The sequence below is a fragment of the Jaculus jaculus genome, chromosome X (assembly GCF_020740685.1).
Source record: "Jaculus jaculus isolate mJacJac1 chromosome X, mJacJac1.mat.Y.cur, whole genome shotgun sequence".
NCBI lineage: Eukaryota > Metazoa > Chordata > Mammalia > Rodentia > Dipodidae > Jaculus > Jaculus jaculus.
Window position 1 is genome coordinate 66,940,649 of NC_059125.1, and position 72,089 is coordinate 67,012,737.

Here is a 72,089-nt window from a genome sequence, read left to right on the forward strand (position 1 = left end):
TTTCATTGGGTCTAGGGATCCAAACTCAATTTTACATGCTATCACAGCAAGTGCTTTTACACATTGAGTCATCTCCTCAGCCCCAAGAAGGAATTTTTTTCCCTTCAAAATGCATTATTTGATCTGCTTATTTGCCAAAAATAATTGGAAAAGGAGTATGTCCCAAATCAACAGAAGTCTTTTATTGTTTTACTAAAAAACAAATTGTTCTTACGATCCAGGATCTTGTTTCTGTATGTAGCTGGATAACTTAGATCTTACTCATCAGCCTGCTGCACTGTTTCTTTTTCAGAAACATAGACAGCATCCAAAAACTTTCGGATATCCTTGTTTTTAACTGTGGTGGCTTACTGAATGAAAGCAGCTGAATTTGAAACAAGTTCAATGTCAATTTCCTTCAAGGATTAATTCATCTTTCTGAGCCTGAGACACAAAACATGCAACACCTGTTCTCATCCGAACCCTGTGGATGTACTTTTCAGCCAAGAAATTTCGGATTTTGACAACAGATCCATTTTTCCAAATAACGACGTTGATGGGGAAGTGAGCATTCACGGACCTCATCTTGTAAGGCAAGCCAGTGTCACACCTTGATCATGTTCTGGACATGACTACAGACAGTACAAACAGTAGCCAGTTCCTTTCTATTTCCCCACCATTTGTCAACTCGTAGCCTCATTTTCTCTTGCCCAGAAGACTCAGTTCTACATTGATGTGGTTGAAGTCCCTCCAGAGGGTTCCTCTGGGGCCCTTCATAATAATTGTGCTTCAGAGTGATGTCGACATTTTCTGGGATATCACCAGTCTGGTTGCTGAGAATGATCTTCATCCTTGCAGTAGATGTGGCAAAGAAAGCAAGAATGAATTTTTTAACTCATCAGGTACTGTCAAGGCCCTTGAGAAAGTATAAAACCCAGTTTCTTCTACTAAAGTGTAAACTGGTAGAACCAGTTTGGAAAACTAGTAATAGCTACCAAAGCTGATAATGAAAGCATAGTATAAATCAAATCTGTTCTTAGGTACATATCAAGCAGAAATGTATAACTGAGTACAAGAATGTTATTGACAGCTTCATTCATAATATACTCAAAGTAGAAAACAACCTGAATATGTCAATGATAAAATGAATGAATAAACCATGTATGATGGTTAAACTCAATTTTCAACTTGATTGGACCAGAAAACTTCTGAGTTAATCTGTGAGGGCATTTCCAAGAAGGATTAACTAGGGGGGAAGACCCTTCCCCAGAGTGGGAAGCCATTCCAGAGGCAGGCAGCTCAGATCTAAAAAGGTCTAAGGGAAAGCAGTGATGGTTTTGTCTGTCCACCCTCCTTCCTTGAGAGTGAATGCATCTACCAAATTTCTTCCATCCTTTGCTGACATTGGACCCCAGTTTCTTTGGCCTTCCAATGTGGACTAAAGGCCAGGGCTCTCTAGGACTCCTCCAAGCTTTCAGCATCATATTTGGACTGCTGAGGCATCCAGCCTCTTAGACTGAGCAGCTACCAGATTTTAGCAGCTCCACTGTACAAACACTGTTGGATTACTCAGCCCATATAGGCCAATCTAATAAATCTCCTTTGTAGTGTATATTCAATCAGTTCTCTTCCTCCAGAGAGCCCTAATTGACCATGATACACTCAAACAAGGGGACTTTCTATGACAATGAGAAAAAAGAATTGTTGTTGTACAATACAAATGAATTTCAATAACTACAATCTCAAGCAAAAGACTATAACCAAAAAATGGACATTTTAGATTCAGCTTATAAGAAGAGCAAAAATCAAGCCCAGTGCAGTGGCTAATGCCTTTAATCCTAGCACTCAGAAGGTTGAGGTAGGAGGATCACTATGAGCTCAAGCCCAGCATGGGCTACAGAGTGAATTCTAGGTCAGCCTGGGCTAGAATGAGACTCTGCCTCAAAAAAGGGCACAAAATCAGATAAAATTAACCTCTATGTTTTAGAATTTATTTGAGAGAGATAGAAAGAGACAGATAGAGAGAAAGAGAGAATGGGCACACCAGAATCTCTAGCAAATAAACTCCAGACACAGGCACCACCTTGTGCATCTGGCTTATGTGGGTCCTAGGGAATCAAACCTAGGTTCTTGGTCTTTGCAGGAAAGAGCCTTAACCACTAAGCCAGCTCTTCAGCCCTTTCTTTTCACTGCTACCTTAAAAAGCCTAAATAGCTGGGAGTGGTGGCGCATGCCTTTAATCCCAGCACTTGGGAGGCAGAGGTAGGAGGATCGCCATGAGTTCAAGGCCACTCTGAGACTCCATAGTGAATTCCAGGTCAGCCTGGACTAGAGTGAGACCCTACCTCGAAAAAAAAAAAAAAAGTCTAAATAGTGGTTACCTTTAGGAAAAGAGATGAGTGACTAGTCATGGAGCCTTATGGAACTTCTGGGGTGCTACTAATGTGATTATGTGATCTGGATACTGGTTATGGAGGTAGTTTGACATTGAAGACATCATTGACCTGGATGTTAATAATTATGTGCATTTTGTTACACATATACTTCAACAAAAATTCCTTAAAAACAGCAATAGGCCAATGTATCTATCTGAAAACACACACACATCCTAAATATTACCAAAGGTTAGCGCTGGAAGTTGAGATTTGGGGAAATTTTAACTTCTTATACTTCTTATACATATTGTTTTTGGTTTCTGCAAGTCAAAGATTTGCAAATTTGAATTTATGAGGCTGAGATATACCCTCCTAAATTAAAAGAATTATTAAAATTTAATAATGTCTTAAATTAATAAATAATAAATTATTGAAATGTATATTCAAATGTGGCTTTTCCTATTCTCCTTGCCTTCCTCTTTGCATTTCAGCATAATCTTCCATTCTAGCAAAAGTTCCCCATATTTAAAAATGAGGAGGGAGGGAATTACCATGGGATATATTTTATAATCATGGAAAACATTAATAAAAATTTATTTAAAAAATGAGCATGGTCTTCCATATAGTCCCTGTATTCCTAAATCCTGTACGAATTTCTATAGAGCTCTCACACTTTTATATATATAGAGAGAGACACACATATGCTTTATTTATTTATTTATTTATTTATTTTAGGTAAGGTCTCACTCTAGCTACAGCTGACCTGGAATTCACTATGTAGTATCAGGCTGGCTTTGAACTCTCCATGATCCTCCGACCTCGGCATCCCCAGTGCTGGGACACACACTTTTTTTGAGACAGGATTTTTTTATGTTCCCCAGATTGGCCTGGAACTCTGTATGTAGCCCAAGCTGGCCTCCAGTTCAATTCTTTGGCATTAGTCTCCTGAGCGCTGGGAGTACAAGTGTTTGCCACCAATAAATACATAAGGAAAGCTGGGTGTGGTGGTATATGCCTGGCACTCAGGATGCTAAAGTAGGAAGATCACTGAGAGTTTGAGGCAAGCGGGGCCTACAGAGTGAGTTCCAGGTCAACCTGGGCTAGAATGAAACTCTCCTTTAAAAAAGCAAATTATATAGTGAGGATTTGGGAGCATTGTTTTATATTTAATTTTTTTGTTTTTAAGAAAATGAGGGGCAGAAGTCTGACACATTTTTACATATTTCTATTGACATTGAACAATACTTTATGAACAACATCCATTTTATGATCAGACAATGAAGATGTTTTCATGGGGAGGGGGGAGAAATACAGAGCTTCTCTTAGCCACCACCTAGCTACTTCTAGGAATGTTCCATTGGGAAGGCATCTGAAATACTGTCAGCATTGTTCACCTGTGCCAAGCCAAGGATCACGTCTGATATCTAAATTTTCTACAGGGTCTAAGTTATCCATAGGGCAAACCCAGAGATGCTTTGCCTTGTTCAGCGTGTGTGGTAGCCCTTAACAGTCAGCCCTCCTGAAGGAAGGGTGCAAGCAGAATATCATGGCCATTTTCTGTGTCTAGGACAGACCTCTTACTCTTTTGGATCCTGTTGGATTTTATAGAAGGTTCAATTTGTCCTCTATTTCTTTGATCTTGGAATGATGCATCTGTTCTCCCCTCTTTGGATTGCTGGCCTCCACCCTGTCAAATCAACCCATTCCCCAACTCCAGAGATGCCTGATAGATTTGGGTGAGCATTCGTTCCCTGTGTAACAGGTCATAGCTACACTTCAGAGGAGGCACATTTTAATACACCAGCCCTCAATTTTTTTTTAAATTAGTTTTGTATTCAGCAAATACAGGCAGTTTGGTACCATTATTAGGCTCATCCGTGACCTACCCCCTCCCCAATGGCCCCTCCTTGTTGATGTGTATGGGTCCTGCATTGTGGAGTTAGCCCACAGTTATTGGTGCGATAAATGTCTCTGTATATCATGACCCAACATGTGCATCAGCCCTCTATTGAACCTATTTCCAAGGCATCTTCAGGGTCCCAGTGTGAACCTCCAGACTCAGGTTAATAGGCCAGATTTTCTATTCTGGCCACAGAATATCTGCAGCAATCAGATTTTGGCTCCAAAAGGAGTGGGGTCCCCCGCCTCCACGCATGCCCTCCCTCTCGCTCGCCCCAGCCCCTGGCCTCGTGGGTGGGGGGTGGGGTCTCCGGAAGACGGTCCGCGCCTGAGAGTCGCTTTCCTGCTGAGCCCGGGCGGGCGGGATAAAATTAGCCCGTGGCTCACGTGGCCGGGGCTGCCTGGCGCCCCCGGAGACCCAGGACACCTGCCGTGCGCCCCAGCCCAGGGCCGGCCCTCACCCAGAACGGTACCCGGCGACCCCCAACCCCTCTTCTGGGAGAGGTGACACCGCCGTGGGTCCGCGCCAGGAACTGCATCTGCTCCCGCTCTCAGGCGTCAGCACGAGGCCCGCCAGTCCCGGCCTGGGGCCCGAGAAAAGGCGCGAAGCAGCAGCCAATCGGCTGCGGCCTCCCCCGCTCCCCGCGCCCGCCCCGCGCTCAGCTCAGTTCAGCTCAGCTCGCGCCACCGCCACCCGTGGGCGGGGCGGGTCACAGCTGCCACGTGCTGCCACACCCCTCCTCACCCTCCTCTCCCCTCGACGCCCTTGCTAGCTGCCCTCGAGCCCATTTTACGGGCTGGGGACCTGAACCCCAGAAGGGAAGTCGGCCAGGTCCCAGACCTCTTCTCTGCGGCCCTTCGAACCCAAATTTCAGGGAAATTCAAATTCCATGAAAAGCTAGTTCTGGTTGAGTTAGGGTCTCAATATATAACCCAGATTAGCCTTCAATTTATGATCTTCCTGACCCAAACTGGAGAGTGCTGGGATTACAGACCTCCATCAGCACGCCTGGCTCAGTTCAGTAATTCTGTCGTATCTGCTGAAGTCAAAGGCAACGAACATTATGCTGACAAAGAACTGGACCTTGCCGGGTGTGGTGGCGCACGCCTTTAATCCCAGCACTTGGGAGGCAGAGGTAGGAGGATCGCCGTGAGTTTGAGGCCACCCTGAGACTACATGGTGAATTCCAGCCCAGCCTGAGCTAGAATGAGACCCTACCTCTAAAATCCAAACTAAATAAATAAAAATTTTAAAGAACTGGAGCTTAAAACAGTCTTGCTTCTGGGCTGGAGATATGGCTTAGCAGTTAAACACTTGCCTGTGAAGCCTAAGGACTCTGGTTCGAGGCTCGATTCCCCGGGACCCACGTTAGCCAGATGCACAAGGGTGCGCATGCATCTGGAGTTTGTTTGCAGTGGCTGGAGGCTCTGGCGTGCCCTCTCCCCCCCACCCATCACATAGATTAATTTTTTTAAAAAGAGGCTTACTTCAATTAATTTCTTCTATCCAATTTAGTTCTTCTTAAAAGTTGTTATTGACAGAAACATAAAATAATATTTTAATAAAATAATTTAAGGAGTAGGCCTGGGCTTCCAGTTCCCCTGTGGCTGTTGTGGGGAGGTTGGGAATACAGGGGAGAACAAGAAAACATGGACACATCAAGAAGAGACAACTGAGCTGGAGAGATGGCTTAGCGGTTAAGCGCTTGCCTGTGAAGCCTAAGGACCGTGGTTCGAGTCTCCATTCCCTAGGACCCACGTTCGCCAGATGCACAAGGGGGCGCACGCATCTGGAGTTTGTTTGCAGTGGCCTGGCATGCCCATTCTCTCTCTCTCACTCTCTCTCTCTCTGTAACTTTCAAATAAATGAATAAAAATGAACAAAAAATTAAAAAAAAAAAAGAGAGAACCAACTGCCTACCATAAAATGGGTCAACTCCATCTCATCTGCCTGGGCCACAAGTCATTACAGGGGAAGCGATGGCACAAATAATACTTTCACAGTGAAGGGACATACGTTGTAGTTACTCAAACTTCATCAAAGCCGATGGAGAGTCTACAGAAAAAGCAACACTAAATCAGATCCCTATCTTGTCCCCCAAGGCTCAGAGAGCAAGCATTAAAAAAAGTATGACTCAAATTAAAATATTATCTAATAAATAGTTAAAAGGTTACTTTGTGAATAATTAATGAAATATAATTTTACAGAGATTAGAAACTGATATTCTAGCAGTAAATATTTTGTCATTACTTAGAACTACAAAATGTAAGCAACAATGTCTATACATACTACAGCCTATTCTTTATAATTATAATTTCTTATCCATCTTTTAATTCCTATTAAGTTTATTAAATGGGAACAAAGCATAAAAGTTTTCTTCAAATGCATACATCCATAGTCCAATGATTAAATCATCCATTTCTCTAATTTTGGAAAATTAGAACATTGTAGTATTGAGAACCTTTTTTTAAAAATTAATTTATTGTACAAAGGTTGCAGTCTTATATCCTCTCTCCCCTGGACCCACTTTCTCTGAGGGTTCTCCTCAGTGGGGTCATTGTTATTCAGTGTGGTATAATTAAGGCCTCAGTAAATCTCTGTGGGGGGTGGCTGTGCTTCAGGAAATTTCTACTCACTGCTGTAGCTCTGTAGCTCTTACAATATTCCCGGCCCCTCTTCCCCAATCTTCCCTGAACCTTGGCAGGTTGGGTAGCGGTCTGGTTTAGTGTTAAGTTCTCTGTAGCCTCTGGGTTTCTGCTTCAATGTGTTTTGATAAACCTCTGTGTCTTAAGGTGTTTTCTTCCCTTTTATTTCTGAGACAGGGTCAAGAAACCCATGCATGCCTGTAATTGAAATACTTAGGAGGCAGAGGCAGGAGGATTGCAAGCTCAAGGCCAGCCTGGGTTACACAGCAAGACTTGTCTCACAAAATATAGACAAAAAAGCTGGGTATGGTGACGTACGCCTTTAATCCCAGCACTAAGGAGGCAGAGGTAGCAGAATCGCTATGAGTTTGAGGCCATCCTGAGATTGCATAGTGAATTCCAGGTCAGTCTGTGCTAGAGTGAGATCTTACCTCAAAAAACCAAATTTCTTTTCTTTTTTTTTTGTTTCTCTCTCTCAGAGAGAGAGAGAGAGAGAGAGAGAGAGAGAGAGAGAGAGAGAGAGAGAGAAAGAAAGAAAGAAAGAAAGAAAGAAAGAAAGAAAGAAAGAAAGAAAGAAAGAAAGAAATTTTAGAATATTAGGAATGGAAAGAAAAAAAACAGTATATTCTGAGGGCTGTCTTTCACTGATGGATTAGTGATCTCACCAAAAGGTGCTGAGTGTGGTGGTGCACATCTATAATCCCAGAACTGGGCTGAAGAGATGGCTTAGTGGTTAAGACACTTGCCTGCAAAGCCTAAGGACCCAAGTTCAATTCCCCAGTACCCACATAAGCTAGATGCACAAGGTGGCACATGCATCTATAGTTCACTTGCAGTGGCTAGAGGCCTTGAAGTGCTACCTCAATCTCTCTCTCTCTCTCTCTCTCTCTCTCTCTCTCTCTCTCTCTCTCTCTCTTTCTCAAATAAATAAAAATATAATCCCAGCATTGAGGAAGTTAAAGCAGGAAGATTACAAGTTTAAGGCTGAACTAGGCTACACAGTGAGACTCTATCTCAAAAAGGAGGGGGTCTAGACAAAGAAAGTGAATTTGGCTTCTTTTGTGCTTTTACCCTTCTACCACGTGAGGACACCTGGATAGCACCAGATATTGGTTGTGGTAGGTTGAATAGATGGCCCCAATATATTCAGTGTTTTATTAGTTTGTAGTTTGTACCTGTAGCCACCTGGCTGGAGGCAGTGTCACTAGGTAGATCTCAAGGTGTGGTGGTTGGTTTCACATTTCAATCTAAAGATATGCAAAGTGTGCCTAGCTGCAGTTCCTGAAGTGTGCTGTGCTATGTGGCTTTTGGCTTGTGCTTCTTTCTCTATATCTGGTCCTGTAAAAGCAGGCCAGCTTCTTCTGCAATTATGGAACTTTCTCTGGATCTGTAAGCTTCAATAAATCCCTTCCTCCATACCTGTGCCTGGTCTGGAAGTTTATCTTAGTGAACCTGATGCTGTCTGCTGCACTGGTGTGCAGTAACACCTTGACATTGGGCTCCCTAGCTCCAGAACTGTTAGAAATAAAGTTATCTTCTTTTACAGTTACCCAGTATCAGGTATTTTTATTGCAATATAAATGTAGTAAGACCATACAATATAACAAAATATGTTGGACAGATAGGACACAGTCCTGAGAGGAAAACTTAAACCTCAAATGCTTACATTGGAAATCAGAAATGGGGGACTGTTCAGTGGTTAAAAGGGATGATTTGCAAATCTTTATAGGCTAGGTTTAATTCCCTAGCATCTATGTAAAGCCAGACACACAAAAGGTAGTTCATATGTCTGGCATTCATTTGTAGGCAAGAGACTCTGGGACACCCATACTCACACACATACACAAATAAATAAAATATTTTTTAAAAAGAAATTGGAGGGCTGGAGAGATGGCTTAATGGTTAAGGTGCTTGCCTGCAAAGCCTAAGGGCCCAGGTTCAACTCCCCAGAACCCATGTAAGCCAGACGCACAAGGTGATATTTGCGCATAAGGTAGTGTATGCATCTAGAGTTTCATTACAGTGGCTAGAGGTCCTGGCACACCAATTTTCTCTCTTCCTCCCTCCCTCTCTCTCTCTCTCACATTCTCTCTTTGGAAGTGGGGGCTGAGGATATGGCTTAGTGGTTGAAAGCACTTGCTTGCAACGCCTGCCAGCCAGGGTTCAATTCCCCAATAATAATGTAAAGATAGACGCACAAAGTGGCACATGCATCTGGAGTTTGTTTGCAGCAGCAAGAAATCCTGGTGCACAGGTCTCTCTGCCCAGCACTTCTTAGAAGAATTGCAAGCTGGAGGCCAGTCTGGACTACATAATGAGACCATGTCTCAACACTCCTCCAAAACCCAAATCTTATATCAAGTAACAATACTATGGAAATAAAGTCAAACAGTCTTAACTAGAAGGAAAATGATGAAAATTGTTTTGTTTTGAGACAACATCATTTTATGGAACTCAGGCTACCCTTGTGTTCAAGATGGTCCTGCCTCAATCTTCTGAGTACTGGGATTACATTTGAAAGCTACTATGCCCAGTGTTTCTGTTTTTTTTTCCCCTCTCTATTTATCTCCCTCTCTCTCTCTCTCTTTCTCTCTCTCTCTCTCTGGGGGGGGGGGAGTAGGGTCTAGTAGCATTTTTTCCCCCGTTAATCTATTGTGATGGTTAATTTGCAGCTGTCAGTTTTATAGGATTTAAAATCACCAGGCAAACAAATCTCTGGTCATACCAATGAGAGATTTTTTAGATTAAATTTCTTGAGGTGGGAGGATCTACCCTAACTGAGTGGCACCAACCAATGGGTTGGGTTCCTGGACTGTATTAAAAGGAAAAAAGCCAGCTGAGTATCCAGTACTTATTTTCTCTCTACTTCCTTTCTGTTGATGTGATAATGTGACAGCAGTTTCCTGCTTCTACTGTGCTTTCCCTGTCATGATGGACTTACCTTCAAAACTGTAAGCCAAGTAACAAGCAAGGGTGCTGTTTTCTTGGTGGACGGGGTACCAGCACAAGGGTGAAGGAGATCAACACAGAGAAAAATCAACTCCTACCAAATCAGAGAGCCAGAGACCCAGATGCCCCCAACACCTCATCACTGAAGCAGACCAAAAATGAACCCAACATGGCTCAGGGAAATTTTCAGGAAGAGGGGGTGGAAAGAATGTCAGAGCCACATGTTGGGTCATGATATGCAGAGACATTTATCTTACCCATAACTGTGGACTAACTCCAGAATGCATGACCCATATACCTCAACAAGGAGGGCCAAGGGGAGGGGGTAAGTCATGGATGAGTCTAATAATGGTACCAAACTGACTGTATTTGATGAATACAAAAGTAATTAATAAGATTGCGGCATAGGAACCACACCAAAGCAGCCTAGAGGAGAAAGAGCCAAAGAAAACCCAGCAAAACACACACTTTTACTAAAAAGTGAGGTGTGTGAGAAATTAAAATGGCAGCAGAGAAGTAGGAGAGATCCAGAGCATCCAGAACCCACACAGGCAGGCCAAAGCAACTCTGGAATTGGTGCCCCAGCTCTGGCAGTGGAAGTGGCAATGGAAGCCACGGCACTGGCTCTGGCAGCAACAGCAGTGGCTCCAGCACTGGCAACAGTGGCTCCAGCAGTGGCAGCAGCAACTCCAGCATTGGTGGCTATAGCAGCGGCAGCGGTGGACCCAGCAGCAGCAGTGGTAGACCCAGCAGCGATGGCTTCAGCAGCAGCAGCAGCAGCTTTGGCAGCAGCAGCGGCAGGTCCAGAAATGACAGCTTCAGCAGCACCAGCAGCTTTAGCAGCAGCAGCGACGGTTCCAGCAGTGGGGGTGCCCATCTGCAGGGCCACATTTGCCAGGCTCGGTTTGCCACACAGGAAAAGCCAGTGCCCAGCTCCAGAAATCAGAACAGCAGTCCAGCAAACCAGCCAGTCTCCTTGACTGAGACCAAAATCATCCAAAAGATAATTGAGATTGTACCAGGGAAGGGTCTCACTTGGTCACAAGCTAACTTGGAACCCTCAACAGACTAGAAATCTTAACCTATTTGTTGATAGAGGATCTGGTTGTTATAACACCTACTCTTGTATAAATACTTGGTGCTGTTGTTGATTGAATGTATACAGTGTTTAGTTAAATTTTAGAATCTACCTGTATTTTGTTCCACTCAGCCTAGTGGGATACTCCCATACCAGGCAAAATCAACCCTTAGGAAAACTTTTCTAGATACTCTGAGAGTGTTAAGAGCCACACCTAACATCTTAATCTCCTACACTGAAGATACATAACATCAGATCAATTGATACAGCTAAGAATACCCAGCAAACTAGAAAATCCAAGTATAAACTGAATCCAAGATGCAAAAATATATACATTATAACACAAGAAACACCAAAAATCAAGACAATATAAATCCACCAAAAAGTATTAATGCATCAGAGATGACCTCCAGTGAGAACAGGTTGGAGGAAATGCCTGAGAAAGATTTCAAAAGAATGGTTGTAAATATGTTCAAAGAAGTCAAAGAACAAATCAAAGCAATCAAAGAGGATATCAAAGGAATCAAAGAAGACGCATGACACCAATTTAATGAAATAAAGAAGGCAATACAAGACATAAATAAGAAAATAGAAATAATAAAGAAAAACCAGTCAGAATTACTAGCAATGAAGAACACAGTTAATTAAATAAAAAACTCTGTAGAAAATTTCACCAGTAGAATGGATGAAGGAGAGGACAGAATATCTAAGCTAGAAGACCAGGTGGCAGATTTAATACAGTACACCAAAGTGAAAAACAAACTAATAGAAAAGTATGAATGGGAATTTCAAGATATTTGGGACACTATGAAAAGATCAAACATAAGAATTCAGGACATAGTAGAAGGGGAAGAATTTCACTCCAAAGCCATAGTTCCAAAGGCATAGTATGTGTCCTCAACAAAAACATAGAAGAAAACTTCACCCAAATTGGGAAAAAGGGGCCAATGCAGATACAGGAACCCTTAAGAACACTAGCCAGACAAAACCTGGAAAGAACTTCTCCTCACCATATTATAATCAAACTACCAAACACACAATCCAAAGAAAAAATATTGAAAGCAGTTAGAGAGAAAAATCAAGTTACCTACAAAGGCAAGCCCATCAGGATTACAGCAGATTATTCAACACAAACTTTAAAAGCCAGAAGGGCTTGGAGTGATATATTCCAAATTCTGAAAGATAGCAACTGTCAACAAAGGTTACTTTATCCGGCAAGGCTATCCACTCAAATAGAGGGAGAAATAAGGACATTCCATGACAAAAGCAGGCTAAAGGAGTATTTGAAGACAAAACTAGCTCTACAGAAAATACTTGAAAGAATCCTCCATGCTGAAGAGAAGGAAAAGCACACATATAAGGAGCCTGGAAAAACAAGCAATACTCAAATACTAGTTAACACAAGCGAGCACAGGTAGAACTGGAACCACAACAAAAAAATGGCAAACATAAATACACACCTTTCAATAATATCACTTAATATCAACAACATCAATACCCCAACCAAAAGACATAGATTTGCAGACTGACTTAAAAAGCAGGAACCCTCAATTTGTTGTCTCCAAGTAACTCACTTTTCTACAAAGGATGAACATTATCTTAGGGTGAAAGGTTGGAAAACAGTGTTTCAAGCAAATGGGCCTAGAAAACAAGGTAGACTTCAGTCCAACGTTAGTCAGGAAAGATAAGGAAGGTCACTTTATATTGATTAAAGGCACACTCCAACAGGAGGACATTACAATCCTAAACATATATGCACCTAACATGGGGGCCCACAAATTCATCAAACAAACACTATTAGAACTGAGGTCACAGATAACACCAAACACAGTGGTAGTGGGTGATTTCAACACACTACTCTCATCAATTGACAGGTCATCCCAGCAAAAAATAAACAGAGAGGCAACTGGACTAAATGAGGTCATAGAAGGAATGGACCTAACAGATATATGCAGGACATTTAATCCAAATGCTGCAGAATATACATTCTTTTCAGCAGCACATGGAACATTCTCTAAAATAGATGACATATTAGGACACAAAGTAAATCTTAACAAATACAGGAAAACTGAAATAATTCCTTGCATTCTATCTGACCACAATGGACTTCCAGTTAAGATGGCGGTGTAGGAACCACGCCAAAGCAGCCTAGGGGGGAAAAAAGACCAAAAAAACTCAGCAAAATAGACACTTTTACTAAAAAGTGAGGTGTATAGGAAATTGAAGCGGCAGCAGAGAAGTAGAAGAGTTCCAGAGCATCCAGAGCCTGCACATGCGGGAAAAGCGGCTCCGGCAGCTCGGCCAACCGCCGCGGCGCACTAGAAAGCCGCCAGGCTCGGCTCGAGCCACAGGAAAAGCCAGGTGCCGGAGCTTTCCCTCACACCGCGCTCTCCGCAACTCGGGAAACGTGAGGGGAGAGCGGCAGCGAGCAGCGGAGGAGCAGACCGCGAGGTAGAAGAACGCTTGGAGCAGCAAGAGAACCAGAGCAGCTGCGGCTCCCTCCCCTCCCCCACCGCCTGAGCCCAGCTCTGGCGAACAGAGCAGCAGCCAGGGACCCAGCCACACCAACAGCGGGACCCAAGCAGGAGCAGAGTTCGGCAGCAACATCAGCGGCTCCAGCACCGGTAACAGCGGCCCCAGCAGCAGCAGACCCAGGAGTGGCAGCAGCGGCAGACTCGGCAGCAGCAGCTTCAGGGGGAGCAGCAGCAGTGGACACAGCAGCAGCAGCGTCAGCAGCAGTGGTGGCTCCAGCAGTGGCAGCTACAGCAGCAGCAGAGGCAGCAGCAGCGGTGGGTCCAGCAGCAACACCTTCAGCAGCAGTGGCTACAGTCCCAGCAGGGGCAGCTTGAGCAGCAGCAGTTCCAGCAGCAGGGGTGCTGATCTTCAGGGCCACACTTGCCAGGCTCGGTTTGCTCCACAGGAAAAGCAAGTGCCCAGCTCCAGAAATCAGAACAGCAGCCCGACGACCCAGGCAGCAACTTGACTGAGACCAAAATCATCCAAGGTAACTGGGATTGCACCAGGGAAGGGTCTCACTTGGTCGCAAGCTGACTTGGATCCCTCAACAGACCAGAAATCTTAACCTCTTTGTTGATAGAGGATCTGGTCATTATAAACTACTCTTGCATACATACTTGTGGCTTTTTTTGATTGAATGTGTACAGTGTTTAGTTAAATTTTAGAATCTACCTGTATTTTATTCCACTCAGCCTGCTTGAATACTCCTATAGCAGGGAAACTCAACCCCTAAGAACATCTTTGTAGATACTCTGAGAGTCTTAAGAGCCACACCTAACACCTTAAGGTCCTACCCTGAAAATATATTACATCAAATCAATTGATACAGCTAAGAATACCCAGCTAGCTAGAAAATCCAAGCATTAACTTAATCCAAGCTGCAAAAATATATACATTATAACACAAGAAATACTATCTGACCACAATGGAATCAAACTACAAATCAGTAGCAAGAAAGGCTATAGAGCATACACAAATTCATGGAAACCAAACAACACACTACTAAATGATGAATGGGTCAATGAAGAAATCAAGAAGCAAATCTAAAAATTTATAGAGTCAAATGATAATGAGAACACAACATACCAAAATCTCTGGGACACAATGAAGGCAGTTCTAAGAGGTAAATTTATACCTTTAAGTGCCTATATTATGAAATTAGAAGGCCGGTCATGGTGGCGCACGCCTTTAATCCCAGCACTTGGGAGACAGAGGTAGGAGGATTGCCATGAGTTCGAGGCCACACTGAGAATACATAGTGAATTCCAGGTCAGCCTGGGCTAGAGTGAGACCCTACCTTGGAAAACCAAATAAGAAAAAATAAAAATTAGAAAGGTCACAAGTAAACGACTTAATGCTTCACCTTAAAGCCTTGGAAAAAGAAGAACAAGGCAAACCAAAAATCAGTAGATGGGAAGAAATGATAAAGATTTGTGCAGAAATTAATGAAATAGAAACAAAAGAAACATTCTAAAGAATCAATGAAACAAAGAGTTGGTTCTTTGAAAGGATAAACAAGATTGATAAACCCTTAGCAAATCTGACCAAAAAAAAAGAGAAAAGGGACACAAATTAATAAAATTAGAGATGAAATAGGTAACGTCACAACAGATACCCGAGAAATTCAAAAAGTCATAGGGACATACTATAAAAGCACATACTCCACTAAGTATGAAAATCTGAAGGAAATGGATGAGTTTCTTCATTTATATGGCCTACCTAAATTAAATCAAGATGAGATTAATCACTTAAATAGACGTAAAACAAGTATGGAGATCCAAGCAGTTATGAAAAATCTAAAAAAAGCCTGGGCCCAGATGGATATACTGCTGAATTTTACCAGACCTTCAAGGAAGACCTAACACCATTGCCTCTTAAGCTTTTCCATGAATTAGAAAAAGAAGGAATTCTACCAAACTACTACTATGAAGCCAGCATCACCCTGACACCAAAACCAGACAAAGATTGAACAAAGAAAGAAAATTACAGACCAATCTCCCTCATGAATATAGATGCAAAAATTCTCAACAAAATATTGGCAAACAGAATACAAGAATATATCAGAAAGATAATTCACCCTGACCAAATAGGCTGTATCCCAGAGATGCAGGGATGGTTCAATATATGCAAATCTATAAATGTATTACATCATATAAAAGGATTGAAGGACAAAAACCACATGATTATCTCATTAGACGCAGAGAAAGCATTTGACAAAATCCAACATACCTTCATGATAAAAGTCCTACAGAGACTGGGAATAGAAGGAACATATCTCAATATAATAAAGGCTATTTATGACAAGCCTATAGCCAACATAGTACTAAATGGGGAAAAACTGGAAGCTTTTCCACTAAGATCAGGAACAAGGGCTGGAGAGATGGTTTAGTGGTTAAGTGCTTGCTTGTGAAGCCTAAGGACCCTGGTTCGAGACTCAATTCCCCAGGACACACGTTATCCAGATGCACATGGGACACATGCATCTGGAGTTTGTTTAGAGTGGCTGGAGGCCCCGGCGTGACCATTCTCTCTCTCTCTCTCAATCTCTCTCTCTCTCTCTCTCTCTCTCTCTCTCAGTCACTCTCAAATAAATAAATAAAAATGAACAAAAAAATATTTTAAAAAAATCAGGAACAAGACAAGTGTGTCCATTGTCCCCACTTTTATTTAATATAGTTCTGGAAGTCTTAGCCAGAGCAATAAGGCAAGAGACACACATAAAAGGGATACAAATTGGAAAGGAAGAGATCAAGTTATCATTATTTGTAAATGACATGATTCTGTACATAAAGGACCCAAAAGACACTACTAGAAAACTGTTAGAGCTGATAAAAACCTACAGCCACGTAGCAGGATACAAAATAAATACACAAAAATCAGTAGCCTTCTTATATGCTAACAACAAACACACAGAGGATGAAATCAGAGAATCACTCCCATTCACAATTGCATCAGAAAAAATAAAGTACCTTGGAATAAACCTAACCAAGGAAATAAAGAATCTCTACAATGAGAACTTTAAAACACTCAAGCAAGAAATTGCAGAAGACACTAGGAAGTGGACAAACATCCCTTGTTCCTGGATTGGCAGAATCGATATTGTGAAAATGGCAATCTTACCAAAAGCAATCTACACGTTTAATGCAATCCCCATCCAAATTCCAAAGCCATTCTTCACGTAAATAGAAAAAACAATCCAAAATTCATTTGGAATCACATAAAACCTTGAATATCTAAAATAATACTGAGCAAAAAAAATAGGGCTGGTGGTATCACCATACCTGATTTTAACCTATACTACAGAGCCATAGTAACAAAAACAGTGTGGCACTGGCATCAAAGCAGACATGTAGAGCAATGGAACAGAATAGAGAACCCAGATGTAAGTCCAGGTAGCTTTAGCCACCTGATATTCGATTAAAATGCCAAAAATACTCATTGGAGAAAAGATAGTCTCTTCAGCATATGGTGTTGGGAAAACTGGATATGTATCTGTACAAGGATTAAAATAGATCCTTCTATCTCTCCATGCACAAGAATTAATTCGAAATGGATTAATTAAAGACCTTAACATCAGACCGGAAACTCTAAAACTGCTAGAGGGAAAAGTAGGGGAAACCCTTCAATATATTGGTCTTGGCACAGACTTTCTGAATACAACCCCAATTCTTCAGGCAATAAAACCACAGATTAATCACTGGGACCTCATGAAATCACAAAGATTTTGCACTGCAAAGGACACTGTGAATAAAGCAAAGAGGCAACCTACAGAATGGGAAAAAATCTTTGCCAGCTATATATCTGATAGAGGATTAATATCTAGGATATACAAAGAACTCAAAAGGTTAACTAATAAGGAATCAAACAAGCCAATTAAAAAATGGGCTATGGAGCTAAATAGAGATTTCTCATAGGAAGAAATACGAATGGTATATAAGCATCTTAAAAAATGTTCTACGTCACTTGTCCTCAGGGAAACCCAAATTAAAACTACATTGAGATTCCATCTCACTCCTGTCAGATTGGCTACCATCATGAAAACAAATGATCATAAATGTTGGCGGGGATGTGGAAAAAGAGGAACCCTTCTGCACTGTTGGTGGGAATGCAATCTGGTCCAGCCATTGTGGAAATCATGTGGAGTTTCCTAAAACAGCTAAAGATTGATCTACCATGTGACCCAGCTATAGCACTCCTAGGCATATATCCTAAGGATTCATCTCATTTCCTTAGAAGCACGTGATCAACCATGTTTATTGCTGCTCAATTTATAATAGGTGGGAAATGGAACCAGCCTAGATGTCCCTCAACTGATGAGTGAATAATGAAGATGTGGCACATTTATACAATGGAGTTCTACTCAGTGGTAAAGAAAAATGAAGTTATGAAATTTACAGAAAAATCAATGGATCTGGAAAGGATTATACTAAGTGAGGTAACCCAGGCCCAGAAAGCCAAGTGCCACATGTTCTCCCTCATATGTGGATCCTAGCTACAGATGATTGGGCTTCTGCGTGAGAAGGAAAAACCTCAGTAGCAGAGGCCAGTTAGTTAAAAAGGAGATATAAAGGGAAGAGAAAGGAAAGGAGGAGGGTATGTAATAGGTTGGTATTGTGTATATCTATGTAGAATGATTGAGATGGGGAGGGGATATGATGGAGAATGGAATTTCAAAGGGGAAAGTGGGTGGGGGGAGGGAGGGTATTACCATGGGATATTTTTTATAATCATGGAAAATGTTAATAAAAATTGAGAAAAAATAAAAAACTAATAAATAAAAAAAAATAAATAATCAATAAAAACTGTAAGCCAAAATAAAAGCCTTTCTTCCTTAAGCTAATTCTCATAAGGACATTCCATGACAGAGAAATAAGGACCTTCCTTAAGCTACTCTGGTCAGGTGTGATGTCCCAACAATGCGAAAGTAACTGATACAGCTATGTTCCCTGATGGCTGAAGCCTTGAACTATCCTGGGCACACTGATAGATTTTAACAGAACTTTCTGGGGTAGATATGGTAATGAAAGCAGGGTTTTCAGTGGAATGAATTGTTTTGATGTTTTATTTATTTATTTTTATTTTTGCAGGTTGTCTTTGACCTAGGAGTAGCTTCACACCTTTTAGAAGAACAAAGGAAAATTTCCATGCAGCTCTGATCTTCTGATGCTAATTAATTGTAGATAGAAAGCTGCAGGTGCACTATCTAAAGAGATACTTGTGTTCCTAGCAAGGAGGACTCCCAAATTATAAGTCAGGAAATGGAAAAAGTCTAGGTAATATTCTAGAAGTTCTTGGATTCTGACAAGAGCTTTACTTCTACATAAGATCTATAATTTCATATTTCTTTTTTAAATGCACATGTATGCGTGTATGCATGTTGTATGTGCAGGATCACATGTGTGCATGTGTGTGCACATACATCTGGAGACCAGAGAACCACCTCAGGTGTCATACACAGGACCACTTCTTTTGTGATAGCGACTCTCATTAGTCTGGAGTTCACCAATTTGGCTAGACAAGCTAGCCAGAGAGCACCAGGGGTCTTTCTGTGCCTGCATTCCCAGCCCTGAGATTACAGGCACACACTACCACACCCTGCATTTTTCGGGGTTCTGGGAATCAAACTCAAACCTTCATGCTTGAAAGGCAAGCACTTTATGGATTGAACTGTCTCCTATCCTCATTTTTCCTTCCAATCTTTTCTAGCTATTTCAAATATATTTTTGTATCACTTGGGTATATGAAATCTTTGTTGAGACATACACAAATTTAAAAACAGTTGTCATAAAATGCTTCTTCTGCTAATTGTCCTATTCCATCAACAGATTTTGTGGGCTTTGGGGGATGATTTGTTCTTTTTAAGCATAGAATATCTAAGTATCTGTCTATCCAGCTCTTGATGGAACCTCTAAATAGAGATTAGATGCTGAGTAAAAAGAGGTTACCACAGCAACAAATGTTCAGTCATTGATTTGTTGCTTCACAAGCAACAAATTAGATGTAATCCTATTATACCTAATAAAGCAATCACCTGTTACATAGGCTTTGGAGCTTTTTCTTATTGTCTCACAATGGATAGGTATTATTCTAGAGCAATGATTTCCCTATCAGTCACTATTGTACACACCTAGCAGATCTCCTTGGCATCCAAAGACCACTCGTCAGATATATTCATCTTTATTGAAGGTAGTGTCCCACACCACACATTCTTTTTGAAATGTCTTCAATTCAAGGACTGAGGAAATATCTCAGCGGCAGTGTTTGCTTAGCATATGTAAGGCCCTAGATTCAATCCTCAGCACTGGAAACAAGCAAACAAAAAGCCAAATCAAAATCATATACATAGACCTCATAGTCATGGGAGAATGACCCCAACATCTCCTCCCCCACTGGACAAGACTAATTTACTACCTGATTAATAAAAGCTCAGGGCTGGGGAGATGGCTCAGCTATTAAAGGTGCTTACTTATAAAACCTGCCAGCATGAGTTTGATTCCCCAGTGCTCATGTAAAAGCAGGATGCATAAAATGATAAGTAAGAGGCCCTGGCATACCCTTTTCCCCCTTCTTCTCACATAGAAATATACTTTTTAAAATGCTCAATAGAAGGTCTCTGCCATTAAAGTAGTATGGGATTTATATATGTGATCTCTTAAGTTTCCCAACAAAGTAGGCATCTCCTTTGCAGAAAGTTGAGACTCATCATGGGAAGGTGTCTTTTCTAATATGGGTGGATGAAGGGGTAGCTTAGTGTGAGAACATGTTCTTAGCATCTACAAAGCCCTGGGATCAATTCATAAATAAATAAACAAATCATACCATTTGTTAGAGGCATATGATCCAAAGTCTTACTGGTCATTAAGTCTTTTTTTCTTTTCACTACACTTTCAAGTCTCCATTTTGTCCCTCCCTGGACCAACTGTTCAATGAATAAGCATTGTTCTTTACCTTTAGAGCCCTGGAACCTTATATCGTCTCCTTTGTGGGACTGTGGAGGACACTAGGGATCAATTCTAGGTCCTCAGGCATACTATTATATAAAATCACTAACAAGTAAAGAAATCACCAAGAGACATCAAATTAAAAACACCTGTACAATCAACTAGCTCTTAAGTTAAACTATGCCACCCTTTGGTGCATTATGTGGGCAACCCTGCCCCCTACAGGTAGTAGTAAAGAAAAACCAGGGCAATGATACTGGTATGTGCTCTGCCACTGAGATACACCCTTAGCCTTACATTGTCTCTTAAACTTCCTAGAGGCAATTCTATATTTAGCAAATCCAATCTATGTATTTTTTTGCTTTGTTTTTTTTGGGAGGGGGAGGATGCTGGGATCTTGGGCATACTAAGAAAGTGCTGAACTACATCATCAACCCCATTTCCTAGGCATGCCTTGAACTCTTCATGTAACCCAGTGAGGTAGTCAGGCCCACATTGCTGGAATGAACTTTCAATCGGAGAGTTTATGAGAGGAAGGGGTTTATTTTAGCTTAGAAATCTACGGGAAACTCCATTAGTGGTGAAAGAAGCTGCTGACTTTCATAGATCCAAGCAGAGAGAAACACCTGCAGCAAGCAAACACCAACACCAGCGAGCACAAAACTGCCAGGACTCAACATGATCTCCCCACACACATTTGGGCTGGAATTCAAATCCACCCCTAGTGACACACTCCCTCTAGCAGGAATCTGCCTGCTAGTAACTCAAGTAGGAAGTTTAATCAAAAGTGACTGAGTCTATGGGACAAACATTCAGACTATCATATTCAAACTACCATACCAGGCTAGCTTTGAACTTATGCTTCAGTTTCTCAAATACCTGAGATTAACAGGTATGCACTACCACACCTGGGTTACCTAGACACAGTTTTAATGATTCGTTTGGATCTTCAGATGAATACATTTGTTTAAGGGAGCAAAAATAAAGGTAAGCTTGAAAAGGGGTTGGGCAGCCACCAGGAGTTATCTTGTCTAGTGGACTGTTTTATACAGGACAAGGGCATATATCAAATGTGCTATTTTCAGATCTTTTTGTCATAGTAACTCAACAGGTAGGGTTAGCTCTTTCCATAATTATTTAACTAGGCTCTCTCCCCAAAACTTGTTCTCTTAGCCTGGGAAGATACACTGCTAACGAATTATACATGTTCATATGTAGTCCTGAAAAATCCCTGTACTTCACTGGACTTGAGGCAATGTAGTATAAAGTCACCACTAGATCACATCAACAGTTAGCGGTATGGTGGAGAGATGGCACAGGGCTACAAGTTGGACCTGCTTATGTCAACTACAGAAGCAATGTATGCAACAGTAACAATCTAAAAAAAAAAAGGAGCTCATTTCCATGTGACTTGGCCTGATTTCTAGGCTGTATGCTGCAGCTGACATTTCTTTGGTCCTTATAGTTTCTCTGCACTTTTGTTCCTTTATCAAAAAACCCAGACAGGGCTGGAGAGATGGCTTGGTGGTTAAGCGCTTGCCTGTCAAGCCTAAGGATCCCAGTTTGAGGCTCGATTCCCCAGGACCCAAGTTAACCAGATGCACAAGGGGCGCATGCGTCTGTAGTTCGTTTGCAGTGGCTAGAGGCCCTGGGGTGCCCATTCTCTATCTATCTATCTGCCTCTTTCTCTCTCTGTCTGTTGCTCTCAAATAAATAAATGAATAACAAAAAATTTTTAAAAACCCAGACAATGAACTAGGAACTTAGACACCAAGGTTGAAGCCCCATTCCCACAGATAAGTTGAGCTCTGCATCCTCCCTCGACCTCAATAATTGAAATCATTCAGTTTAGAGTCATTTTTGGCTAGCAATTTTCTCAATGATTTGAACTGGATACAGGCATCTGGCTTGGGTGTCTGCCAATCTTGAAATGCCAGGGCATAGTAGCTAATCTATAAAATCTCTAACAAGTAAAGAAATCACCAAGCGACATCAAATTGAAAAGATTTGTACAATTGACTAACTCTTAAAAACAAAATGTAAACTCAACCACCCTGTGGTGCATTAGCTGAGCAACCCTGCCCCCTACAGATAGTACTAAAGAAAAACCAGGGCCTGTCAATTAAAAAAAATGAAAGAAAGAAAAAACAGGGTAATGGTACCCTATTTAATTTATTTGTGGTAATGAGTTCTTATCATCTAAGAATTTCCTCAGTGATGACATGAAACGAGTACTCAAATAAGATAAGACTATATCCATGTAGCAGGATACAAAATAAACACACAGAAATCAGTAGCCTTCAAACATGCTAAGAACAAACACACACAGGATGAAATCAGAGAATCACTCCCATTCGCAATTGCATCAAAGAAAATAAAGTACCTTAGAATAAACATAACCAAGGAAGTAAAGGATCTCTACAATGCAAGCTATAAAACCCTCAAGCAAGAAATTGCAGAAGACATGAAGAAATGGAAAAACAACCCCTATTCCTGGATGGCAATCTTACCAAAAGCAACCTACACATTTAGTGCAATCCCCATCAAAATTCCAATGGCATACTTCATGAATATACAAAAAAAAAAAACAATCCAAAAATTCATTTGGAATCACAAAAACGTCGAATATCTAAATTAATACTGAGCAACAAAAATAATTCTAGTGGTATAACCATACCTGATTTTAACCTATACTACAGAGTCATAGTAGCAAAAACAGCATGGTACTGGCACAAAAGCAGACATGTAGATCAATGGAACAGAACAGAGGACCCAGATGTAAGTCTGGTTAGCTATAGCCACCTGATATTCGACAAAATACTCACTGGAGAAAAGACAGCCTCTTCAGCAAATGGTGCTGGGAAAACTAGATATGTAACTGTACAAGGATGAAAATAGATTCTCCTCTCTCTCCATGCACAAGAATTAAGTCCAAATGGATTAAAGACCTTAATATCAGACCTGAAACTCTGAAACTGCTAGAGGAAAAAGTAGGAGAAACCCTTCAATATATTGGTCTTGGCAAAGACTTTCTGAATATAACCCCAGTTGATCAGGCAATAAAACCACAGTTTTACCACTGGGACCTCATGAAATTACAAAGATTTTGTACTAAAAAGACACTATGAATAAAGCAAAGAGGCAACCACCAGAATGGGAAAAAAATCTTTGCCAGCTCTATATCTGATAAAGGATTAATATCTAGGATATATGAAGAACTCAAAAAATTAATAAGGAATCAAAGAAGCCAATTAAATGGCTATGGAGCTGAATAGAGAGTTCTCAAAAGAAGAAATATGGATGGCATATAAGCATCTAAAAAAATGTTCTACATCCCTAGTCATCAGGGAAATGAAGATTAAAACTACATTGAGATTCCATCTCATTCCTGTCAGATTGGCTACCACCATGAAAACAAATGATCATAAATGTTGGTGGGGATGTGGAAAAAGAGAAACCCTTCTACACTGCTGGTGGGAATGCAATCTGGTCCAGCCATTGTGGAAATCAGTATGGAGGTTCCTAAAACAGCTAAAGATTGATCTACCATATGACCTAGCTATAACACTCCTAGGCATATATCCAAAAGACTCATCACATTTCCTTAGAAGTACGTGCTCAACCATGTTTATTGCTGCTCAATTTATAATAGCTGGGAAATGGAACCAGCCTAGATGTCCCCCAACTGATGAGTGGAAAATGAAGATATGGCACATTTATACAATGGAGTTCTACTCAGCGGTAAAGAAAAATGAAGTTATGAAATTTGAAGAAAAATGGATGGATTTGGAAAGGGTTATACTAAGTGAGGTAACCCAGGCCCAGATAGCCAAGTGCCACATGTTCTCCCTCATATGTGGATCCTAGCTACAGATGATTGGGCTTCTGTGTGACAAGGAAAAAACTCAGTAGCAGAGGCCAGTAAGATAAAAAAATATATAATGGGAAGAGAAAGGATGGGAGGGTGGTACTTAATAGGATGGTATTGTATATATATATATATATATATATATATATATATATATATATATATATGTAGAAGAACATATTAATGGGGGTAAAAAGGCTTAAAATGATGTAACAGGAAGAGAATGAGTAAAGGAAAGGTGGAGGGAAGGCTAATCAAAATCTAAGAGGATATAAAAAAGATCATATGGAATCCTCCATTTTTGGGCAATGGAACACCCAGGAGCTATAGATTGTTGCTAGAAAATTTTCAGTGCCAGGGATGAGATACCTTCCAGTGAGTCGTTGGCCAGGGTGGTCCCTGATGCCCCCAAAACATTATAGGCCATTGCCAAGGCCCTTTGTTTCCCACCAGGAATAGATGGTCAGACCCCATTGCTGGAGACTCCACATACTTGGACTGCAAGGGCACTGAGAAATCCTGCTGGAACTGAGATGATAACCTTCTCCATGTAGACCAGCTGACAGAAAGCTGTAAGAAGCCATTCTACATGCAGTTCAATGGGAGAGAGAGAAGTCACCAGTGAAGATACTCAACAGTGGACACTGCAAGCCTTGTATTTGGCCAGCCCGGCCAAATGAGCCAACAGGTGCTATAGTGGCACGTCTGTCATGGTGGGAAACAAATGCCCTCTAATTGGACTGGAGGCCCGCTCCATGGGAGGGAATACATCCCTGATACTGAAAACTTAAATCAGGGGTAGTCATGAGCCCTAGGGGTGTAATGTTTGCTACTGTCTAGCTAAATGTATATACTATGCTCACCAAACTTCCCAGTAAGCACTTCTCTTAATGTTCACACCCTTATATTAATGCTACTCTCACTTTTGGTACAGAACCTTCTCTTTTCAGATGGCAGTGACCTTGGCATGACTCAGAAGGCATCATGGTGCTGGAAAGAAGTGGCTGGAGTGCTAAGTACTGCAATATCTCTACCACACCTTCCAAAGCTCAGGGTCTAATGCAGAAGAGGTGGCAGAAAGAATATAAGAGCCAAAGGAAGGATAGGACTCCTTACAACGTGCTCCTCCAGAGACAAAATGGCATGGATACCCATGACCTCACAGTGCCTGACACTACCTACACAAGACCATCATAATAGGAGGAAAAGATCATGGCATCAAAATAAAAGAGAGACTGATTGAGATGGGGAGGGGATATGATGGAGAATGGAATTTCAAAGGTGAAAGTGGGGAGAATGTGGGTATTACCTTGGTATATTTTTTATAATCATGGAATATGTTAACAAAAATTGAGAAAAAAAAAGTGCTTGTTAGCAAAGCTGCTGACCCAGGTTCAATTCTCCAGCCACCCTGGTAAAGGTGGACAGGCATTTGTATGCAGTAGAGACTTTCATATGCATGTGCCCATGCACACACACACACACACACACACACACACACACACACAGACAAAAATGATTTCTTTGTTTTAGAGGTAGGTTTTCACTCTAGTTCAGTTTGACCTGGAATTCGTTGTGTATTCTAAGGGTGGCCTTGAACTCACAGCGCTCCTCCTACCTCTCCCTCTTGAGTGCTGGGACTAATGGTGTGTGTTCCAAAACCTGGATAAATAATTTTTAAAAATCAATAATAGCAAGTGCTGGAGAGACGGTTTAGTGGATAAGTCACTTGCCTGCAAAGCCAAAGGACCCAAGTTTTATTCCCAAGACCCCCCCCCTCCAAAAAAAAAAGAAAAGAAGGAAAGAAAATCAAGGAACCTTAAAAGAAAAGTCAAAAGCTTATAGCATGGCATCGCCATGTTGGGTACCATGGGCCCAGTTTCCTCACACCTACACATGGACATGGAAAAGGACGGATGAGGAAGTCTTTTTCTATAGAGTCATGCAGTATGCCTTGTGTCACATAAGTATTCTAGCTTTGTCTTTGGCATTTGGTCGTTATAGAAGTTGGACCACTTAAATCCTATGATTAAGACGTTCCAATGGCATCTCATCACAAAATAAAATCTTATCTCCCTTGGGCTGGAGAAATGGCTTAGTGGTTAAGTGCTTACCTGTATAGCCTAAGGATCCTGTTTCGAGGCTTGATGCCCCAGGACCCATGGTAGCCAGATGCCCAAGGGGGCACACGCATCTGGAGTTCATTTTCAGTGGCTGGGGGCCCTGGTGTGCCCATTCTCTCTTTCTGTTGCTCTCAAATAAATAAATAAAAATAAATGAAAAAAATTTTTTTAATCCTATCTCCCCTCTTTGCTTTATAAAAGCACATGGGTTGGCCCCTGGTTTAGCTCATACTGATTTTGCTCCTCAATGTTGCTCATTTTACTCCTTGTAAATGAGGCAAGCTCATTCCCCAAGCCTGAAACATTCTGCCTCTGCCATTCAGTCAGGTTTCAGTTTTTTGTATTCTTCTCAAAAAAAATTCTCAGTCACAATAATGTCAGTACAATTTATTATCTTACTTTCCCTGTAAGTAGTCTCTATTGAAGAAAATGGTGTTGCTTTGTTGACCACAGTATTCTTTGTACCTGGGACAATGCTTAAGACATAGATTCCATTTTTTTCTGGTTATTTGAACCAGGACTGCATATAGTCCAGGTTGGCCTCAAACTCACTATTCATTCAAAGAATAACTTTGAACTCTTGATCCTCTCGACTCTACCTCCTAAGTCCTAGGATTATAGGCATTCGCTACCATGCTTGGTTCCCAAATGGTTTTTGAATTATCAATAATGGAAGGGGGACATATAAATGTTACTTACCCTTTGATTTTATTCCTCTTATAAAAATGAAAATATTCACTTTTTTCCCAATTGTATTGAGTGCAAAATAAAATGACATATGTTGGGCTAGAGAGATGGTTCAGCATTTAAAGGATTTTGCTTGCAAAGCTGGAAGGCCTAGGTTTGATTCCCCTGTACCCATATAAAGTCACATACACAAAATAGTACGTGCATCTGGGGTTCATTTGCCATGGCAAGAAGCCCTGGTCTACCCATTCTCATTCTCTCTTTTGGTCCTTGCAATCTTGCAAATACACATATTTTTTTAAAAGACAAATTTAAAAAGGCCCAGTAGCTAAGAAATAAGTATATAACACATATTGGGATATAGCCTACTCATATACTATTGATCTCTCTGCCTGCCTCTCCCATTCGGAGCCATGCTGGAAGTTTACCTTAACATATTAATAGGATCAATATGCACGCGTGTGTGCATGCGTGCGTGCGTGTGTGTGTGTGTGTGTGTGTGTGTGTGTGTGTGCGCACATGTGTGTGTGTGTTGGGATGGTGATTGGAGAGGGTGGGTACTATAAATTATTCTACCTTGTTGCTTTGGATGACTCAGGAATGGTTTCTTTCCCATCAGACCAATAGGGAGAAGCTGCACTTCACTGCTCAGCTGTGAAGAATAATCCTAGGCAAGGCATGGTGGTACAGGTCTGTCATCCCAGAAATGGGGATGTTGAAGCAAGAGGATTATGAGTTCCAGGACAATCTGAGCTACTTAGCAAACCCTTGTTTCAGAAAAGCAAAACAAATCAGAAAGAACAGTCCTCAACCTTTAGGCTAGCAGAGGCTGACGCTATTCCACTCTTTTCCTTCTCCCAGTAGTGGGTAGGACCAAGGCAAAACAGAATAAAGGAATTGTCCTTTACTTTCACCTTTGATCTAGAGAAGCTGCATCTAGGATTCTGGAAGAAAGCTAGGTAAACTAAAATAAACCTTTTCTCTTTAAAAATCTGGATGGTGTGCTCATCTGGCTACTTACAAGTGAGCAAATTCATATGGCAAGACATCAGAGTCACCTATGCTAGAAATGATCAATTTTCGACTACAAAGCCAGCTTCAAGATACTTAAAAGGCTACAGCAAAGGTTAGTTCTTATTCTCGTAGAAAATATGAGTAAAGCCAAGGCAAATGAATAAGCTTTTTCCAAAGCCTCAACTTTGAAGGCTCTTTCTTCATAGGACTGTTAATGTTTCACTTCACGACACTAAACAAACCAAACTTTCAGCAATGGCAGAGATTTGGTGTTGGGAAACACTTGCATTCATCTGGTGGATTCTGATCTGGTAGATAGCCTTTATTTTCCTGTCATCTACTTTTCCCATTGCACCCCAGAAAGCCCATTTAATATATTATCACTAACAATAAGTGAAAACACATTATAAATCCAGATTAGCTATTTCTAACAAATTTATAGACTGTTCAACCACAGCTATTCCAAATGAAATGATTGGAAATTATTGATATTGTTTTTGCTACTTATTAGGGAACTGAATTGAAAGTGTTTATATATATTTTGGGTGCTTGTTTCTGCAGCAGCAGCTGCTATTTATTGGCTCCTATATCATGCTGTAGTCTAGACTGGGCAAAGTCTTTTGCTAATTCTCAACAAATGTTAAAGCTTTGGTAAGGAGTGCATTCTTTTAACCTCAATGAGGAGAGACTGAATGTGAGGTGCACACCTGTAATCCTAGCACTCAGGAGCTGGTGGTAGGAGGATCAGGACTTCAACATAATCTGCAGCTACAAAGCACCTTCAAGGCCAGCCTGGACTACTACAGGAGACTCTGTCTCAAATAAAGAACCGAAATGAGAATTATACATGGACTTCTGGGTAATATGGTGGCATAGGAGCCATGCCAAATCATCCCAGGGAGGGATTTTAGCAAAACCACAGCAAAATTCAGTTTTCTTCTGAAAATTGAAGGAGTATAGGCTATTCTTAGATACAGCAGAGAAGCAGGAGAGACCAAGATCCCCCAGAAAGGAGGAAAACGGCCAGAATCCCACTGAGGTGCTTTGCGGCCTGCCAGTCCATGTGATCCGCACACATCCCTCCCATGGAGCTGGCCTCCAGTCCAATTAGAGGGCAGTTGGTTCTCACCATGACAGACATGCCACTCTTGCACCTGTTGGCTCATTTGGCCTGGCTGGCCAAATATTAGGCTTGTAGTGTCCACTGCTGAGTATCTTCATTGGTGATTTCTCTCTTTCACATTGAACTGTATGTAGAAAGGATTCCTCCAGCTTTCTGTTGAAGGACCCAGAAACTAGACTGATGCCATGGCAGGCTTCAATAGGGTGCTCCCCTGGCTAGGCCTGAGTTTTAAGGCAGCCCCTAGACATGCCCAAGACATGCCTGAGACTTGCCCAGGACTTTTCTGTTCTGCCTTTATGCCCCAGCCAATCAGAAGCATACACACGTTACTGCTGCCCACTTAGCCAATCAAAATGAATATTACCTAACCTGCCTGGAATTCCCCTAGCCCCTGCTCACCAACTTTGCCCATCAATATCCTAAAACAATCAGAAGAATAAAAATACAGTTACTGTTTAAATCAACCAATCATGTACCCATCTCCTTCTTCTATGTTCAAATCCCTATAAAAACCCTACCCTGGGACTTCTGGTTAAGATGGCGGCATAGGAACCATGCCAAAGCAGCAGAGGGGAGCCCAAAGAAAACCCAGCAAAATACACACTTTTACTAAAAAGTGAGGTGTATAAGAAATTAAAATGGCAGCAGAGAAGTAGGAGTGATCCAGAACATCCAGAGCCCAAACAGGCAGGCTGAAGTGGCTCTGGCAGCGGTGGCTCAGGCAATGGCAGCTCTGGATCTGGCAGCAGCAGTGGTAGTGGCAGTAGCAGCTCCAGCAGCCGCAGATCCAGCAGTGGCAGCAGGCACTCCAGCAGCAGCGGTGGCAGCTCCAGCAGCAGCAGCAGCGGCTCCAGCAGCAGCAGCAGCGGCTGCAGCAATGGCAGATCCAGCAATGGCAGCTCCAGCAGTGGCAGTGCCATGTCTGCAGGGCCACAGCTTCCAGGCACAGCTTGACCCACAGGAAAAGCCAGTGCCCAGCTCCAGAAAACAGAACAACGGCCCAGCAATGCAGCCAGCCTACTTGAACACACAGGGCACCAAAGAGGGATGCAAGCAGGGGCACAGCATATCTGAGACCAAAATTATGCCAAAAGGTAACTGGGATTACACTAGGGAAGGGTCTCACTTGGTCACAAGCTGACTGAGAACCCTCAAAAGATGAGAAATCTTAACTTCTTTGTTGATACAGGATTTGGTTGTCATAATACCTGCTCTTGCATAAATACTCAGTGCTGTTTTTCATTGAATGTGTACATTGTTTAGTTAAATTTTAGAATCTATCTGTATCTTGTTCCACTCAGCTTACTTGAATACTCCCATAGCAAGCAAACCCAACCCCTAGGGACACTTTTGTAGATACTCTAAGAGTCTGAAGAGCCACACCTAACACCTTAAGCTCCTACCCTGAAGATATATAACATCAGATCAATTGATATAGCTAATAATGCACAGCTAACTAGAAAATTCAAGCATTAACTTAATCCAAGATGCAAAAATATATATATAATAACACAAGAAACACCAAAACTCAAGAAAATATAAATCCACCAAAAAGTATCAGAAAAAGCATCAGAGGTTAAGATGGCGGCGTAGGTACCACGCCAAAACAGCCTGGGGGGGGGAAGACCAAAATAAACTCAGCAAAATACACACTTTTACTAAAAAGTGAGGTGTATAGGAAGTTGAGGCGGCAGCGGAGAAGTGGAAGAGTTATAGAGCATCCGGAGCCTGCACAGGCGGGAACAGCGGCCCGGGGCGGCTCAGCTACCCGCCGCAACCGCGTAGCGGCAGAAAACCGCCGGACTCTCGACTCGAGCCGCAGGACAAGCCAGGTGCGGGATTTTCCCCTCACACCGTGCTCTCCGCAACTCGGGAAACGTGAGGGGAGAGCGGCAGCGAGCAACGGAGGGAGGAGCAGACCGCGAGGCAAAAGCACACGATACAACCAGAACAGCCGCGGCTCCCTCCCCTCCCCTGCCGCCTGAACCCAGCTCCAGCGAACACAGCAGCGGCCCGGGACCCGGCCACGCCAACTTGGGCTGACGGCGGGACCCAAGCAGGAGCAGAATTTGGCAGCAACTTCAGCGGCTCCAGCACCGGTACCAGTGGCCCCAGCAGCAGCGGACCCAGGACAGCAGCGGCTTCGGGGTGAGCAGCAGCGGTGGACACGACAACGGCAGCTTCAGCAGTGGTGGGGGCTCCGGCGGAGGCACCTACAACAGCTGCAGAGCCGGCAGCGGCTCAGTTTGCCCCGTAGGAAAAGCAAGTGCCCAGCTCCAGAAATCAGAACAGCAGCCCGACGACCCAGGCAGCAACTTGACTGAGACCACAATCACCCAAGGTAACTGGGATTGCACCAGGGAAGGGTCTCACCTGGTCACAAGCTGACTTGGATACCTCAACAGACCAGAAATCTAAACCTCTTTGTTGATAGACGATCTGGTCATTATAATAACTACTCTTGCATACATACTCGGGGCTGTTGTTGATGGAATGGGTACAGTGTTTAGCTAAATTTTAGATTCTACCAGTATATTATTCCACTCAGCCTGCTTGAATACTCCTATAGCAGGGAAACTCAACCCCTAAGAACATCTTTGTAGATACTCTGAGAGTCTTAAGAGCCACACCTAATACCTTAAGGTCCTACCCTGAAAATATTTTACACCAAATCAATTGATACAGCTAAGAATACACAGCTAGCTAGAAAATCCAAGCATTAACTTAATCCAAGATGCAAAAATATATACATTATAACACAAGAAACACTAAAAAGCAAGACGATATAAATCCACCTAAAAGTATTAATGCATCAGAAATGTCCTCCAGTGAGAAAGAGTTAGAGGAAATGCCTGAGAAAGAGTTCAAAAGAATAATTATAAATATGTTCAAAGAGGTCAAAGAACACATGAATACAACCAAAGAAGAAATCAAAGAGGAAATCAAAGAGGAAATCAAAGGAATCAAAGAAGAGGCAGGACACCAATTTAATGAAATAAAAAAGGCAATACAAGACATAAATAGAGAAATAGAAATAATAAAGAAAAACCAGTCAGAATTATTAGCAATGAAGAACACAGTTAATGAAATAAAAAACTCTGTAGAAAATCTCACCAGTAGGATGGATGAGGGAGAGGACAGAATATCTAAGCTAGAAGATCAGGTGGCAGACCTAATGCAGTCCAACAAAGAGAAAGACAAACTTATAGAAAAGTACGAGTGGGAATTTCAAGATATTCGGGACACTATGAAAAGATCCAATATAAGAATTCAGGGCATAGTAGAAGGAGAAGAATTCCACTCCAGAGGCATAGTAGGCATCTTCAACAAAATCATAGAGGAAAATTTTCCCCAAATTGGGAAAGAGGTGCCAATACAGATACAGGAAGCCTTTAGAACCCCAGCCAGACAAAACCCAGAAAGAAACTCTCCTCGCCATATTATACTCAAACTTCCAAACACACAAACCAAAGAAAAAATATTGAAAGCAGTTAGAGAGAAAAATCAAGTTACCTACAAAAGCAAGCCCATCAGGATTACAGCAGATTATTCAACACAAACTTTTAAAGCCAGAAGGGCCTGGAGTGATATATTCCAAGTTCTGAAAGATAACAACTGTCAACCAAGGTTACTTTATCCTGCAAAGTTATCCATCCAAATAGATGGAGAAATAAAGACATTCCATGACAAAAGCAGGTTAAAGGAATATCTGAAGACAAAACCAGATCTACAGAAAATACTTGATAGAATCCTCCATGCTGAACAAAAGGAAAAGCACACATATAAGGAACCTAGAAAAAACCAGCCATACTCAAATACCAGTTAACAGAAGAGAGCACAGGTAGAACAAGTAACACACACACACACACACAAATGGCAAACATAAATACACACCTTTCAATAATATCTCTTAATATCAACGGTCTCAATGCCCCAACGAAAAGACATAGATTTGCAGACTGGGTTAAAAAGCAGGATCCTACAATTTGTTGTCTTCAAGAAACTCACCTTTCTACAAAGGATAGACATTATCTTAGGGTGAAAGGTTGGAAGACGGTGTTTCAAGCAAATGGGCCTAGAAAACAAGCAGGGGTTGCTATCCTAATATCAGACAGGGTGGACTTTAGTCCGAAGTTAGTCAAAAAAGATAAGGAAGGTCACTTTATATTGATTAAGGGCACACTCCAACAGGAGGACATTACAATCCTAAACATATATGCACCTAACATGGGGGCTCCCAAATTCGTCAAACAAACACTATTAGAACTAAGGTCACAGATAACACCAAACACGGTGGTGGTGGGTGACTTTAACACCCCACTCTCATCAATTGACAGGTCATCCAGGGAAAGAATAAACAGAGAGGCATCTGGACTAAATGAGGTCATAGAAGATATGGACCTAACAGATATATACAGGACATTTCATCCAAAGGCTGCAGAATATACATTCTTTTCAGCAGCACATGGAACATTCTCTAAAATAGACCATATATTAGGACACAAAGCAAATCTTAACAAATTCAGGAAAATTGAAATAATTCCTTGCATTCTATCTGACCACAATGGAATTAAACTACAAATCAGTAGCAAGAAAGGCTATAGAGCATACACAAAATCATGGAAGCTAAACAATACACTACTAAATGATGAGTGGGTCAATGAAGAAATCAAAAAGGAAATCAAAAAATTTATAGAGTCAAATGATAATGAGAACACAACATACCAAAATCTCTGGGACACAATGAAGGCAGTTCTAAGAGGTAAATTTATAGCCTTAAGTGCCTATATTAAGAAATTAGAAAGGTCGCAAGTAAACGACCTAATGCTTCGCCTTAAAGCCTTGGAAAAAGAAGAACAAGGCAAACCAAAAAGTAGTAGACGGGAAGAAATAATAAAGATTAGGGCAGAAATTAATGAAATAGAAACAAAAAGAACAATCCAAAGAATTAATGAAACAAAGAGTTGGTTCTTTGAAAGGATAAACAAGATTGATAAACCCTTAGCAAATCTGACCAAAAGAAAGAGAGAAGAGACACAAATTAATAAAATCAGAGATGAACAAGGTAACATCACAACAGATTCCAGAGAAATTCAAAAAATTATAGGGACATACTATAAAAGCATATACTCCACAAAGTATGAAAATCTGAAAGAAATGGATGATTTCCTTGATCTATATGACCTACCTAAATTAAATCAAAATGAGATTAATCACTTAAATAGACCTATAACAAACATGGAGATCCGAGCAGTTATCAATAATCTCCCAACTAAAAAAAGCCCAGGCCCGGATGGATTCACTGCTGAATTTTACCAGACTTTTAAGGAAGAGCTAACACCATTGCTTCTTAAGCTTTTCCAGGAAATAGAAAAAGAAGGAATCCTACCAAACTCCTTCTATGAGGCCAGCATCACCCTGATACCAAAACCAGGCAAAGATAGAACAAAAAAAGAAAATTACAGACCAATCTCCCTCATGAACATAGATGCAAAAATTCTCAACAAAATATTGGCAAACAGAATACAAGAGTATATCAAAAAGATCATTCACCCTGACCAAGTAGGCTTTATCCCAGAGATGCAGGGATGGTTCAACATACGCAAATCTATAAATGTAATACATTACATAAATGGGTTGAAGGACAAAAATCACATGATCATCTCATTAGATGCAGAGAAAGCATTTGACAAAATCCAACATCCCTTCATGATAAAAGTCCTACAGAGACTGGGAATAGAAGGAACATATCTCAATATAATAAAGGCTATTTATGACAAGCCTACAGCCAACATATTACTAAATGGGGAAAAACTGGAAGCTTTTCCACTAAAATCAGGAACAAGACAAGGGTGTCCACTGTCTCCACTTCTATTTAATATAGTTTTGGAAGTCTTAGCCATAGCAATAAGGCAAGAGACACACATAAAAGGGATACAAATTGGAAAGGAAGAAATCAAGTTATCACTATTTGCAGATGACATGATTCTATACATAAAGGACCCTAAAGACTCTACTAGCAAGCTGTTAGAGCTAATCAAAACCTACAGCAATGTAGCAGGATACAAAATAAATACACAGAAATCAGTAGCCTTCATATATGCTAACAACAAACACACAGAGGATGAAATCAGAGAATCACTCCCATTCACAATTGCATCAAAAAAAATAAAATACCTTGGAATAAACCTAACTAAGGAAGTAAAGAATCTATACAATGAGAACTTTAAGACACTCAAGCGACAAATTGCAGAAGACACTAGAAAGTGGAGAAACATCCCTTGTTCCTGGCTTGGGAGAATCAATATCGTGAAAATGGCAATCTTACCTAAAGCAATCTACACATTTAATGCAATCCCTATCAAAATTCCAAAGGCTTTCTTCATGGAAATAGAAAAAACAATCCAAAAATTCATTTGGAATCATAAAAAACCTCGACTATCTAAAATAATACTGAGCAACAAAAAAGAGGCTGGTGGTATCACCATACCTGATTTTAACCTATACTACAGAGCCATAGTAACAAAAACAGCATGGTACTGGCACAAAAACAGACATGTAGATCAGTGGAACAGAATAGAGGACCCAGATGTAAGCCCAAGTAACTATAGCCACCTGATATTCGATAAAAATGCCAAAAATACTCATTGGAGAAGAGACAGCCTCTTCAACAAATGGTGTTTTAAAAACTGGATAAATATCTGCAGAAGGATGAAAATAGATTCTTCTCTCTCGCCATGCACAAGAATTAAGTCCAAATGGATTAAAGACCTTAACATCAGACCGGAAACTTTGAAACTGCTAGAGGAAAAAGTAGGGGAAACCCTCCAACATATTGGTCTTGGCAAAGACTTTCTAAATACAACCCCAATTGCTCAGGCAATAAAACCACAGATTAACCACTGGGACCTAATGAAATTACAAAGATTTTGCACCGCAAAGGACACAGTGAAAAAAGCAAAGAGGCAACCTACAGAATGGGAAAAAATCTTCGCCAGCCATATATCTGATAAAGGATTAATATCTAGGATATACAAAGAACTCAAAAAGTTAACTAATAAGGAATCAAACAGGCCAATCAAAAAATGGGCTAAGGAGCTAAATAGAGAGTTCTCAAAGGAAGAAATACGAATGGCATATAAGCACCTAAAAAAATGTTCTACGTCACTAGTCATCAGGGAAATGCAGATTAAAACTACATTGAGATTCCATCTCACTCCTGTCAGATTGGCCACCATCATGAAAACAAATGATCATAAATGTTGGCGGGGATGTGGAAAAAAAGGAACCCTTCTGCACTGCTGGTGGGAATGCAATCTGGTCCAGCCATTGTGGAAAACAGTGTGGAGGTTCCTAAAGCAGCTAGAGATTGATCTACCATATGACCCAGCTATAGCACTCCTAGGCATATATCCAAAGGACTCATCTCATTTCCTTAGAAGTACATGCTCAACCATGTTTATTGCTGCTCAATTTATAATAGCTGGGAAATGGAACCAGCCTAGATGTCCCTCAACAGATGAGTGGATAATGAAGATGTGGTACATTTATACAATGGAGTTCTACTCAGCGGTAAAGAAAAATGAAGTTATGAAATTTGCAGAAAAATGGATGGACCTGGAAAGTATTATACTAAGTCAGGTAACCCAGGCCCAGAAAGCCAAGCGCCACATGTTCTCCCTCATATGGGGATCCTAGCTACAGATGACTGGGCTTCTGTGTGAGAATGAAAATACTTAGTAGCAGAGGCCAGTAAGTTGAAAAGGAGACATAAAGGGTGGAGAAAGGAAGGGAGGAGGATACTTAATAGGTTGATATTGTATATATGTAATTACAATGATTGTAATGGGGAGGTAATATGATTGAGAATGGAATTTCAAACGGGAAAGTGTGGGGGTGGGGAGGGAGGGAATTACCATGGGATATATTTTATAATCATGGAAAATGTTAATAAAAAATTAAAAAAAAAAAAAAAAAAAAAAAAAAAAAAAAAAAAAAGCATCAGAAATGACCTCCAGTGAGAACGAGTTACAGGAAATGCCTGAGAAAGATTTCAAAAGGATGATTGCAAATATGTTCAAAGAAGTCAAAGAAGAAATCAAAAGAATCAAGAGGGAATCAAAGGAATCAAAGAAGACACAGGACACCAATTTCATGAAATAAAGATGTCAATACTAGACATAAATAAGGAAATAGAAATAATAAAGAAAAACCAGTCAGAATTACTAGCAATGAAGAACACAGTTAATGAAATAAGAAAAACTCTATAGAAAATCTCACCAGTAGAATGGATGAAGGAGAGGACAGAATATCTAAACTAGAAGACCAGGTGGCAGATCTAATATAGTCCAACAAAGAGAAAGACAAACTAATAGAAAAGTATGAGTGGGAATTTCCAGATATTCAGGACACTATGAAAAGATCAAACATAAGAATTCAGGACATAGTAGAAGGAGAAGAATCTCACTCCAGAGGCATGTAAGCATCTTCAACAAAATCATAGAAGAAAACTTCCCCCCATTTGGGAAAGAGGTTCCAATGCAGATACAGGAATCCTTTAGAACACCAGCCAGACAAAACCTGGAAAGAACCTCTCCTCACCATATTATAATCAAACTACCAAACACAGAAACCAAAGAAAAAAATATAAAAGCAGTTAGAGAGAAAAATCAAGTTACCTACAAAAGCAAGCCTATCAGGATTATGGTAGATTAATCAACACAAACTTTGAAAGCCAGAAGGGCTTGGAGTGATGTTTTCCAACTTCTGAAAGATAACAACTTTCAACCAAGGCTACTTTATCCTGCAAAGCTATCCACTGAAATAGATGGAGAAATAAGGACATTCAACAAGAAAAGCAGGCTAAAGGAGTATTTGAAGACAAAACCAACTCTACAGAAAATACTTGAGAGAATCCTCCATGCTGAAGAGAAGGAAAAGCACACATATAAGGAACCTGGAAAAAACAAACAATGCTCAAATACAAGTTAATACAAGAGGGCAAAGGCAGAACCAGAACTATCAAAAAGAATGGCAAACATAAATACACACCTTTCAATAATATTTCTTAATATCAATGGCCTCAATGCCCCAACCAAAAGACATAGGTTTGCAGACTGACTTAAAAAGCAGGATCCTACAATTTGATGTCTCCAAGATACTCACCTTTCTACAAAGGATGAATATTATCTTAGGGTGAAAGGTTGGAAAACAGTGTTTCAAGCAAATGGGCCTAGGAAACAAGCAGTGGTTCCTATCCTAATATCTGACAAGATAGACTTCAGTCCAACATGAGTTAAGAAAGATAACGAAGGTCACTTTATATTGATTAAGGGAACACTCCAACAGGAGGACATTACAATCCTAAACATATATGCACCTAACATGGGGGCCCCCAAATTCATCAAACAAATGCTATTAGAACTAAGGTGACAGATAACACCAAACACAGTGGTAGTCGGAGACTTCAACACTCCACTCTCATCAATTGACAGGTCATCCCAGCAAAAAATAAACAGAGAGGCATCTGGAGTAAATGAAGTCATAGAAGGAATGGACCTAACAGATATATACAGGACATTTAATCCAAATGCTGCAGAATATACATTCTTTTCAGCAGCGCATGGAACATTCTCTAAAATAGACCACATATTAGGACACAAAGCAAATCTTACCAAATACAGGAAAATTGAAATAATTCCTTGCATTCTCTCTGACCACAATGGAATCAAACTGCAAATCAATAGCAAGAAAGGCTATAGTATAGAGCATGCACAAAATCATGGAAATTAAACAACACACTACTAAATGATGAATGGGTCAATGAAGAAATCAAGAAGGAAATGAAAAAATTCAGAGTCAAATGATAATGAGAACACAACATACCAAAATATCTGGGGCACAATGAAGGCAGTCATAAGACATAAATTTATAGCTTTAAGTGCTTATATTAAAAAATTAGAATGGTCACAAGTAAATGACCTAATGCTTCACCTTAAAGCCTTGGAAAAAAATGAGCAAGGCAAACCAAAATCAGCAGATGGGAAGAAATAATAAAGATTACGGCAGAACTTAATGAAATAGAAACCAAAAATCAATCCAAAGTATCAATGAAACAGAGTTTGTTCTTTGCAAGGAAAAACAAGATTGATAAAACCCTAGCAAACCTGACCAAAAGAAAGAGCGAGCAGACACAAATTAATAAAATTAGAGATGAAAAAGGCAACAGCACAACAGATACCAGAGAAATTCAAAACATCATAGGGACATACCATAAAAACCCTACCCTCTTGCTACTCGGGGCTCTTGTATGGATCCACTGTCTTGGTGAAGTCAAGAGACTGAGCTTAAGCCTGAAACAAAGCTCCTTGCTCTTGCGGGTCACTACCGTGGAACAGCGAGAAGCCATTTTTTCAGTTTTGGTTTTGTAGTTGCTGGCCTCTGCTCTGTCAGGACTGTGGATCCTGGGTGCCCTGGGCCTGCCTGTAGGGGATTTCATTCCCCTATCTGTAGAGGCAATGGGAGAGGATGTTGTCTCAGTTTTGGTTTTGTAGTTGCTGGCCACCTGAACTTTTTTGCTGTCTCTTTTTCCCTTTCTTTGTTGGAATTACTATTTGTGTGCTTGGACAGATGGAACAGATGCATACTACCCCGCTTTCTTTAGTGACAGACCACTTTCAGGATGTTAAAATTAGGGCCCCTTAGAGTCAAGCCCTGGACCCAGAGGCCACAGTATTCCCCCTCTGGGTTATGGGGCTCCCAGACCAAGATGGTAATTAGCCACATCACTACTGGCCATTAACCACTAGTAATCTTTATAATTGGAAAATGCAAACTCCTAAAATTTCCAAAAAACTGCAGGGACTTATTGACCTTTTGGATTCTATTATTTTCACCCACTACCAATTTGGGATGATTGTCAACAATTGCTACAGATTCTCTTTACTACAGAGGAAAGAGAGAATCCAGACTGAAGCCTGGCAATTGGTTCTAGGCACTGATGGGAATCCCACTAATAATCAGGCTATCATTGATACCTTCTTCCCTTTAACTAGACCAGACCGGGATTTCAACATGGCAGCAGGTAAGGAGAGAGTTGTTCAACTTTCTTCCAGGAGTGTCTTTCTCTCTTCACACACTCACCTACCTGTGGTTGCCTGGATGCCTTCGAGGTGAACCACAGCCAGTGGCCTCCCAATGGGCTACCTTCTTCAGAGGCCTCCTGGCAGTCCTGGAGGTCCCCCCTTTCCCCTTCATGTAGTCAGAATCCTTGGCCTCCCGGTAGTCTTCTTGGCCATTACCTCCACGAGTGAATACTAGACAAGATCCCTGGTGAGTGCTGGGAGTAGGGCAGGGCTGATCTATGGTGTATATAAGCCCTGCCCATCCACCACAGCGCACCAAAAAGTGGCAAGAGAAAAAAGGTCATGTTTAACTACTGCCTATAAAGCACTGAAGTTTTACGTAAAAAAAGTCAACTTTGTTACATGATATCATAAATATAATTACTGAATTTATGTCCTAGGTCAACTTCAACTTTCATAGAGGATTATTAAAAACAACAATTCTCTCTAAAGTGGTAACTTATAATTTGTCAGGTATTAAAAAAAATTGTAATGTCCTTAATGTACTTAAAGACTTCTAGGCCAGCCTGCCTCAAGATAACAACAATATTTGCCTTAGTTTAGTGTCTTATTGGTATTAATGACATAAAATTGTCTTTAGGCTACTCACTTGTTAGTGAGCAATAGGATTAATTAATTTGGTGTAGTTTTTCATAATAGCCTGATAAGAAAGATGGTTAATAATGGGGTGAGATGAATTGATTGAAGGAACTGGGAAGGAATTTTTCAATGTTGGGACATAGAGTGCTCATTAAAAATGCTTTTTGAGTGGTACCTAGATGAGCATGTTAAAGTGTGTTGATAAAGATGTGTGTATGTAGGAAAGAAGTTTCAGGCTAAACATAAACGCCATGCCTAAAGTTAGAGTTTTACAACTGTTTGCAAACTCTTAAGGAACAAACAAAAACTAGTTTTCTGACTAAAATATGTTGGGATAGCTTGCTTAAGCTTTATCAAATTTAAGTCATTGGTAAAACATAAAACTGTTTTATGTTAATAAAAACTTTCTGTGGTACATAAACTCAATAGCTATCAAGTTTAAGCCAAAATCATTGGTTGTCAAATAATGTTTTTTTCTTTCAAAAAGATTTATCAAGGGTTATATTAGAATTTAGCTAGATGTTTTGGTTTAAAAAAAATTCAAGCCCTGTGGTTCTGTTTCCAATGTTCTCTGGGTAATTTGTATCCATACAGGTATCTTAACTAATCAAAGATGTCTGCAAACACAGGTGCTAAGACTTTATATTGTCTCACTTGTCCTTTTCTGACAATTTCTAGGTTAAATTAGTTAGTTTGTAGGTCAATTGTTACTGTTTTCAAGACTGGTAACAGGTTCTGCCTATATTTATAAATGTTAGATATTTAAAATGTGAGATGTGCCTACATTCTAGACCTCATATATAAGGCTTGTGCTACCATAGTACAACTAAAAGTTTAAAGATAGGACAAAATGATTTTAGAAGCCCTTGTGCCATTCTTTTTTTTTTTTTAATTTTTATTAACATTTTCCATGATTATAAAATATATCCCATGGTAATTCCCTCCCTCCCCACCCCCACACTTTCCCGTTTGAAATTCCATTCTCCATTATATTACCTCCCCATTACAATCATTGTAATTACATATATACAATATCAACCTATTAAGTATCCTCCTCCCTTCCTTTCTCCACCCTTTATGTCTCCTTTTCAACTTACTGGCCTCTGCTACTAAGTATTTTCATTCTCACGCATAAGCCCACTCATCTGTAGCTAGGATCCACATATGAGAGAGAACATGTGGCGCTTGGCTTTCTGCGCCTGGGTTACCTGACTTAGTATAATACTTTCCAGGTCCATCCATTTTTCTGCAAATTTCATAACTTCATTTTTCCTTACCGCTGAGTAGAACTCCATTGTATAAATGTACCACATCTTCATTATCCACTCATCTGTTGAGGGACATCTAGGCTGGTTCCATTTCCCAGCTATTATAAATTGAGCAGCAATAAACATGGTTGAGCATGTACTTCTAAGGAAATGAGATGAGTCCTTTGGATATATGCCTAGGAGCGCTATAGCTGGGTCATATGGTAAATCAATCTCTAGCTGTTTTAGGAACCTCCACACTGTTTTCCACAATGGCTGGACCAGATTGCATTCCCACCAGCAGTTCAGAAGGGTTCCTTTTTTTCCACATCCCCGCCAACATTTATGATCATTTGTTTTCATGATGGTGGCCAATCTGACAGGAGTGAGATGGAATCTCAATGTAGTTTTAATTTGCATTTCCCTGATGACTAGTGATGTAGAACATTTTTTTAGATGCTTATATGCCATTCGTATTTCTTCCTTTGAGAACTCTCTATTTAGCTCCATAGCCCATTTTTTGATTGGCTTGTTTGATTCCTTATTATTTAACTTTTTGAGTTCTTTGTATATCCTAGATATTAATCCTCTATCAGATATATAGCTGGCGAAGATTTTTTCCCATTCTGTAGGTTGCCTCTTTGCTTTTTTCACTGTGTCCTTTGCGGTGCAAAATCTTTGTAATTTCATTAGGTCCCAGTGGTTAATCTGTGGTTTTATTGCCTGAGCAATTGGGGTTGTATTCAGAAAGTCTCTGCCAAGACCAATATGTTGAAGGGTTTCCCCTACTTTTTTCTCTAGCAGTTTCAAAGTTTCCGGTCTGATGTTAAGGTCTTTAATCCACTTGGACTTAATTCTTGTGCATGGCGAGAGAGAAGAATCTATTTTCATCCTTCTGCAGATATTTATCCAGTTTTCAAAACACCATTTGCTGAAGAGGCTGTCTCTTCTCCAATGAGAATTTTTGGCATTTTTATCGAATATCAGGTGGCTATAGCTACTTGGGCTTACATCTGGGTCCTCTATTCTGTTCCACTGATCTACATGTCTGTTTTTGTGCCAGTACCATGCTGTTTTTGTTACTATGGCTCTGTAGTATAGGTTAAAATCAGGTATGGTGATACCACTAGCCTCTTTTTTGTTGCTCAGTATTATTTTAGATATTCGAGGTTTTTTGTGATTACAAATGAATTTTTGGATTGTTTTTTCTATTTCCATGAAGAAAGCCTTTGGAATTTTGATAGGGATTGCATTAAATGTGTAGATTGCTTTAGGTAAGATTGCCATTTTCACAATATTGATTCTTCCAATCCAGGAACAAGGGATGTTTCTCCACTTTCTAGTGTCTTCTGCAATTTCTCGCTTGAGTGTTTTAAAGTTCTCATTCTATAGATTCTTTACTTCCTTGGTTAGGTTTATTCCAAGGTATTTTATTTTTTTTTTGATGCAATTTTGAATGGGAGTGATTCTCTGATTTCATCTTCAGTGTGTTTGTTGTTAGCATATATGAAGGCTACTGATTTCTGTGTATTTATTTTGTATCCTGCTACATTGCTGTAGGTTTTGATCAGCTCTAACAGCTTGCTAGTAGAGTGTCTAGGGTCCTTTATGTATAGAATCATGTCATCTGCAAATAATGATAACTTGATTTCTTCCTTTCCAATTTGTATCCCTTTTATGTGTGTCTCTTGCCTTATTGCTATGGCTAAGACTTCCAAAACTATATTAAATAAAAGTGGGGACAGTGGACACCCTTGTCTTGTTCCTGATTTTAGTGGAAAAGCTTCCAGTTTTTCCCCATTTAGTAATATGTTGGCTGTAGGCTTGTCATAAATAGCCTTTATTATATTGAGATATGTTCCTTCTATTCCCAGTATCTGTAGGACTTTTATCATGAAGGGATGTTGGATTTTGTCACATGCTTTCTCTGCATCTAATGAGATGATCATGTGATTTTTGTCCTTCAACCCGTTTATGTAATGTATTACATTTATAGATTTGCATATGTTGAACCATCCCTGCATCTCTGGGATAAAGCCTACTTGGTCAGGGTGAATGATCTTTTTGATATACTCTTGTATTCTGTTTGCCAATATTTTGTTGAGAATTTTTGCATCTATGTTCATGAGGGAGATTGGTCTGTAATTTTCTTTTTTTGTTCTATCTTTGCCTGGTTTTGGTATCAGGGTGATGCTGGCCTCATAGAAGGAGTTTGGTAGAATTCCTTCTTTTTCTATTTCCTGGAAAAGCTTAAGAAGCAATGGTGTTAGCTCTTCCTTAAAAGTCTGGTAAAATTCAGCAGTGAATCCATCCGGGCCTGGGCTTTTTTTAGTTGGGAGATTATTGATAACTGTTCGGATCTCCATGTTTGTTATAGGTCTATTTAAGTGATTAATCTCAATTTGATTTAATTTAGGTAGGTCATATAGATCAAGGAAATCATCCATTTCTTTCAGATTTTCATACTTTGTGGAGTATATGCTTTTGTAGTATGTCCCTATGATTTTTTGAATTTCTCTGGAATCTGTTGTGATGTTGCCTTGTTCATCTCTGATTTTATTAATTTGTGTCTCTTCTCTCTTTCTTTTGGTCAGATTTGCTAAGGGTTTATCAATCTTGTTTATCCTTTCAAAGAACCAACTCTTTGTTTCATTAATTCTTTGGACTGCTCTTTTTGTTTCTATTTCATTAATTTCTGCCCTAATCTTTATTATTTCTTCCCGTCTACTAATTTTTGGTTTGCCTTGTTCTTCTTTTTCCAAGGCTTTAAGGCGAAGCATTAGGTCGTTTACTTGCGACCTTTCTAATTTCTTAATATAGGCACTTAAGGCTATAAATTTACCTCTTAGAACTGCCTTCATTGTGTCCCAGAGATTTTGGTATGTTGTGTTCTCATTATCATTTGACTCTATAAATTTTTTGATTTTCTTTTTGATTTCTTCATTGACCCACTCATCATTTAGTAGTGTATTGTTTAGTTTCCATGATTTTTTGTATGCTCTATAGCCTTTCTTGCTACTGATTTGTAGTTTAATTCCATTGTGGTCAGATAGAATGCAAGGAATTATTTCAATTTTCCTGAATTTGTTAAGATTTGCTTTATGTCCTAATATATGGTCTATTTTAGAGAATGTTCCATGTGCTGCTGAAAAGAATGTATATTCTGCAGCCTTTGGATGAAATGTCCTGTATATATCTGTTAGGTCCATTCCTTCTATGACCTCATTTAGTCCAGATGCCTCTCTGTTTATTCTTTAACTGGATGACCTGTCAATTGATGAGAGTGGAGTGTTAAAGTAACCCACCACCACTGTGTTTGGTGTTATCTGTGACCTTAGTTCTAATAGTGTTTGTTTGACGAATTTGGGAGCCCCCATGTTAGGTGCATATATGTTTAGGATTGTAATGTCCTCCTGTTGGAGTGTGCCCTTAATCAATATAAAGTGACCTTCCTTATCTTTCTTGACTAACGTCGGACTAAAGTCTACCCTGTCTGATATTAGGATAGCAACCCCTGCTTGTTTTCTAGGCCCATTTGCTTGAAACACCGTCTTCCAACCTTTCACCCTAAGATAGTGTCTATCCTTTGTATAAATGTGAGTTTCTTGGAGACAACAAATTGTAGGATCCTGCTTTTTAACCCAGTCTGCAAATCTATGTCTTTTCGTTGGGGCATTGAGACCGTTGATATTAAGAGATATTATTGAAAGGTGTGTATTTATGTTTGCCATTTGTGTGTGTGTGTGTGTGTGTGTGTGTGTGTGTGTGTGTTACTCGTTCTACCTGTGCTCTCTTCTGTTAACTGGTATTTGAGTATTGCTTGTTTTTTCTAGGTTCCTTATATGTGTGCTTTTCCTTTTGTTCAGCATGGAGGATTCTATCAAGTATTTTCTGTAGAGCTGGTTTTGTCTTCAAATACTCCTTTAACCTGCTTTTGTCATGGAATGTCTTTATTTCTCCATCTATTTGAATGGATAACTTTGCAGGATAAAGTAATCTTGGTTGACAGTTGTTATCTTTCAGAACTTGGAATATATCACTCCAAGCCCTTCTGGCTTTGAAAGTTTGTGTTGAATAATCTGCTGTAATCCTGATGGGCTTGCTTTTGTAGGTAATTTGATTTTTCTCTCTAACTGCTTTCAATAATTTTTCTTTGGTTTGTGTGTTTGGAAGTTTGATTATAATATGGCGAGGGGAGGTTCTTTCTGGGTTTTGTCTGGCTGGGGTTCTAAAGGCTTCCTGTATCTGTATTGGCACCTCTTTCCCAATTTGGGGGAAATTTTCTTCTATGATTTTGTTGAAGATGCCTACTATGCCTCTGGAGTGGAGTTCTTCTCCTTCTACTATGCCCTGAATTCTTATATTGGATCTTTTCATAGTGTCCCGAATATCTTGAAATTCCCACTCATACTTTTCTATAAGTTTGTCTTTCTCTTTGTTGGACTGCATTAGGTCTGCCACCTGGTCTTCTAGCTTAGATATTCTGTCCTCTCCCTCATCCATCCTACTGGTGAGATTTTCTACAGAGTTTTTTATTTCATTAACTGTGTTCTTCATTGCTAGTAATTCTGACTGGTTTTTCTTTATTATTTCTATTTCCCTATTTATGTCTTGTATTGCCTTCTTTATTTCATTAAATTGGTGTCCTGCCTCTTCTTTGATTCCTTTGATTTCCTCTTTGATTTCCTCTTTGATTTCTTCCTTGATTGTTTTCATGTGTTCTTTGACCTCTTGGAACATATTTATAATTATTCTTTTGAACTCTTTCTCAGGCATTTCCTCTAACTCTTTCTCTCTGGAGGACATTTCTGATGCATTAATACTTTTAGGTGGATTTATATCATCTTGCTTTTTAGTGTTTCTTGTGTTATAATGTATATATTTTTGCATCTTGGATTAAGTTTATGCTTGGATTTTCTAGCTAGCTGTGTATTCTTAGCTGTATCAATTGATTTGATGTAATATATTTTCAGGGTAGGACCTTAAGGTATTAGGTGCGGCTCTTAAGACTCTCAGAGTATCTACAAAGATGTTCTTAGGGGTTGAGATTCCCTGCTATAGGAGTATTCAAGCAGGCTGAGTGGAATAAAATACACGTAGATTCTAAAATTTAACTAAACACTGTACGCATTCAATCAAAAACAGCCCCGAGTATGTATGCAAGAGTAGTTATTATAATGACCAGATCCTCTATCAACAAAGAGGTTTAGATTTCTGGTCTGTTGAGGGATCCAAGTCAGCTTGTGACCAGTGAGACCCTTCCCTGGTGCAATCCCAGTTACCTTGGGTGATTTTGGTCTCAGTCAAGTTGCTGCCTGGGTCATCGGGCTGCTGTTCTGATTTCTGGAGCTGGGCACTTGCTTTTCCTACGGGGCAAACCGAGCCGCTGCTGCTGCCTCTGCTGCTCCTATAGCTGCCACCACCGGAGCCACCACCACTGCTGAAGCTGCCGCTGCCTTGACCACCGCCGCTGCTCCCCCCGAAGCCGCTACTGCGGGATCTGCTGCCGCTGCCGCTTCTGGGTCCGCTGCTGCTGGGGCCGCTGGTACCGGTGCTGGAGCCACTGAAGTTGCTGCCGAACTCTGCTCCTGCTTGGGTCCCGCTGTCAGCCCAAGTTGGCATGGCCGGGTCCCGGGCCGCTGCTGTGTTCGCTGGAGCTGGGCTCAGGCGGTGGGGGAGGGGAGGGAGCCGCAGCTTCTCTGGTTGTCTCGCTGCTCCACTTGTTCTAACTCGCGGTCTTCTCCTCCCCTGCTCGCTGCCGCTCTCCCCTCACATTTCCCGAGTTGCGGAGAGCGCGGTGTGAGGGGAAAATCCCGCACCTGGCTTTTCCTGCGGCTCGAGCTGGTCTGGCGGTTTTCTGCTGCGCCGCGGCTGCGGCGTTTGGCCGAGCTGCCTGAGCCGCTGGAGCCGCTTATCCCGCCTGTGCGGGCTCTGGCTGCTCTGTAACTCTTCTACTTCTCTGCTGCCGCCTCAATTTCCTATACACCTCACTTTTTAGTAAAAGTGTGTATTTTGCTGAGTTTTTTTGGTCTTTTTCCCCCCTAGGCTGCTTTGGCGTGGTACCTACGCCGCCATCTTAACCGGAAGTCCCCTTGTGCCATTCTTTAAATAAACCTATTTCACTAATCAAATGTGCTCTATATGTACATACATCCAGGCTGGTGTAACTTCCTTTCTAAGTGTGTTGTTTACCTACATAGAAGCCAAAGCCAATTGGAATCATCAGAGCAAGAGGCACCAATATTTTGGCCTGTGCTCCCAGGTCATGAAGCCACTTGAGATGATGGGACACTTCTACACTGGACCCCTGGTAAGTCACCTGTCTTCCTGTGCAGAGAGGATATGAAGACCCAAACAAAATTGGTGCACAGTCTCAAATAGGAAAGTCACAATTGAGGAGCAATCAGTCCTCCTGACTTCCCAAAGAAGGGAAAACTACTTGGCCAGCATGGCTCTGACTCATCCTAACAATCAAAAGACACCAGTAAGCTATGGGGCTACTCCTGTATCTCTAAAGTCTCTTTGGAGATCCATTAGTGACCTCCAAAATTAATCCTTAATTAAATGTGGCTAACTGTATGGCCTTAAACACTCAGAGAAAAATGTATAACCAAAGATTAAAAATACCTTACATATATGAATGGCCTATTAAGTAACACAAGAGCATTCCAAGAGGGGAAACAAACATTAAGACATCTTTTCCCCATAGTTTTAATTCTATAATAAAGGAAAACAACTATAGATGTTCAAAGAGTTATTTTCAAATATAAAATATGTAAATAATCTGGGAAACTGGGTGTTTGTTCGCTGCCATCACAGCGAGACACTGGGACCCCACTGAAAGGGACCCTACGTCTTCATCCTGACCACACCTACCATTGTGAAGGTCGATGGAATTGCCACTTGGATTCATCACACCAGCATCCGACTGGCAGATCCACTAGCTGAACCTGAGGACTATCAGCCACAATGGAAAATCGACCGGGAACACAGCACCCCACTCAAGCTTCAACTCAAACGCTCCTGATCCTGACTGTGCTCCTAACCTGGTTTCCTGATTTGATCTTCGACCTCCATCAACTAGGGGATGACTCATGGGACTCTATGGCAAATCAGGAAATTTCTTATTTCTATGCATGCCCTGAGTACTTAGGGAAAGCAAGAATCAAAGGAAGCTGTGGGGGGACCTGAAGCCTTCTACTGAGCTGGTTGGCAATGTGTGTCTACTGAATATTGGAACCTGCCTACTAATGGGACCTTATCACTATGACACTGAACCAGACCAGGGCCCAAAATGGACAATGTCACCCCCCCCCTCGTTGAAAGGAAATGAGACCTGTAATTTCATTTCTCTAAAGTTTACAGAAAAAGGGAGACAGATGTCCTGGGAAAATGGAAAGACCTGGGGAATAAGACTGTACACTACTGGGTATGATCCAGGTGCCTGATTTACTGTCTAGTTGGTGACAACATTTCGCAATGCAGGCCTAGCAGGGGCAGGAACAGGCATTGCAGCGCTCACCTTTCAAAGAAAACATTACAATGAGTTGAGAGAAAGTACAGACTTAGACATTCAGAGGCTGGAAACATCCATTACTTAGAGAAAAATGTAGATTCCCTAGCTGAGGTTGTATTACAGAATAGATGGGGGTTGGACTTATTATTCCTCCAGCAAGTAGGACTATGCGTGGCCTTAAGGGAAGAATGTTGTTTTTATATCAACCATTCAGGTATAATTAGAGACTCAATGGAGAAGGTACGAGAAAATTGGAAAAATGAAAGAAAGAAAGAGAAGCTGATAGAGGATGGGTTGAGTCATGGTTCAGTCATTCCCAATGGGTAACAAATCTGCTGTGTGCTTTAGCAGGGACATTACTTTTATTTTCGTTACTAATCACAGTAGGACCTTGCATTATTAATAGATTAGTTGCTTTTGTTAGAGAACGCATTAATATAGTACAGCTTGTGGTTTTAAGATCACAGTATAAACCATTAGACTCCACTCACTAACTCAATCAGGATCCAAGATTGGCTCCGCATGGTACAAGGAGAGGGGGAGATAAAGTACCCAGAAACTAGACTGATGCCATGACAGGCTTCAATAGGGTGCTTCCCTGGCTAGGCCTGAGTTTTAAGCCAGCCCCTAGACATGCCAAGGACATGCCTGAGACTTACCCAGGATTTGTCTGTTGTACTTTTCTGCCCCAGCCAATCAGAAGCACACAAATGTTATTGCTGCCCACATAGCCAATCATCATGATGATTACCTAACCTGCCTTGAATTTCCCTAGCCCCTGCCCGCCAACATTGCCCACCAATATCCTAAACCAATCAAAAGAATAAAAGTACAATTACTGTTTAAATCAACCAATCATGTACCTATCTCCTTCTTCTATGTCCAAATCCCTATAAAAATCCTACCCTCCCGCTAATTGGTGCTCTTGTACAGATTCACTGCATTGGTGAAGTCAAGAGACCGAGCTTAAGCCCTAAATAAAGCTCCTTGTCCTTGCATACATGTTTGGTTCTCCTTGGTTGTCAGGGGGGTACTGAGAACCGGGCACAACACTGTCAACTAGTCTACATAGAGGACGTTATCAGCTTAGTTCCAGCAGGATTTCTCAGTGGACTTGCAGCCTAAGTATGTGGAGTCTTCAGCAATAGGGTCTTACCATCTATTCCTGGTGGGAAACCAAGGGCCTCAGTAATGGCCTGTAATGTTTTGGGGGCATCAGGGACCTCCCTTGCTAACAAATCACTGGAAGGCATACCATCTACGGCACTGAAAATTTTCTAGTAACCATCTACAGATCCTGGGTGTTCTATTGTCCAGAAGAGTAGGATTCTGTATGATTTATTTATATACTCTTAGATTTTGATTAGCCCTCCCTTTGCCTTTCCTTTTCTCAATCTCTTCCCCTGATCTTAATGGGGCCTTTTCACCCCCATTAATCTATTCTTCTACTTACATATATATATATACAATACCATCCTACTAAGTATCCCACTCCCTTCCTTTCTCTTCCCTTTATATCTCTTTTCTAGCTTACTGGCCTTTGCTACTGAGTTTTTTTTCTACTCATACAAAAGTCCAGTCATCTGTAGCTAGGATCCACATATGAGAGAGAACATGCGACACTTGGCTTTCTGGACCTGGGTTAGCTCACTTAGTACAATCCTTTCCAGATCCATTCACTTTCCTGCAAATTTCATAACTTCATTTTTCTTTACCTCTGAGTAGAACTCCATTGTATAAATGTGCCATATATTCATTATCCACTCATCCGTTGAGGGACATCTAGGCTGATTCCATTTCCCAGCTATTGTGAATTGAGCTGCAATAAACATGGTTGAGCAGTTATCTCTAAGGTAATGAGACAAGTCCTTAGGATATATGCCTAGGAGTGCTATACCTGAGTCATATGGTACATCTATTTTTAGCTGTCTTAGGAAACTCCACACTGATTTCCACAAAGGCTGGAGCAGATTATATTCCCACAAACAGTGTAGAAGGGTACCTCATTGCCCACATCCTTGCCAGCATTTATAGCCATTTGTTTTCATGATGGTAGCCAATCTGACAGGAGTGAGATGGAATCTCAGTGTAGTTTTAATCTGCATTTCCCTGATGACTAAAGATGTAGAATATTTTTTTAGATGCATATATGCCATCTGTGTTTCTTCTTTTGAGAACTCTCTACTTACTTCCATAGGCCATTTTTTAATTGGCTTGTTTGATTTCTTATTATTTAATTTTTGAGTTTTTTGTATAGCCTAGATATTAATCCTCTATCAGATGTATAGCTGGCAAAGATTTTTCCCCATTCTGTAGGTTGCCTCTTTGATTTATTCATAGTGTCTTTTCCATACAAAATCTTTGTAATTTCATGAGGTCCCAGCAGTTAATCTGTGTTCTTATTGCCTGAGAAATTGGGTTTATATTCAGAAAGTCTTTGCCAAGACCAATATGTTGAAGGGTTTCCCCTACTTTTTCCTCTAGCAGTTTCAGAGACTCAGGTCTGATACTAAGGTCTTTAATCCATTTGGACTTAATTCTTGTGCTTGGAGAGAGAGAAGAATCTATGTTCATCGTTCTGCAGATACATATCCAGTTTTCCAAGCATTATTTGCTGAAGAGGCTGTCTTTTCTTCAATGAGTATTTTTGGCATTTTTACCGAATATCAGGTAGCTATAGCTACCAGGACTTACATCTTGCATCTATTCTGTTCTATTGATCTACATGTCTGCTTTTGTGCCAGTACCATGCTGTTTTAGGTACTATTATTGTGTGGTATAGGTAAAAATCAGGTGTGGTGATATCATCAGCCTTACTTTTGTTGCTCAAAATTGGTTGAGACGTTCAAGATATTTTGTGCTTCACAATGAATTTTTGGATTAGTTTTTCGGTTTCTTTAAAGAATACCATTGGAATTTTGATGGGGATTGCATTAAATGTGTAGATTGCTTTTGGTAAAACTGCCATTTTTGCAATATTGATTCTTCTGATACAAAAACAAGGGATGTTTTTTCCATTTGCTAATCTTAATTGAAGGTTTTAAAGTTTGCATTTTAGAGAATCTTCACTTCTTAGTTAGGTTTATTCCAAGGTACTTTATTTTTGTTTGATGCAATTGTGAATGGGAGTGCTTCTCTGATTTCATCCTCTGTGTGTTTGTTGTTATCACATAGGATGGCTATTGATTTCTGAGTGTTTATTTTGTATCCTGCTACATGGCTATAGATGTTTATCAGCTCTAACAGTTTGCTGGTTGAGTCTTTAGGGTCCTTTAAGTATAAAATCATGTCATGTGCAAGTAATGACAACTTGATATCTTCGTTTCCAATTTGTATTCCTTTTATGTGTGTCTCTTGCCTTATTGCTATGGCTAAAACTTCCAGCAATATATTGGATAAAAGTGGAGACAGTGGACACCCTCCTTGTCTTGTTTCTGATTTTAGTGGAAAAGTTTACAGGTTTTCCCCATTTACTAATATGTGGGTTGTAGTTTTGTCATAAATAGCCTTAATTATGTTGAGATATGTTCCTTCTACTCCCAGTCTGTGTAGAACTTTTATCATGAAGGAGTGTTGCATTTTGTCAAATGCTTTCTCTGCATCTAATGAGATGATCATGTGATTTTTGTCCTAAAGTCCATTTATATAATGAATTACATTTATCAATTTGCATATGCTGAACCATCCCTGCATCTCTGGGAATAAAGCCTACTTGGTCATGGTGAATGATCTTTTTGATTTTTTTTTTTGAATTTTTTTGAGGTAGGGTCTCGCTCTAGCCCAGGCTGACCTGGAATTCACTATGGAGTCTCAGGGTGGCCTCGAACTCTCGGCAATCCTCCTACCTCTGCCTCCCAAGTGCTGGGATTAAAGGCGTGCGCCACCACGCCCGGCTGAATGATCTTTTTGTTATATTTTTGTATTCTGTTTGCTAATTTTTGTTGAGAATTCTTGCATCAATGTTCTTGAGTGAGATTGGTCTGTAATTTTCTTTTTTTGTTCTATCTTTACCTGGTTTGGGTATCAGGGTGATGCTGGCTTTGTAGAAGGAATTTGGTAGGATTCCTTCTTTTTCAATTTTTTGGAAAAGCTTAAGAGGTAATGGTGGTAGTTGTTCACTGAAGGTCTGGTAAATTTCACCAGTGAAGCCATCTGGGCCTGGACGTTTTTTAGTTGGGAGACTTTTGATAACTGCTTGGATCTCCATACTTGTTATAGGTCTATTTAAGTGATTAATCTCATCTTGATTTAATTTAGGTAGGTCATATAAGTCAAGAATCATCCATTTCTTTCAGATTTTCATACTTAGTGGAGTACATGTTTTAATAGTATGTCCTTATATTTCTTAAATTTCTCTGGTATCTGTTGTGATGTGTCTCTTCTCTCTTTCTTTTGGTCAGATTTTCTAAGGGATTATCAATCTTGTTTATCCTTTCAAAGAACCAACTCTTTGTTTCATTGATTCTATGGTTGTTTGGTTTTTTCTTTTTTTTTTTGGTTTTTATTTCATTAATTTCTGCCTTAATCTTTATTATCTCTTCCCATCTCCTTATCTTCAGTTTGCCTTGTTCTCCTTCCAAGGCTTTAAGGTGAGGCATTAGGTCATTTACTTATGACCTTTCTAATTTCATAATATAGACACTTAAAGCTATAAATTTACCTCTTAGGACTGCCTTCATTGTGTCCCAAAAGTTTTGGTATGTTGTGTTTTCATTATCATTTGAATCTATGAATTTTTTGGTATCCATCTTGATTTCTTCATTGACCCATTCATCATTTAGTAGTGTATTGTTTAGTTTCCATAATATTATGTATGCACTATAGCTTTTCATGCTATTGACTTGTAGTTTGATTCCATTGTGGTCAGATAGAATGCAAGGAATTAATTAAATTTTCCTGTATTTGGTAAGATTTGCTTTGTGTCCTAATATATGGTCTATTTTAGAGAATGTTCCAGTGCTGCTGAAAAGAATGTATATTCTGCAGCATTCGGATTAAATGTCCTGTATATATCTGTTAGGTCCATTTCTTCTATGACCTTGTTTAATCTAGATGCATCTCTGATTACTTTTTGCTGGGATGACTTGTCAATTGATGAGAGTGTGGTGTTGAAATCACCCACTACAACTCTGTTAGGTGTTATTTGTGACCTTTGTTCTAATAGTGTTTGTTTGATGAAATTGGGAGCCCCCATGTTAGGTCCATGTATGTTTAGGATTGTAATGTCCTCCTGTTGGAGGGTGCCTTTAATCAATTTAAAGGGAGCTTCCTTATCTTTCTTAACTAATGTTCAACTGAAGTCTATCTTGTCAGGTATTATGATAGCAACCCTGCTTGTTTTCTAGGTCCGTTTTCTTGAAACACCATTTTCCAAATATTCACCCTAAGATAGAAATGTGAGTTTCTAGGAGGCAACAAATTGAAGGATTCTTCTGTTTAACCCAGTCTGCAAACCTATGACATTGGTTGGGTCATTGAGGCCATACATATTAAGAGACATTATTGAAATGTGTGTATTTATTTTCGCCATTTTGTTGTAGTTCTTCCAGTTTTACCTTTGCCCTCTTGTACTAACTAGTATTTGAGTATTGTTTGTTTTTTCAGGTTTTTTATATGTGTTCTTTTCTTTCTCTTCAGCATGGAAGATTCTTTCAAGTATTTCTGGTAGAGCTGGTTTTGTCTTCAAGTTATTTCTCTTTTTTTAATATTTTTGGTTCATTTTTATTTATTTATTTGGGAGCAACAGACAGAGCGAGAAGGTGCACCAGGGCTTCCAGCCCCTGCAAATGAACTCCAGATGTGTGCACCCCCTTGGGCATCTGGCTAGCATGGGTCCTGGGGAATCAACCCTCAAACCCGGGTCCTTAGGCTTCACAGGCAAGCGCTTAACTGCTAAACCATCTATCTCTCCATCCTTTCAAATGATTTCTTTAGCCTGATTTTGTTGTAGAATATCCTTATTTCTCTGTATATTTGAATGGATAGCTTTGCAGTATAAAGGAACCTTGGATGACAGTTGTTATCTTTCAGAACTTTGAATACATTACCCCCAGCCTTTCTGGCTTTTAAACTTTGTGTTAAGTAATCTGTTTATCCTGATGGACTTGTCTTTGTAGGTAACTTGATTTTTCTCTCTAACTGCTTTCAATATACTTTCTTTAGTTTGTATATTTGGTAGTTTAATTATAATATGCGAGGAGAGGTTCTTTTCAGGTTTTGTCTGTTTGGTGTTCTAAAGGATTCCTGTATGTGCAGTACCATCTCTTTTCCAATTTGGGTGAAGTTTTCTTCTATGATTTTGTTGAAAATGCCTACTATACTTTTGGGATAAAATTCCTCTCCTTCTACTATACCCTTAGTTCTTTTGTTTGATCTTTTAATAGTGTCACAAATATCTTGAAATTTGCATTCATACTTTCCTATTAGTTTGTCTTTCTCTTCGTTGGACTTTATTAGATTTGCCACTTGGTCTTCTAGTTTAGATATTGTGTCCTCTCCTTCATCCATTCTACTGGTGAGATTTTCTATAGAGTTTTTTTTTATTTCATTAACTGTGTTCTTCATTGCTAGTAATTCTGACTGGTTTTTCTTTATTATTTTTCTTTCCTTATTTATGTATTTTATTGACCTCTTTATTTCATTAAATTGGTATAATGTGTCTTCTTTGATTCCTTTGAGTTCCTCTTTGACTTCTTGAGCATATTATAATCATTCTTTTGAAATATTTCTCAGGAAATTCCTCTAACTGATTCTCATGGGAAGTCATTTCTGATGCATTAATACTTTTGGTAGATTTATCTTGTCTTCATTTTTGGTGTTTCTTGTGTTATAATGTACATATTTTTGCATCCTGGATTAAGTTAATGCTTGGATTTTCTAGTTAGTTGCAGTATAATTAGATGTATAAATCAATCTAATGTTATATATGTTCAGTGTAGGAGATTAAGGTGCTAGGTATAGCTCTTAAGACTCTCAGAGTATCTCCAAAAGGACCCTAGATGTTGGGTTTGTCGGCTATAAGAGTATTCAAGTAGGCTGTGTGGAAAAAATATAGGCAGTTTCTTAAATTTAACTAAACAGTGTATGCATTCAATGAAAAACAACACAGAGTATTTATGTAAGAGTAGGTATTATGACAACTAGATCCTTTAACAAAGTCTCAATCCCTTAGGGTGAATGTTGTCCATGCCCTTAATCCTGTCAACTAGGAGGTTAAGATTTCTGGTCTGTTGAGGGTTCCAAGTCATCTTGGGACCAAGTGAGACCCTTCCCTGGTGTAGTACAAGTTACCTTTTGGAATGATTTGGTCTCAGTTATGCTGTACTACTTCTTGGGTCCATCTTTGCTGTGCTGTGGGTTCAAGTAGGCTGGCTTGGTCACTGGATTGCTGCTCTGGTTGCCAGTGCTGGGTGCTGTGATCTCCCTTCCCCAGGTGTCTGGTGTTTTCTGTGGCTTGCACTGGTGGTGGGGAAGAGGAAGCTTTAGATGGTGGTTGTAGTTCCCCCACTGGTCCATGTAATCCTCTACCTTGTGATCTGGTCCTACATTGGCGACTGTGGTCCTAGCTTCAGGTTTCTTGAGTTTGTGAGGAGCTCTGATGTGAGTGGAAAAATCCCCTTACCTGGCTTTTCCTGTGGCTCCAGCCAAACCTTGCAGCTGTGGCCCTGTAGACCTGGTGCCACCATGGACCTTGTGCTGCCACTACTGGAGCCACTAGTACCTTCCTATGTGGGCTCTATATGCTCTCGATCTCTCTTACTTCTCTGCTACAGGTAGTAATTTCTTATACCCTTCACTTTTTAGTAAAAGAGTGTATTTTGCTGGGTTTTTTTTTTTTTGGCTTTTTCTCCCCTTGTCTGCTTTGCATGGTTCCTATGCCACCATCTTAACCAGAAGCCCCTCTGTGCTACTGTTGGAGACGAGGAGATGAGCCCTGAACAGATCTTTGCCCTGAAATAACCTCTGCCCTGAGATAACTTCTGCCCTGAGCAACTTCCGACCTTTCCTCATCCCCCCACCCTGCCATACCTAACTGATTGCATCCCCTCACCCCGCCACACCTAACTAATTAACATCCTGCCTGGTGACTGCAGGGACGAGAGAACTATACCGGGAATTCTTAGAATAACTGCAAACTGTCCTAGGCCAAAGGCCAAGAAGATTCTGTAACTTTCTACCACCTGCCTCCTCAAGCCCCCCCTCACCCAAGACCCTAACCCTAACCCTTAAAAAGGCCGCTGTGGCTCAATAAAATTGGACTCTTGACAAGTGTACATTTGCTTGAGTCCCTTCCTCTCTCTCGCCCATCTTATTTCAGGTTTGGGTCCCCCTCGCCCCCACGAATAACGAGGTCCCGCGGGTCGGGACAAGTGGCGCCCAACGTGGCGGCTCGAGGCACGGACTCCTACCGGACGGAGACCCCCAGTTCAGCGACCTCCGGAGGATTTGTTAAGTGGTCACCGCTTCTCCACCCAAGAAGACGGCAAGACCTGGTAAGTTTTCCCTCTTCATTCCGTCCCATCAAGATGGGCCATTCATTGTCTAAAGAGGCTTAAAGCCTCTCTCAGAGAGCGAGGAATACGGGTAAAGAAAAAGGATCTTATACAGTTTTTTATTTTTGTTGATAAGACATGTCCATGGTTTATGATTGATGGACTTAACATTCATCCCAAGAAATGACAAAGGGTCAATAAAGAATTAAATCAAAACTTACTACTGAAGAAATGGCAAAGAGTCGACACCTCTGTCTCCTGCGTGAGATATGTGTCGACCCCAGAGCTCTGGTTTCCTAAATAAAGCCTCATGCTTTTGCAGCAAGTTGGGTCTCCTGTGTGTCTTTGGGTGCGTGCTATCTCGAGACTTGAGTGAAGGTCTCCCTCTGGGGGTCTTTCAGTTGAGAGCTCGTCCAGGGATTTGCACGTCTACCCTGGACTCCAGAGACCCCCTTGGAGGTAAACAATGTAAATGTCTGCAGCGCTGCTTGTCTGAGTGTTTGTCTGAGTGTTTGAGTGATTTCTGTTGCTCTGATCTGTTTTAATTTCGGTTTGGGCAGCTGTTGTTCAGGACTGTGAGGACCTGACAATGGTGGTTGGCAGGACCACAGGCTGCAATCCTGGGGGACGCCCCAGGATCTGAGGAGAGTCAGGGTGGCTGACAGTCTCCTATCTGGTAAAGGAAGATTGTGTATTTCTCCTTCAGGAGAAACCACAGAGGCATCTTCCATCTGAAACTGCATTTGGTTTTCTGTTCTGGACGCATCAGAGGTGTCACGGTTTTTGGTTTCTTTTTGTCAGTATCTATTTTGTGTTTGTTTGTGGACTCTTGTTTCTAATTATGGGACAGACTATGACGACCCCCCTGACTCTGACGGTATCTCATTTGTCTGAAGTTAGAAGTAAGGCTCATGACTTATCTGTAAAAATTAAAAAAGGTAAATAACAGACTTTCTGCTCCTTTGAATGGCTGCCAGAGGGAGCATTTGATCTAACCATTATTTCTGCTGTTAAGAATACTGTTTTTCAGAAGGGACCCATTCTCACCCAGATCAACAGCCATACATCCTGGTCTGGGAGAGCCTAGTGATGGATCCCCGGCATGGGTCAAGCCCTGGATCCACCCCGCACCACGGTCAGGCTCCCGAGTCCTGGCAGTGGCCCAACAAGCCACGAGAAAACCAAGCCGAGTGGCCCCAGACCCCTCGGCTCAGCCCAAAATATATCCTGAAATAGAGGACCCTCCCGAGTGGCCCTCTGCCCCGATTCCATCTCCCCCACCTTAGCCCCCTGCTCTCCCTGCTCCAGCTTTGCTCGAGAAAAGAGGAGATGGGCCCACTGTAGGGACTAGAAACTGAAGGACCTGATTCCACTGTACGAGCCTTTGGTCCTTCCCCTGACCCTAGCATGTCTCAGGCCCAAATGAGTAGCCTACCTAGCTCCCAAATGAGATTGATGTGGGATTCCCTCTCACCTGACCTGAATGGAATTACAACTCAGCAGAAGGTAGGGAGCAACTGACAGTCTACCGCCAGGCTCTGATGGCAGGTCTCAGGGGGGCTGCTCGCCGCCCCACGAATCTGGCTAAAGTAACTTCCCTCTATCTTTTTAGAATGCTTGATGGAGGCTTCCCGGAGATATACTCCTTTTGGCCCTACTTCTCCGGGTCAACAGGCGGCGATAACAATGACATAGATAAGGCAGTCCGCTCCAGACATTAAAAAGAAATTACAACATCTGGAGGGTTTACAAGATCTAGCTTTGACAGACATAATTAAGGAAGCTAAAAAGGTTTAGCATAAGAGAGAGAGAAAAAGAAAAGAAAGACCAAAAAAAAAAAAAAAAAAAAAAAAGGAAGCAGAAGAGAGAAAAAATAATGGGAAAAGGAGACAAGAAAGGAACTTAAATAGGATATTGGATACAGTGATAAAAAAAAAAAAAAAAGCATCAGGATCAGGAAGACTTAGACAACCAGGGTACCTGGGCAACAGGCAAACAAACAAACAAACAAAAAAAAACCTGAGGGCTTTAGGAAGCCCCTTGAGAAGGATCAATGTATGTATTGCAAGGAAAGAGGATCTTGGGTTCACGAATGCCCCAAAAAGAAAAAAAAAAACTGGGAAGGAATTTTTCAATGTTGGGACATAGAGTGCTTGTTAAAAATGTCTTTTGAGTGGTACTTAGATCAGAATGTTAAAGTATGTAGATGAAGATGTGTGGATGTGAAAAAAAAAAAAAAAAGAAAATTTTCAGGCTGAAGTATATTGGGATAGTTTGCTTGAGCTTTATCAAATTTAAGTCATGGGTAAAACATAAAATTGTTTTATGTTAATAAAAAATTTCTGTGGTGCATGAAATCAATAGCTATCAAGTTTAAGCCAAAATCATTGGTTGTCAAATAATGTTTTTTTCTTTCAAAAATATTTATCAAGGGTTATATTAATATTTAGCTAGCTGTTTGGGCTCAGAAAAGACCAGATTCTACTCTGTTATATGTAAAGTAACTGTCTCAATTTTGGCATCTTAAGTCCAGTGCTTATAACAAAATTAACCCTTAAGACATCTTCCCTACTTTAGGGCACAGCCTCATGCTCAAACAATGGTCCTCATCTGAGAAAAAAAAAAAAAAAAAAATCAAGCTCCATGGTTCTGTTTCCAATGTTCTCTGGGTAATTTGTACCCACACAGGTATCTGAACTAATCAAAGATGTTTTCACACAGGTGCTAAGACCTTATACTGTCTTGTTTTCTAGGTTAAATAAGTTAAGTTTGTAAATCAACTGGTACTGTTTTCAAGACTGATAACAGGTTCTGCCTATACTTATAAATGTTGGATATTTAAAATGGGAGATGTGCCTACTTTCTATACCTCAGATATATGGCTTATGCTACCACAGTACAACAAAAATTTTAAAGATAGGACAAAATGATTTTAGAAGCCCTGTGCCATTCTTTAGTTAAGTCTATTTCAGTAATTAAATGTGCTCCATATGTATGTACATCCAAGCTGATGTAACTTCCTTTCTAAGTGTGTTAATCACCTATGTAGAAGCCAAAGCCAATTGGAATCATCGGAGTAAAAAGTGTCAATATTTTGGCCTGTGCTCCCATGTCATGAGGCCACTGGAGATGATGGGACACTTCTACACTGGCCCCCTGGTAAGTCACCTGTCTTCCTGAGCAGGGAGGATATGGAGACCCAAACAAAAGTGGTGTACAATGTAAAACAGGAGCGTCACAATTGAGAAGCAATCAGTCCTCCTGACTTCCCAAAGAAGGGAAAACTACTTGGCCAGCATGGCCCTGACTCATCCTAACAGGCCAAAGACACCAGTAAGCTATGGGGCTACTCCTGTGTCCCTAAAGTCTCTTTGGAGAGCCATTAATGACCTCCAAAATTAATCCTTAATTAACTTTTGGCTATCTACAAGGTCTTAAACACTCAGAGAAAAATGTATAACCAAAGATAAAAAATAGCTCTTTATTATTAAGATTAAATGTTATGTATATGTTTCTGATAACTCTGCTAGCATCTCATCTGTTTTACAAGCCATGTTAAATACTACTGTGCCATTTAATGAACAGTTCTGAAAGAAAATCTCAGCCAGCTCATCCTCAGATGGTCCTGAGATGATCCAAGCCTGTCTACCTGGATTCCCTCGACCTACAAAAAGACCAGTTTGCTGTGTGTTCGCTTCTCAGTAACTCCTTACTTTTATTCTTTCTTTCCAAAGTTATCTTTCAAGATTATCTTCCTACACTCTGGGGTACATTAAAATAGTTCCCCTCTCTAGGAGAGATTCTCTAACTGCAACAAGTCTCCACTTCGTGTCCCATTCAGCAGGAAGTAGTAAATGATCTGATGTCTTTGACCCAGCCCCCTAAAGCAGTTAGAGTGTCTTCTCATGAGAGGGAGAAATAAAAGGGAAATAGACTGTCTATACCATACATTCCTGTTGTCATAGATAAAGTTTACTTAAAATAAGTTTATTTAAAGTTCCTCAAATAAAATTATAGAGCTTGATTGAAATGCCATACAGATTAAAAGTTCTAGGACCTCCCTTTTATGAGGGAATTGCCATCCTTACATCTCCTGTGTCTACTAACAGTGCAGAGGGATTATTCTGGCACTCTGCCCCAAAGGGGGGTATTACTCTTACATCCATTTCCGGCCTCGGACTGTGTCTATTAGGCCCTGATATGCTCCCTCCTCTGACTCTTGAACCAGTATGCAACCAAACTGCTATTATCAATGACTCCTTTATATATACTAAAGCCCCTAGTAACTCCTATCTTGCTTGTTCCACGGGGCTGACTCCCTTTATTGTCAACAAGGACTTTTTACAGACTAAGGACTATTGTGTTGTAGTTATAGTTTTGCCACGATTTTTCATTCATGATTCTGAAAGTTTTACAACTACTATAGATCAAGGCATTGCCATTAGACCAAAAAGAGAGCCTTTAACTGCCCTCACCCTGACTGTGCTCCTGGGACTTAGTGCTGCAGGGGCCGGGACAGGTATTGCCTCACTGGTAACCTCCCAACAGCATTTTTCACAACTCAGTGCCTTAGTGGACAGAGATCTTAACCTCATACATGAGGGGATACAAGATCTCAAAGATTCTTTGGCCTCGCTCTCTGAGGTTGTACTTCAAAACCGGAGAGGGCTAGATTTGGTGTTCTTAAAGGAAGGGGGACTCTGTGTAGCCCTCAAAGAAGAATGTTGTTTTACTTAGATAAGACTGGGCTAATAAAAAATAGCCTTGATAAAGTTAAAAGAAATCTAGAGAATAGAAAAAGGACTCGAGAACAACAAGAATCTTGGTATAAAAATTGGTTTTCCACATCTCCTTGGCTAACTACTTTGCTTCCCAGTCTTTTAGGCCCTTTTGTTGGATTCCTTTTGCTTATCTCCTTTGGCCCCTGGGCCTTCAGACGACTAACCAGTTTCATTAAGCGTCAGGTAGATTCTGCAATCAAGCCGGTGGAAGTCCACTACCTCGCCTCGCCACAGAAGAAACATCTGCTGCTGACCTGCCAAAAGAACAAGACAACCCCCCATCTCGACCCTTAGACTTTACCTCCCTGCAAAAACCCACCCTGGGGTGGAAATTTTGGTCCCGCCCCTCCAAATAATAACTCAGGTCTCCGCGACCCCTCATACTAATTGGCTACCAAACATATTTCCTCCAGGATCCTTATGGGGCTTTGACGGTCTTGTTGAGAGCAAAATGCGTTACATTTCCACAAAGTGAGTGGTCTGGTAAGTCAGCGACGGAACGGGTGGCTAAGTCTCGACCCGCCTAAGACAGGACGACCTCGCCGAGAGGAGGCCGATCCAATGACGGGTAAGGGTCCAGCACTGCCCTTCTAACAGGCTCAGACCATTTGTGCCCCTTGTTCTAAGGTCAATCCAAATGACTTTATCAAAATCAATGACCTATGAGTAACAGCGCTCAACCTACTCTGGGGAACACTCGCTCGCCTCTCTGATGTCAGGTTGCTCCTCTGGATCCATTTTTACTCTTAAACAAAAATAATCGGCCACCAAAACAAGCCCTTCTTTGGGACATCATTAAGGGGTCGCGGTAACCTCCCTATCCTGGTCCTTGTATACAGAAGAGGGGGAGATGTTGGAGACGAGGAGATGAGCCCTGAACAGATCTTTGCCCTGAAATAACCTCTGCCCTGAGATAACTTCTGCCCTGAGCAACTTCCGACCTTTCCTCATCCCCCCACCCTGCCATACCTAACTGATTGCATCCCCTCACCCCGCCACACCTAACTAATTAACATCCTGCCTGGTGACTGCAGGGACGAGAGAACTATACCGGGAATTCTTAGAATAACTGCAAACTGTCCTAGGCCAAAGGCCAAGAAGATTCTGTAACTTTCCACCACCTGCCTCCTCAAGCCCCCCCTCACCCAAGACCCTAACCCTAACCCTTAAAAAGGCCGCTGTGGCTCAATAAAATTGGACTCTTGACAAGTGTACATTTGCTTGAGTCCCTTCCTCTCTCTCGCCCATCTTATTTCAGGTTTGGGTCCCCCTCGCCCCCACGAATAACGAGGTCCCGCGGGTCGGGACATGCTACTTTTTATTGAATGTGTATATTGCTCAGTTGAAGTTCAGAATTTGCCAGTAAATTGTTCCACGCAGCCCACTAGAATACTTGTTTAGCAATGAAACTCAACACCTAGGATTGCTTCTGTGGCTGGATTGGGGTACAAGTGCTACATCTGAACCTTAAAATCATATCCTGAAAGTACATGAAGGTGGATTGTCATATCTAAGAACACTGAAGATAAGTAGAAAACCCAAGCATCAAATCAATTCAGGATGCAAAAGTCGCTACAGGACTTCCAGTTAAGATGGCAGTGTAGGTACCAGACAAAGCAGCTGGGGGAGGGGGGAGGGAAAGCCAAAAAAAGCTCAGCAAAACACACACTTTTAATAAAAGTGAGGTGTATAGGAAATTGAAATGGCAGCGGAGAAGTAGGACAGATCCAGAGCATCCAGAGCACACAGGCCAGCAGAAGTGGCTCTGACAGGTCCACGGGACCACAGCAATGGTGTGCCAGCCAGCCACCAGGCTTTGTTTAGGTCAGAGGAAAAGCCAGGTGAGGCAATTTTCCACTCACACCGGAGCTCTCCAAGAACTCAAGAAATGTGAAGGAAAAACGGCAATGAAAAATGGAGGAACAGATCACAAGGTAGAAGAACATGTGGAACAGTGAGAGAACTACAGCAGCATCAGCAGCCTTCCCTCCACCACCACCAGTGCCCAGCTCCAGCAAACAGAGCAGCAGTACAGGGACATGGCCATGCCTACTTGAACCGACAGCGGGACTCAAGCAGGAGCAGCATAACTGAGAACAAAATCATCTCAAAAGGTAACTGGGGGGCTGGAGAGATGGCTTAGCAGTTAAGCGCTTGCCTGCGAAGCCTAAGGACCCCGGTTCGAGGCTCGGTTCCCCAGGTCCCACGTTAGCCAGATGCACAAGGGGGTGCACGCGTCTGGAGTTCGTTTGCAGAGGCTGGAAGCCCTGGCGCGCCCATTCTCTCTCTCTCCCTCTATCTGTCTTTCTCTCTGTGTCTGTCGCTCTCAAATAAATAAATAAAAAATTTAAAAAAAAAGGTAACTGGGATTACACCAGGTCAGTACCTCCTAATAAACCTGGCATATAGGCCTGAAACAGAAGTGCTAATTGCACCTTCCATATCAGGATAAATTATATATTAAATCTGGTGAATGGTCAGATTTGCCATTCTTTTTTTTTTTAATTTCTTTTTTTTTCTTTTTAATTTTTATTAACATTTTCCATGATTATAAAATATATCCCATGGTAATTCCCTCCCTCCCCACCCCCACACTTTCCCATTTGAAATTCCATTCTCCACCATATTACCTCCCCATTACAATCATTGTAATTACATATATACAATATCAACCTATTAAGTATCCTCCCCCCTACCTTTCTCTACCCTTTATGTCTCCTTTTTAACTTACTGCCCTATGCTAGTAAGTACTTTAATTCTCACGCAGAAGCCCAGTCATCTGTAGCTAGGATCCACATATGAGAGAGAACATGTGGCTCTTGGCTTTCTGGGTCTGGGTTACCTCACTTAGTATAATACTTTCCAGGTCCATCCATTTTTCTGCAAATTTCATAACTTCATTTTTCTTTACTGCTGAGTAGAACTCCATTGTATAAATGTGCCACATCTTCATTATCCACTCATCTGTTGAGGGACATCTAGGCTGGTTCCATTTCCCAGCTATTATAAATTGAGGAGCAATAAACATGGTTGAGCACGTACTTCTAAGGAAATGTGATGAGTCTTTTAGATATATGCCTAGGAGTGCTATAGCTGGGTCATATGGTAGATCAATCTCTAGCTGTTTTAGGAACCTCCACACTGTTTTCCACAATGGCTGGACCAGATTGCATTCCCACCAGCAGTGAAGAAGGGTTCCTTTTTTTCCACATCCCCGCCAACATTTATGATCATTTGTTTTCATGATGGTGGCCAATCTGACAGGAGTGAGATGGAATCTCAATGTAGTTTTAATCTGCATTTCCCTGATGACTAGTGACGTAGAACATTTTTTTAGATGCTTATATGCCATTCGTATTTCTTCCTTTGAGAACTCTCTATTTAGCTCCATAGCCCATTTTTTGATTGGCTTGTTTGATTCCTTATTATTTAACTTTTTGAGTTCTTTGTATATCCTAGACATTAATCCTTTATCAGATATATAGCTGGCGAAGATTTTTTCCCATTCTGTAGGTTGCCTCTTTGCTTTTTTCACTGTGTCCTTTGCAGTGCAAAATGTTTGTAATTTCATTAGGTCCCAGTGGTTAATCTGTGGTTTTATTGCCTGAGCAATTGGGGTTGTATTCAGAAAGTCTTTGCCAAGACCAATATGTTGAAGGGTTTCCCCTACTTTTTCCTCTAGCAGTTTCAGAGTTTCCAGTCTGATGTTAAGGTCTTTAATCCATTTGGACTTAATTCTTGTGCATGGCGAGAGAGAAGAATCTATTTTCATCCTTCTGAAGATATATATCCAGTTTTCAAAACACCATTTGCTGAAGAGGCTGTCTTTTCTCCAATGAGTATTTTTGGCATTTTTATCGAATATCAGGTGACTATAGCTACTTGGGCTTACTTCTGGGTCCTCTATTCTGTTCCACTGATGTACATTCTGTTTTTGTGCCAGTACCATGCTGTTTTTGTTACTATGGCTCTGTAGTATAGGTTAAAATCAGGTATGGTGATACCACCAGCCTCTTTTTTGTTGCTCAGTATTATTTTAGATATTTGAGTTTTTTTTGTGATTCCAAATGAATTTTTGGATTGTTTTTTCTATTTCCATGAAGAAAGCCTTTGGAATTTTGATAGGGATTGCATTAAATGTGTAAATTGCTCTTGGTAAGATTGCCATTTTCACAATATTGATTCTTCCAATCCAGGAACAAGGGATGTTTCTCCACTTTCTAGTGTCTTCTGCAATTTCTCGCTTGAGTGTTTTAAAGTTCTCATTGTATAGATTCTTTACTTCCTTGGTTAGGTTTATTCCAAGGTACTTTATTTTTTCTGATGCAATTGTGAATGGGAGTGATTTTCTGATTTCATCCTCTGTGTGATTGTTGTTAGCATATATGAAGGCTACTGATTTCTGTGTATTTATTTTGTATCCTGCTACATTGCTGTAGGTTTTGATCAGCTCTAACAGCTTGCTAGTAGAGTCTTTAGGGTCCTTTACGTATAGAATCATGTCATCTGCAAATAATGATAACTTGATTTCTTCTTTTCCAATTTGTATCCCTTTTATGTGTGTCTCTTGCCTTATTGCTATGGCTAAGACTTCCAAAACTATATTAAATAAAAGTGGGGACAGTGGACACCCTGGTCTTGTTCCTGATTTTAGTGGAAAAGCTTCCAGTTTTTCCCCATTTAGTAATATGTTGGCTGTAGGCTTGTCATAAATAGCCTTTATTATATTGAGATATGTTCTTTCTATTCCCAGTATCTGTAGGACTTTTATCATGAAGGGATGTTGGATTTTGTCAAATGCTTTCTCTGCGTCTAATGAGATGATCATGTGATTTTTGTCCTTCAACCCGTTTATGTAATGTATTACATTTATAGATTTGCGTATGTTGAACCATCCCTGCATCTCTGGGATAAAGCCTACTTGGTCAGGGTGAATGATCTTTTTGATATATTCTTGTATTCTGTTTGCCAATATTTTGTTGAGAATTTGTGCATCTATGTTCATGAGGGAGATTGGTCTGTAATTTTCTTTTTTTGTTCTATCTTTGCCTGGTTTTGGTATCAGGGTGATGCTGGCCTCATAGAAGGAGTTCGGTAGAATTCCTTCTTTTTCTATTTCCTGGAAAAGCTTAAGAAGCAATGGTGTTAGCTCTTCCTTAAAAGTCTGGTAAAATTCAGCAGTGAATCTGTCCGGGCCTGGGCTTTTTTTAGTTGGGAGATTATTGATAACTGTTCGGATCTCCATGTTTGTTATAGGTCTATTTAAGTGATTAATCTCATTTTGATTTAATTTAGGTAGGTCATATAGATCAAGGAAATCATCCATTTCTTTCAGATTTTCATACTTTGTGCAGTATATGCTTTTATAGTATGTCCCTATGATTTTTTGAATTTCTCTGGAATCTGTTGTGATGTTACCTTGTTCATCTCTGATTTTATTAATTTGTGTCTCTTCTCTCTTTCTTTTGGTCAGATTTGCTAAGGGTTTATCAATCTTGTTTATCCTTTCAAAGAACCAACTCTTTGTTTCATTAATTCTTTGGATTGTTCTTTTTGTTTCTATTTCATTAATTTCTTCCCTAATCTTTATTATTTCTTCCCGTCTGCTGATTTTTGGCTTGCCTTGTTCTCCTTTTTCCAAGGCTTTAAGGCGAAGCATTAGGTCGTTTACTTGCGACCTTTCTAATTTCTTAATATAGGCACTTAAGGCTATAAATTTACCTCTTAGAACTGCCTTCATTGTGTCCCAGAGATTTTGGTATGTTGTGTTCTCATTATCATTTGACTCTATAAATTTTTTGATTTCCTTTTTGATTTCTTCATTGACCCATTCATCATTTAGTAGTGTATTGTATAGTTTCCATGATTTTGTGTATGCTCTATAGCCTTTCTTGCTACTGATTTGTAGTTTAATTCCATTGTGGTCAGATAGAATGCAAGGAATTATTTCAATTTTCCTGAATTTGTTAAGATTTGCTTTGTGTCCTAATATATGGTCTATTTTAGAGAATGTTCCATGTGCTGCTGAAAAGAATGTATATTCTGCAGCCTTTGGATGAAATGTCCTGTATATATCTGTTAAGTCCATTCCTTCTATGACCTCATTTAGTCCAGATGCCTCTCTGTTTATTCTTTCCCGGGAAGACCTGTCAGTTGATGAGAGTGGGGTGTTAAAGTCACCCACCACCACTGTGTTTGGTGTTATCTGTGACCTCAGTTCTAATAGTGTTTGTTTGACAAATTTGGGAGCCCCCATGTTAGGTGCATATATGTTTAGGATTGTAATGTCCTCCTGTTGGAGTGTGCCCTTAATCAATATAAAATGACCTTCCTTATCTTTCTTGACTAACGTCGGACTAAGTCTACCCTGTCTGATATTAGGATAGCAACCCCTGCTTGTTTTCTAGGCCCATTTGCTTGAAACACCATCTTCCAACCTTTCACCCTAAGATAATGTCTATCCTTTGTAGAAAGGTGAGTTTCTTGGAGACAACAAATTGTAGGATCCTGCTTTTTAACCCAGTCTGCAAATCTATGTCTTTTCGTTGGGGCATTGAGGCCGTTGATATTTAGAGATATTATTGAAAGGTGTGTATTTTTGTTTGCCATTTGTGTGTGTGTGTGTGTGTATGTATTTCTGGTTCTACCTGCGCTCTCTTCTGTTAACTAGTATTTGAGTATTGCTTGTTTTTTCTAGGTTCCTTATATGTGTGCTTTTCCTTTTCTTCAGCATGGAGGATTCTATCAAGTATTTTCTGTAGAGCTGGCTTTGTCTTCAAATACTCCTTTAACCTGCTTTTGTCATGGAATGTCTTTATTTCTCCATCTATTTGAATGGATAACTTTGCAGGATAAAGTAATCTTGGTTGACAGTTGTTATCTTTCAGAACTTGGAATATATCACTCCAAGCCCTTCTGGCTTTAAAAGTTTGTGTTGAATAATCTGCTGTAATCCTGATGGGCTTGCTTTTGTAGGTAACTTGATTTTTCTCTCTAACTGCTTTCAATATTTTTTCTTTGGTGTGTGTGTTTGGAAGTTTGATTATAATATGGCGAGGAGAGGTTCTTTCTGGGTTTTGTCTGGCTGGGGTTCTAAAGGCTTCCTGTATCTGCATTGGCACCTCTTTCCCAATTTGGGGGAAATTTTCTTCTATGATTTTGTTGAAGATGCCTACTATGCCTCTGGAGTGGAGTTCTTCTCCTTCTACTATGCCCTGAATTCTTATATTGGATCTTTTCATAGTGTCCCAAATATGTTGAAATTCCCACTCATACTTTTCTATAAGTTTGTCTTTCTCTTTGTTGGACTGCATTAGGTCTGCCACCTGGTCTTCTAGCTTAGATATTCTGTCCTCTCCCTCATCCATCCTACTGGTGAGATTATCTACAGAGTTTTTTATTTCATTAACTGTGTTCTTCATTGCTAGTAATTCTGACTGGTTTCTCTTTATTATTTCTGTTTCCTTATTTATGTCTTGTATTGCCTTCTTTATTTCATGAAATTGGTGTCCTGCATCTTCTTTGATTCCTTTGATTTCCTCCTTAAGTTTCTCTTTGACTTCTTTGATTTGTTCTCTGACTTCCTTGAACATATTTACAATCATTCTTTTGAACTCTTTCTCAGGCATTTCCTCTAACTCTTTCTCACTGGAGGACATTTCTGATGCATTAATACTTTTAGGTGGATTTATATCATCTTGCTTTTTAGTGTTTCTTGTGTTATAATGTATATATTTTTGCATCTTGGATTAAGTTAATGCTTGGATTTTCTAGCTAGCTGTGTATTCTTAGCTGTATCAATTGATTTGATGTAATATATTTTCAGGGTAGGACCTTAAGGTGTTAGGTGTGGCTCTTAAGACTCTCAGAGTATCTGCAAAGATGTTCTTAGGGGTTGAGTTTCCCTGCTATAAGAGTATTCAAGCAGGCTGAGTGGAATAAAATACAGGTAGATTCTAAAATTTAACTAAACACTGTACACATTCAATCAAAAACAGCCACAAGTATGTATGCAAGAGTAGTTATTATAATGACCAGATCCTCTATCAACAAAGAGGTTAAGATTTCTGGTCTGTTGAGGGATCCAAGTCAGCCTGCGACCAAGTGAGACTCTTCCCTGGTGCAATCCCAGTTACCTTGGATGATTTTGGTCTCAGTCAAGTTGCTGCCTGGGTCGTCGGGCTGCTGTTCTGATTTCTGGAGCTGGGCACTTGCTTTTCCTGCGGGGCAAACTGAGCCTGGCAAGTGTGGCCCTGCAGATCAGCACCCCTGCTGCTGGAACTGCTGCTGCTCAAGCTGCCCCTCCTGGGACTGTAGCCACTGCTGCTGAAGGTGTTGCTGCTGGACCCACTGCTGCTGCTGCCTCTGCTGCTGCTGTAGCTGCCACTGCTGGAGCCACCACTGCTGCTGAAGCTGCTGCTGCTGTGTCCACTGCTGCTGCTCCCCCTGAAGCTGCTGCTGCCGAGTCTGCCGCTGCTGCCACTCCTGGGTCTGCTGCTGCTGGGGCCGCTGTTACCGGTGCTGGAGCCACTGATGTTGCTGCCAAACTCTGCTCCTGCTTGGGTCCTGCTGTTGGCGTGGCTGTGTCCCGGGCCGCTGCTGTGTGCACCTGAGCTGGGCTCAGGTGGTGGGGGAGGGTTGGGAGCCGCAGCTGCTCTGTTTCTCTTCCTGCTCCAAGCGTTCTTCTACCTCGCGGTCTGCTCCTCCGTTGCTCACTGCCTCTCTCCCCTCATGTTTCCTGAGTTGCAGAGAGCGCGGTGTGAGGGAAAGCTCCGGCACCTGGCTTTTCCTGCGGCTCGAGCCAAGTCTGTCGGCTTTCTGGTGCTCTGCGGCCGCGGCAGTTGGCCGAGCTGCCAGAGCTGCTTTTCCTGCCTGTGCAGGCTCTGGATGCTCTGGAACTCTTCTACTTCTCTGCTGCCGCTTCAATTTCCTATACACCTCACTTTTTAGTAAAAGTGTGTATTTTGCTGAGTTTTTTTTGGTCTTTTTTCCCCCCTAGGCTGCTTTGGCGTGGTACCTACGCCACCATCTTAACCGGAAGTCAGATTTGCCATTCTTAAATAAGCTATATTTTGAGCTTGTTATTTGTTGTTTCTTGATTCATAGTTGCTTTGTTACCTCTTCTTTTGTAC

General features: G+C 40.7%; 1 pseudogene; it reads right to left on the bottom strand.

Moving 5' to 3' along the window:
* Positions 1 to 257: 257 nt before the first annotated feature.
* Positions 258 to 829, bottom strand: LOC101616160 (annotated as a pseudogene).
* Positions 830 to 72,089: the final 71,260 nt, after the last annotated feature.